The 72,089-nt window shown below is 42.1% G+C and overlaps 3 protein-coding genes across 3 annotated transcripts; 2 read left to right on the top strand and 1 right to left on the bottom strand.

The window, feature by feature from the left end:
- The first annotated feature begins 28,112 nt into the window (after nt 1-28,112).
- On the top strand, nt 28,113-34,942 carry LOC133914715 (uncharacterized). Its single transcript, XM_062357758.1, has 4 exons — nt 28,113-28,232; nt 29,630-32,024; nt 32,085-33,654; nt 34,015-34,942. The coding sequence occupies exons 1-4, from the start codon at nt 28,113-28,115 to the stop codon at nt 34,940-34,942; spliced, it is 5,013 nt and encodes a 1,670-aa protein (XP_062213742.1).
- A 6,985-nt stretch (nt 34,943-41,927) lies between these two features.
- LOC133914313 (probable mediator of RNA polymerase II transcription subunit 26c) lies at nt 41,928-44,873 on the top strand. The gene is made up of 9 exons (XM_062357433.1): nt 41,928-42,628; nt 42,738-42,806; nt 42,890-42,972; nt 43,107-43,159; nt 43,250-43,371; nt 43,492-43,519; nt 43,613-43,944; nt 44,028-44,145; nt 44,343-44,873. The coding sequence occupies exons 1-9, from the start codon at nt 42,221-42,223 to the stop codon at nt 44,483-44,485; spliced, it is 1,356 nt and encodes a 451-aa protein (XP_062213417.1). The 5' UTR covers nt 41,928-42,220; the 3' UTR covers nt 44,486-44,873.
- Nucleotides 44,874-62,574: 17,701 nt separating this feature from the next.
- On the bottom strand, nt 62,575-65,299 carry LOC133916055 (10 kDa chaperonin, mitochondrial-like). The gene is made up of 3 exons (XM_062359541.1): nt 65,094-65,299; nt 63,528-63,667; nt 62,575-62,808 (listed from the first exon to the last, which is right to left on the bottom strand). The coding sequence occupies exons 1-3, from the start codon at nt 65,196-65,198 to the stop codon at nt 62,760-62,762; spliced, it is 294 nt and encodes a 97-aa protein (XP_062215525.1). The 5' UTR covers nt 65,199-65,299; the 3' UTR covers nt 62,575-62,759.
- Between the last annotated feature and the right edge of the window lie 6,790 nt (nt 65,300-72,089).

The following is a 72,089-nucleotide window of genomic DNA, read 5'->3' as shown; positions in this document are numbered from 1 at the left end:
AAATTTGTCCATGCAGAGACACTCGTATGAATAGTCCCACGTTGTCTGTCGACTGTTGGGGTTGGCCTAAATTAGCGGTCCATTCCCATGCATGCAGATACGGTACTCCTCTAACGTTTTAGGTATATAGAGCACATGAACATGCAAGTTACTGTATTCATGTCGAGTTTGACATTGCGTAGTGGTGTATGTGCTCTTCTGGAGCAATCGCAATCGCAGCAAAAACTAAGGGCCTCACCCTTTGAATTCAGTCCCCAACTAACAGGCTAACTCTAGCTAGCTCCCACAAATTCAGATTCAGCGGTTACCTAGGCTTAACGTAAAGATATAACCATGCCCCTGTCCCCTTCGAGCTGAAACAAGCGACCAAAGCCATCGACTTTTGCCACCATATCATTGCTGGTGCTGTGCAGTGAAGTGCAGCCGGACGATATCTATGTATCTTGAGATGAAAGCCACAATGATGCATACACAATTAAGCAGCAATTGATTAGTCGACGTGGTTAACTGCTGCGCGCACCGATCGTACGGTAATTACTTAATTAAGGTCGTTTCCCCTTGGCATGGGTCGTCTTTTCAGGGTGGAGCCAGTGATGCAGTCGGCAGCCTACGCAAGCAAGGACGTCGACATCATCATAACTTAGAAAGAAACTCACCGATCGTACGAATCATTTTAGATGAGAAAAAAAAGAAGAAGATAGCAAGCTAACTGAAAACGCATGTAACAGTGCATGCAAAGTCGTTGTCTGGATTGGCATTGCAGATGCGGCACTGAACATGTATGCCACTGCATCCAGAACGGTGACAGCACGGTGCTACATGTATCTAATAGTTTCTTTTGAGAACAAGCAAAAGATTTGCGCGCGTTTGATTAATAAGAACTGTAGCTGACAGCAGTGAACCGCTGAAATTCAGCTAAATGATGTGCCCTTTCAGGCTCAGCCACATTCCCTGTTCCATCCTTAATTCAGCCCCACAACTCACGCTCTTCGTCACTTATAGTCTTATACTGTACTCCACCACCATCTGAACGTCGCGTCCCTTTCGGAAGACAACCGTTCGAAATTCAGTTAAGCTTTTGTTCAAAGAGAAAAGGAAATTCAGTGAAGCTAATTCATGTCTCTATATTTTAGATTTTAGGATGACTAATCTTATACTGCACTGCAACTGACAGGAATGTGCCTACGTTTGCTATTGTTTCTTGCTAAGGGAGAGACCAATAATTGAGCAAACAAGAGAGTAAATTTGATAGACAAAGCAACATATTTGACTAAATCTGTAATTCTGTGGGATGAATTTTTAAAATTACACAGTTCTTGATAGTTTTACCTAAATACATACAATGTGTGAAATTACTCCAATATATATGCGCTTACACTACTACAGAACATGACTGTGGGGAACCGATTAAATAGTATTCTAATTAATTATTAGGACGATCACGATCATAATGATGATTAATCTGAATACCATCCTAATAGTCCCGGCACGTGTTTTGTATTTAAGATTAGAACACATATCTTTCCAACCTATAACATCACAACAAAGCTTAAGAAAGAACGAGTAATTAAATTATATTACAAGTTCTTAAGTATTTAACCATTTATATAATTTACAACAAAAATAAGTTAGGAGGATAAAGAATAGTTCACCTCCTAACAAAAACTAGAAACTACGCAGCCGAAGATTAACATCTATAAACCAACAAAAACTAGGTGAAGCCATATGCTCTTAGACTCCATCCAAAAATCTCGCCCCACAAGTAGTTTGCATTACTCATTCCTACCACTTATATCGACCGGTGTGAAGTAACCAAACACGACATCCTCCTCACCGGTAGAACCTGAAATAGCAGCGTGAGTACGAAGGTACTCGCAAAACTTAATTCATAATAGATATATAACCTGACTCCAAGGAGAATGCATTGAGGTATTAGCAAGGAATCGACCACAAGGTTAAGTAATTTTTATAAGCGAAATGCAACTTGACATACACATGTGAGCATCCATGCATAACAAAAGGTACCATTCTATACTATAATCACCACAAGAACATATGTAACTGGAACCATAATGCATATATCTGTAAATAGAACCATCTCAATCATAACCCAACATGCCATACCACACCATCCCAGATTTGTGACTCTACGACCATGCGCATGGACGGAAACATGCTCATGACAGAGAGCACGGCAATTCGAATTGATTTTACACCTTGCAGGGGTACAACTTTACCTATACAACCTGGGTGTATCCTCTTAGCCCCCGAGACGACCTTTCTTATACCCAGAACTACCCACTTGCACATGTTCCAATGGCACCAAGGTTACTGCGAGCGTGTCCCTAACACCTCCAGCTCCCTACCACCTTGCTTCTCCTTTATTTTATTACACATCATAGGGCTGTAAGGCAAACGTTAACACGACGTATGATACTTAGCTCATTCGTTCATTATCCGAATATATGGTTGTACGAAAAGTGCTAAAGCCAACGACACCGACAGACGGTGCTTAAACGATGCAAGCGGTCTATAGCATCCGGGCTTCTCTCGTGACCTACCCCTAGCACCGCCCACATCTCGTCTCATCCTCACATCTCATACAAGCCTCATCATTATCATTGTATTTGTAAACAATAAGTAAACCCTAAGCTCACGAATAACGGTTGAATCATTGCTCTACTTCTACCGAGGACCTATGCATTGCTAAGTATTTTGAATAACTCTTAAGTTAGATATCAACAATATTATCAAGGCTACAAGGATATGAATCATCAACAACTCAAGTTAGAGGTAATGCAAATGGACATAGGTTCCACCATCTAAACCCGACAATAGACCTAATACTCATGCAAACATACATAAAGCATAACTTATCAAATTATATAATACGAGATCCAAAGTAGTAATTTGAATATGCTGCTCTAGCAGTTGCCTGATACTCCCAACACAACACTCATAGAACTCCGTAGATTGATGTCACCTTCACTCTCTTGGACCGTCGGCGTAACGCTATCTAAACGAATCAAGAATGCATTGCATAAACAACCAAATGACGAAAAAGTGTGCATATGATGCATGCTTGAATATTAGTAGAGCCCCTGGTTCGAAAACATCTGTAAAAGACCACCAAATAATTAGGGTTTTGAAGTTTGAAACTATGGACAAGGTAATCTAAGTACACATAGCCTTCCATGGCTGGCGGTCAAACCAACGTAGAGGTGGAGGTCTGACCATCGGTTTGTAGAAAGTTTTGGTGCCTGGTGGTCTGACCACGAGACCCTGCTGACACCACTTTGCGAGACCGCCAGTGAAGACTCCAGTGAAACCTTCGATCACGAAGGGTACCAAAATGCTCTATGTGACTAGTGGAGTGTTTCTAAAGTGATTTGGACAATATTCACCGAGCTAAACTCAAAATACCCCACTAATAAGCTCTAGGCTAGGGCTAAGCTTGGGTCTAAACAACATGGGGATCGACTTGAGCTTGGGAATGATGGAGAATCAGTAGGGGATGCCTCATCTTAGTGTAGGAAAGCTTTTTATTGAAGGGGTTCACTCCGGAGAAGCTCTGATTTGGAGACTGGGCTCCGGGGTGGTTTGGGGCTTGAGATGGAAGAAACATGCATAGGAACTCCCGTGACGAAGAGGATGAAGGGGATGAGCTCGAGGAAGCCTTCGGAGAGCTCAAGGAAGTTCCCTCTGTCGATATCCGGTCGTCGTGGACGTCGAGGTGGTCTCTCCCTCTCTCGGTGTGGGTGAAGGGTGAGTGAGAGTGAGAGTGTGAGAGAGAGTGAGTGTGAGAGAGTTGGCCTATTTCCTTAAGTGATGCCTCTGTGTTGTGGCGATCAGATTGCAGGATGGGTCAGTCAGACCACGAGAAGCCCACGTGGCAAGCCTACGTGGCTATCCCCTGGTGGTCAGACCATGGGGAATCCCGGTCAGACCACGAAAGCGGTCTTGTGCTGAAAATTTGATTCTATTGCTCTTTTCTATTCTTCTTCATCTCTAAGGCATCTAGGGTTTTCCTAAAGGGCTCTAAACTACCTTCAAATACTTTTGAAACATGTTTAAACTCAAGTTATCAAACGAATATATATAAACATAATACCATGATGATTATAAATGCTTAATCACATGATTAGTGTTTTGGGACGTGATAATGCAATCATTGGCGGTTCAAAATCGCTATCAATAGCGGGTATTGAACCACCACTGATTACTCGGCACTGATAGTTGGTGACTGGTTCATGGATCCAACCGGCAATGAAGCTATTTTCCTGAAACAAAAATAAAAAGAAAAAGAGAAGGAATCGATCCTGTTGTGCCGCCACCGGACCTCACTGTGCCGCCACTGATACATGAGATCAAAATTTCCCCATTTCACACAAGCAAAAACACATATACATGAGATCAACAATCGTATCATATTCTTCTCCCTTTATGCCACAAATCAAGTTATTCAAACCAGATTTACAAAGAATTTACAAAAAAATTTGAACTAACACTCCACAATTCAGCTACACAAATGGGAGAAAAAAATCCACGTGCTTTGTGTCTGTCAAGTTGTCCATCCAGTGCAATGGGGGGAAGCTTCCACAAATCGGCAACAAGGGAAAATAGATAAACATGGATCATGTCAGTCGCTGGTTTGCTACCTTCATCTAGCTCGATAACCAACATGTAGTCGAGAATCGATGTACCTGTTCGATGACATGTGAGCATGGGTTGATGCAGTTCGGCATGAACGCAGTGATGAAGACCACAACCGCGACCTTCCCCAGGAACGCCTCCATGGCGAGCGCGACGCTCATGCCGCCGATGCTGTGGCCGACCAGAACCGCCCTCTCCTCCACCGGGAGCGTATAGAGTAGGTCGAGCAACGGGCGAGTGTAGTCCTCGAAGGTGGGTGCGTCGCGGAGAGGGAGCGTGTCAGCACCTAAGGCCGTGAGGTTCGATGCATCCACGAGGTGACCTGTAGCGCGGAGCAGTGTGGCGATCCATTACCAGCACCACCGTTGTGGCCCGTGCCGTGCACCAGGATGATACGCTTCACCCCCGTGCCATCATTGCTCGCTTGCCATTCTTGGATCAAGACAGAGGAGAGATCGAGAGAGAAGAAGAGAGAGAGAGAGAGAGAGAGAGAGAGAGAGAGAGAGAGAGAGAGAGAGAGAGAGAGAGAGAGGAGAAATGAGAGGAGGAGAGAGGGTGAGAAGGATAAGGTTGCGCCTGGAAGAGATAAGGTTGGACTTGATTACTGTAGCAATAATCAGCGGCAGTTCGTAACTAGAACCAGCACTGGTACTGACTATTAGTGACGGTTCATGGCTAGAACCATCACTGATATTGACTATTAGTGGCGGTTCATGGTTAGAACCGATATTGATGTATCGGTGACGATTTGTAATACGAACCAGTACTGATAGTATCAGTGTCGATTCTTAATGGCTCAATCATTGTTTGGACATGGGAGGTTAATAACCGACATTGATATATTTTCAATGACGAATTTTGCCCAACCGGTACTAATGAGCCACCATCTATGATCGGTTCTATAGTAGTATTATCTGAACTGATATAATCGACTGGTAACACTCATTCATCTCAACCCATAATTATCCAAGCATATAAGTGAGGACAGGTCACGAATGACTCTTAATTTGTGTCAGCGATTACCAGCTAAGCCAATAAGTAAGTAGCAATATTTAATTGTTCATCCCTGCAAATCGCTGCATTAAAAATGATCATTATATCACACAGCTGGTTGCTGTTCTTTGTATTCAATCTAAGGAGCTTCATAGGCCGATCGATCGATCGATCATCCAGGCATTTATCAGGTACAGCTGAGCAATTGCAGGAATCATAAATTTGCTATGGATATACATGCATGTATGGCAGTATGGCCCAATGTCCCTGGTCCAAGATCATTTCTGAAGACATGTCACGGCGCACTGCATGCGTTATATATATAATTTGCAGTTTTGAGAAGTAGAAGCTGAGGATAACTTCAATGTTATAGAAAACTAAGGAAGAATCAGAACTCAGAAACGTGTCACTATCAAGTACTTGAGTTGATGAACTCGATAGATTTCTCTACGACGGACACAGAGCTCTCCTTTCCTATTATAATTTCCTATTATGGTTATATTAGATGCAGAGATTACCTGAGAAGTATCGAAGAAGTTTCTCCTATAGGGTACGTACCGGTACACCGTAGTGTCGCAGTTTCTATACTAATTCTAATAACTCCTCAATATGTATTTTAAACTCTTCTATGTCTTTTGGAGTGACTTCTATAAGACATATTTTGATTATATAATCTGGATTTATTATGTTAAATTTTCATGCAATAGAGTTTTTATCTCAATATTTTATTGGTATTTCTCTAATTATTTGGATATCATCCAATCCGTGTACAATCTTTCTTATATTCTTTTTAGATTTTATGTCTCTATATCAATTGGGTGCAAATGATTTTAAACCTATAAGAGAACACTTTTCTATGGACACAGAGCTCTCCTTTCCCTATTATGGTTATAACAGATACAGAGATTACCTGAGAACTAGTCTCTCAATTTTGGGTTATGGGCATATAAATATTTGCAGACCGGTACACCTAAGCTTCTCAGCTCTCAGTTGGATTCATATATTATAACTTTACTTGAATGTAGTATTAATACAAAAGTTACATGTTATTTTACGTACGTGACTATATATTAACAATATAATAAATCTTTAATTATCAAAACATATATCACCTTTTACCTCTACTTTCAAAAAGTGGTTAAATTTGGTTGCCTTGTGTGGCTCGCCATCCACTTGAATGTAGTATAGACAATGGATGTGGGTGCTGCGAGTTATGAGTGCTGCACTTATCGAGCCCAAACAACGTGTGATGGCGCGGGAAGTGATACGGCGTGGCTGGTTGATTGCCTAAGTTAATCTAAGCGCAAAGCATAACTGTCAGGGGTATTGAATCTTCGATCCACGTCTGCATGCCTTCTGCTGCAAATATTTCGACTACTCTCTTATTAATCGTATAGCATCTATATATATATATATATATACACACACATTCCTCGTAGTCTTATTTTTCAGTGGACTTAGATCTTTTTCTGTAAAGTTGCATATACCTAGTGACTAAGTATACCCCGCTCAATGTACATAGTGACCTAGTGACTAGTATATATATAGTGGCCAAATATTATAGTTTAGGCAATTTAAATTCAATTCCTGCGTTTGCAAATGTACATCTATTAATTAATCCATCATAAAAATATCATACATAAAAGCATATCTTAATTAGTAAAACACAACAAAAAAAAGAACATACACCCATGCACATATATACAATTGGTTTAGTGTTATGCTACACTCACCTGACCTGACCAAATCTTCAAGCCCAAATCGTATCTTCTTCCTAATTAATATGTAGATCACTACTGGTATTTTTAAATTAAAACAAATTTAAAAATAGAAGTCTATAATATTAATTTTGATAAATTTAATTGAATCTTTAAACTTGAGTGTACTTTTAGCAGCTCTCAGCTCTGTCTGTATACAGCGTACCCAGATGCTATACGATTTAGCAGCTCTCAGCTGTCTGTAATCTTGAGTGTACTTGAGTGTACTTTTAGCAGCTCTCAGCTCTGTCTGTATTCTTGCGACAATTAGGGCCACTCCTAGTAGCCTGCAGATTATTTGTTTCCTGTATGAAGTCAGTCACTATGCCTATAACCGATTTAAATGGTATTCCAATTTGCTTTACGTTCACCTTTAGAGGTTATCCAAATTTTATGGAGAGACCTTACTTAGGCCACATACTAAAATATCTATACCAGGAGTGGTCTACATATTAATTAATCCATCATAAAAATATCATACATAAAAGCATATCTTAATTAGTAAAACACAACCAAAAAAAAAAGAACATACGCCCATGCACATATATACAATTGGTTTAGTGTTATGCTACACTCACCTGAACTCTCCTATATATTGAACATTGCCTCCTGGTCAACCTTGGGCAGGTCTGCTCTTTCGTTTTTTATAAGCAGTTGGAACATTAAATAGTATAAAAACGCAGTTGGAACATTGAAAATACCGGGACTGATCGTATAGCATCTGGGTACGCTGTATACAGACAGAGCTGAGAGCTGCCAAAAGTACACTCAAGTTTAAAAGATTCAAATGCCAGCTGAGAGCTGAGAGTTGCCCTTTTCATATGAAGATATTCAGCGCGAATGAATTGTTCCCATGATCCAACTGTTTGAGAAAAAGAAAACACTCGGTTGTTGAAAAAGCTGCCTATGCATTCTACCCATCCTGCAACGAATTTTTGTGTAAAATTCTATAAAGGTTTGTTGCCCGGCGGACGTGTACACGAGGAATCTTCAAGCCTCTTTGCAGATTGCTTTTTTTTCACGAGCAATGGCTCACACCCCAGTTTCAGAGGCTGGATACGTCTCGGAGGTGAGCAATGCCTACTAAGAACAGGGACACGCTACGGAGAGGTAGGATGTGTACATGTTAAGATGATGTAATTGCCATAATACATCGTGTTATGCCTGGTGGGCGTGTACACTTTGAATCTTCAAGCCCAAATCGTATCTTCTTCCTAATTAATATGTAGACCACTTCTGGTATTTTAAATTAAAACAAATTTAAAAATAGAAGTCTACAATATTAATTTTGATAAATTTAATTGAATCTTTTAAACTTGAGTGTTCTTTTGGCAGCTCTCAGCTCTGTCTGTATACAGCGTACCCATCCTGCAAACAAATTTGCAGGAATCTTTTAAATTAAGTGTGTGTGTATATATATATATATATATATATATATATATATATATATATATATATATATATATATATATATATATATATATATATATATATATATATATATATATATATATATATATATATAGGAAAACTAGTATGTACTTCTGGGTGTATGTACTCCCACCTCTCATATACTACTTTTACACGTGTGTTATACTTCTTTATCACTTTAAATATACTTCATTAGTAATTATAAGATACTACAATACAAATCCCACAAAATTTTTTATGAAATTCCATGATATATATATATATATATATATATATATATATATATATATATATATATATATATATAATTTGCAGTTTTGAGAAGTAGAAGTTAGGGTATCTTCAATGGTTATAGATAACTAAGGAAGAATCAGAACTCAGAAACATGTCACTATCAAGTACTTGAGTTGATGAACTTGATAGACTTCTCTCTGCCCCGCCTGCGCTAGACTCCATATCTAGCTGGCGACAACGGCACGATTGTCGACAATCACGACGACTAGTATGTCACACCTGAGAAGAACCATGGCGGCATGGTGTGAGAAAACCTGTCAAGTGGGGTCACATATCTTCTTAGGGCATGTTTGGAAGCCAGGGGAAGGAAAACCATTGAAGAAAACCCCGAAGGGGATTTTGCTGTGCACATTGAATCCCCAGGAGAATAACCCCGCAGTGGAATCCTTCTCTGATTCATCCAACTGAAATGCTTAAAGTCTGCACCAAAATTACAAGATCATCCAGACATTCAAATTATGGATCCCTCCATCCATTAAAATTCAAGAAGACTTAGCTAAAGTCTGCACCAACATTCAAATTATGCTTCTCTACATCCATACATCAACATAGATAACTGAAATATAAAATCAGACTTGAGTTCATTTCATGAAAAAGTTGAACCACAGTATCATTGAGAACATAGAGCAAAATCACAGTAGTACATCGCTTTGAGCGGCGCAGTACCCAATGAGCTTGACGAGGTTTGGGTGCTCAACAACTCCTAGAAAATGAACTTCTGCCAACCATTGCTTGTGACCCTGGTCAAGGTGGGAGTAGGAGCCAAAAGGATTGAGTCAAATTACTGGAAGAGTCCTACCAAAGTAGCACATGAATCCATTTATGCAAATTACTTAAACTGAATTTATATGTGTCACAGATGAATATCAGCAGCATCAGAGAACTTTGAATTTCTGATATACTAGCATTAAGTTCATCCCAGTTTTGGAAGCAAAACAAAATATCATAGTTGTTCTACACTATTGCACAAAGAAATTAATGTAAATAGCAAGCAACAGACTGCCAAATGCTCAATATGGACATCTAAATTGTATTAACTAGGGAATTAGCTTGCTAGTTAACCCAGAATCCACAATAAGTTGACCAAAGGTGCGAGTGCACCATCTGAAATTGCAGTAAATTGCAGCAAAACAAAGATATATCATTTTAATTCTAGTATGCTTTGTTAATGTATATCAATGGTGACAGGGAAAACAAATATCACAGATGGATACATGACAATCGACTATGAACTAACAAGCAGAAATTTGAAAGGATCATACCTATGGAGTAATTTTCTTCTTCAGCCAAATTAATCGCACATTTGGATTCTTGGTTTTGATGAATATTTGTCTATTCACCTCACTTTCGAAGACCACCAATGCGTCTGCCTTCTCTTCATCGGTTAATTCTTCCATGGCTTCCAAGTTATCGATACACTTTTCAATGGAATAATCATCTTCACGCCTTTTCTTTTCATTCAGATTTTCCATAACTTTTTCTGTTTGTTCCTTTTTGTAGTCCAAGTAGTCTCCAAGAACAGCTGCAACTTAACTTTGCTTGCAATTTTTCCCACTATCACCTTCTTGCTGTCCTAAATTATGATCGGATGGTGCAGATTGAGCTTCATTGGGTTCAATATGTTGATTTGATGTCCCTTGACCATCCAAACTTGAAGCAAACGGATTTGTTTCATTTGGAGGGGGCACGTGTTGTATGCTTTGTTCGGAGGTACTTCTTTCATTTGGAGGTTCTACTCGCTCAGTTGATGTAAAATTTAAATCTCCCGTAGCAATGCTTCCTATTCCAAAGCAAAAATTAGCAGCACGAAAAACTGTAAAACTGATAAAATGAGGATCATAATTATGAGAATCAAGCAAATTCTTATAACCATAACTTCAAAAGTTCCTATTGCACATGTGGTAGGCCTTATCCTGATCCAGAAGCCAAAAAATAAGTTATAAGGAACAATTTTACCTTCATATAGAGATGCCAAGTAATTAAAGAGAGAAAAAGGCTTTTGGCGGAACTTCCTCGCTTTGGGGTGATCCTATGCAACATAACAATATAATTAGTACCAAAAAAATTACAAGATTACTATTTCTAGAGAGAGTAAATGTCTTATCTTAATAATTTTATCCTAGATTTTTGGTTCAGCAATTATCATGCCCATAGAATCATCCCAACCCGTACCACTCTGTTTCTTTGCATCCCTTATTGATTTATAGCTTGCTTTAAGTTTCTTCTCCTTTTCTTGTAGTTGTTGCTTTGTAAAATGTGAGGGAACCTCTCATTGAACTTGATGGTGATACTCCTCCAACCCTCTGATACCCAACCATTTTGCCCTTTGAACTTTGGGTTGTTGTTATGGTCATGTAATATATCAACAAGACCTTTCTCATATGTGGAGTTCCAAGCAGCCCTTGAGACTTCTTTTGACATATCAATTCTATGAAAATAACGTCCAGCATGTCCAGCATTAAAAAAAAAGACAGCATGTCCAGCATTAAAAAAAGACATATCAAAGTATAATGATGTCTCTTACATATCAAATCATAAGCAATCTAGTGAGTACTACTACTTTAAGCATCCATTACACATAGTAGAGGTACCATACTACTTTACAAGATATAATGTTGAATTAATTATTGTAGGCAGCCCACATCTGTAGTGCGATCTGATCTCTGAGAGTACTTCCATCACTTGACTCCAAGTCATTTGGGTAGTTGTCATCGCCCTCCAGAACATCAACATAGTCGACTGGTGAGATACTAGTTGGTTGGTCATCTAGCCACCCTTCTTGACCGTTTTGCCCTCTAATTATATTGTGAAATGCAATAGCTGCAGCTGGAATCTTAATCTGAGACTCTATGGGATAGAATGTTCCTACTTTTAGAATCGGAAACCGCTTCTTTAGAACACCAATGGCCCTCTCTATGTGGTTGCGAAGTATTGCATGACGATGGTTGAACAATTCTCTATAGTTAGCATAACCACTTTGAGATGAACGACGCCTCCTGAACTCACTGAGGTGGTATCGAACTCCTCTATATGGGGCAATAAAGGATGGTGTGTTTGCGTACCCACCATCTACAAGATAGAATTTCCCCTCCGGCACATGAAATCCTTTGCTAAGAGCAGATCTAAGGACCCCTGCATCTGATGCAGACCCTTCCCATCCACATAAAATGAATGTGAAGTTAAGATCAAAGTCCCAAGCTAACATAACATTTTGAGATAGAGTTCCTTTCCTATTCCTATAGGGAGGGGCCTTGTCTTCTGCAATGGTGATTGGTATATGTGTCCCATCGATGGCACCAATGCAATTCTGCACGCAAGGAAAGAAATTAAGGACTTGGCACTCAAGGAAAGAAAAGCTTGGGGAAAGGTATGTGTTTAGTATGTGGCTCACCTGAAAAAAGAGCATAAAACGAGGATCTGTTGCAATTTTCGTATGAGTTTGGATTGAACTTGGGAGCTTCACAAATTTTTGAGTCAAGGCAGGAATTATATTGAAAACTTATGTTATTTTCCTATGGATTGTTTCCCCGCTGTGTTGAAAAGCTTTTTGTAGCCTCTGATTGCTAGCATTGTGTGAGAGCATGAACATGAACATCCCAAGCTGCTCCTCAACAGCAACACCTCGTGTGTCACGCAACAAATTCTCCCTTCTAAGAAAATTTGACGTGGCTCTAAATATCTCCGGCTCCATGCGGAACTCAACTCTACACCAAATCTCGTGCCCTTCTAGGATTTCCTTAACCTTTTTAGCACCAGGAAGAGAGGAGGTGTGGACGGGCCTTTTCTCTTCTTGTAGGCATAAAAGTAAAGCAGGAACAAGTAAAAGGAATAGCTCATCGTCCTCTTCTTCCTCCTCTAAAAAAAATTGCCTAACTTGCTCCTCCCAAGAACCCATTATCTAGTAAAATGACAAGAAAACATGCAGATCTGAATTGAAGCTGTAACAAACATGCATATCTTAATTCATTAACCTAGCCACTAGTATTCAAGAAAACATGTATAAGAAGCAGAAGTATGCAGTTTAATTTCAGTACCTCTTTGCACCGCTTCTTGAGCTTCAAGTTCTCATCCACCAGCCGGCGAACTTCCTTTTCTAGATTTTCCACGTATGCCTGCACACGAACAAATCACTTAAAAATCAGTAAAAATTGAGCTATTAACTTGCATAATCCAAACATGTAGGCCTTTTTTCAGGTGTACTAACTGTGCACTCTTTGCGATTGTTGCGGTGTTTCTTTCTAAGGAGTCCAGGAGGCATGTGGGGGCTAAGGAGAGTGGACTACAAAGGATAGGGAGTAGAGCATGATTATAGCCTTAGAGGCTTAGAGAGCATGGTAAGGTGGCATTGTGGTATTGTTCATTTTTTCTTCATCATCTCACAAATCTGGGTCTATGGGTATAATGTTGCCAAGAGTTGGCCCAAATAATTGGTAACATGTTGCATAAAATCTTTATCACCACAAATCATTGTATCCTCATGCATCAAATATAAGATAGTATTTTTTTTCTCACCCTGCCATTAGCAATGCTATGAAAAAATTTGGTATTATTATCCCACTCAATGACCCAATTCGCATGAGATCTTTTAAACCAAGACAACCCCTCCTCATTAAACATTTTTTGCAACTCAGCCAAAATATTAGCTAACCAAAACCATAGGTAAATGTGCTAAGCACATTATACTCATTTACTAAGCACAATTGATGGAATGTTATGGTCAGATAGATCTCTAGAAATCTTTTGAACCAAAACCATAGGTAAATGCTTTCCCAATCATTGCTAACCAAAATCCTATCCTACCTCTCTAGTGTTGGATCTTCTCTATTATTACACCAAGTGAAGACCCCACCATTCACATGTAGCTCCCTGAGCTCATTAACATGAATAATGGAATTGAAAAGGTGGGAAAACTGGGAAAGAGTATTTAGCTGGTTCTTTTTCATGAGTCTATCTTATAATGTTGAAATCTCCACCTATCATGAGAGGCAAATGTGCCTGAGCACAGAAATGAGAAAATTCAATAATAAATTCATGTTTGTTTTCATCCTAGGCAGCTCCATATACATTGATCAAGGTCCACTTTGACCTCAACTCTTTTTCAAAGAGATCAATCTGAATAAGGTCATTGGTTCCTGATTTGGGCATAACAATACTACAAGCACACAAGTTACCATGACTTTTTGTATTGTGTGAATCCGCTTACACTCCAGAAATCATAAGTTAGGCATGGCCACAGCATTGCTATGAAAGAGCAAAATGCAGAAGTGAACCACACCACCAAGTTCAACAAAAGAAAGGCAACGACATTACCATCATGCGTTGAGAAAGACCCAGGACTGAGAATCGGCGAGGCAGTGAGGATTTTCGGGAGCACTGCTAGGGTTTGGCGCGGGGGAGTGCTATTGCAGAAGGATTTTCGGGAGCACTACCAACCGTAAGCTGATACTGGTGGAGACAGCCGCACCGACGGCAACGACGACCACCAGACCCTAGAGGCGAAATCCCACCAAAACGCTACGAACGACGTCCCCACAAACCCCACCCAAAAGAGAGGAGGGCAGGCTCGGTGCCAAGTCCACGGCCGCAAGAGGGAGGAGACGGAGATGGATTTGGAGGCGAACTCACCATTTGGGTTCGTCGGAGCGGAAGGGGCTGGGCTCCCAGGAAGCCAGAGACCGCGCTGCGGGGTTGGAGTTGGTCACTGGTGAGGCGGAGGGAGGGCCCTACGGATGGTTGCCTCGCTGTTGCTGCACGGAGGCGGAGGCGGAGACGGAGGCGGCGGGAGGCGGAGGCCTCTCGTGTGCGAGGGAGGTCGAGACAGGGAACGATTCCCGATCGGTAGAGGCGTGGCTCGGGCCCCCGCGGAAAGGACGTGGATCGGGCCGAGAAACCCTGTCTGATGGGCTTCCCAAATGGTGCGATTTTCTAGCTCGTGGGAGGTTGCCCAGTGGGCTTTCCAACCGGGGAAAAGGCTGGGATCCTGGAGTGGATCGGGCCTCCCAAACTAGCCCTTAGTTGTGAAAGAGAATGGGAGCTGTGACTTTTCCAAGGGCCCACATGTAAGGGTAATGTGTCGACTGTTGAGAGGTGATAGTGAGATATACTATTAGGCTGTAACGGATAACAGTATGGATAAATGGACTCTGCTTGCCCATCTTGTTCTTCACCCCTCTCTAATTCTCTAACTCTCATTCTCCCAGAGTTATCATCGCCGTTCGGGTCATCACTTATTATAAGACTATTAAGTTTTTTTTTTGCCAAAATGTCCGATATTTAGTTGCTATCATACATCAAACTATGATGTGCAAGAAAAATAACTGAATATGAGCTAAATTTTTTCAGAATACTACGAACTAAAACATCTGGTACGTTCATAAAACATCCTGGCAAAAAAGAGATTCATAAAATATTTTTTTCCTACAAAAGTGGTGGAACAGGGCAGGCAGTGGCATCCCGGGAAAGACTATAGGCTGCATATGTGACCTATCGACGCTCTCCGCACATGTAGCTGAGCATGACATCGCTGCTCTCCCCGTGCTCGACTCCTCTCTGCCTTGCTGCGGGGAATCCCCGACCTCCAAGCTCCTCCTCACACCCTCCATGGCCTTGCTCATCAGCGGATCCCAAGTTGCCTGTGCTACGAGGGTGGTGCTGCCGGCCTTCCAGTTCGACATCATGGCCACACCGCTTCCCCGACTCCACATTGGCTGCTGCACCACTCTCCCACCCCCACGCCTGAGAGGTGGAAGAAGCAGATATGGGCTTGTTTTGGTACATTCTTTTTTTTGTATGGAACAAATTTTCTCTTCTAGTGGAACATTTTTTTTCTCTATTGGAACATTCCAATATCATCTGTGGAACAATCTCTTCATTGGTGGGGGAGCTCAGCGAAGGAACTCGCTGGCTGTAAGGACCGATGATGCCCTAAGCCCTAAGAGGGGGAGGGTGTTGAACTAGGATATTTCTAAAAATTATTTGGCTCAATTTGGCTCAATTTCTATACTCTAGGTTTATGTAATGGACCACTCTAACATAACAAAGTTTTACACCTTAGATTCCAATCCTAGCAACTACACATGTAATTCTAGGAAAGGTAAACGCGAAGATAAAATGGTGCAATATAAAAGTGCATAATGTAAATGAGTTAGAGAGCATAAACTCATCACGATGACTTTTTCCGTGGAATCAGTGAGTTGCCTCTCACTTCTAGTCCACGTGGAGCCCTTCACAAGGGTCAATCTCCTTGCTCAGATAACTCCGTGGTTATTGCCGTTAGAGCTCCCCACACATTAGTGGATCTCCCACTAGGCTCACCCAGATGCTCACTGTTGTCTTCACTAAGGTAGTGCTTCGTCGCTCTGGCACGGGCTACTCCTCCCGCTCACAATATTTACTGTCACTCTACAAACTCAGTTGGAGGGTCTTGTAAGACTCATTGTCGTTAAGCTATCAAGGTGTAGGCAAACACCAAGAGTAATAAGTGTGTATCACTCACTTGATCTAACTCTAGCCTAATCACTTAACTAGATGCGTACTAGGACTAAACTAGCACTAACCAAGTTCGTAGTTTTATATCACTTGATAACTCTAGCCTAATCACCTAACTAGATGCATACTAGGACTAAACTAGCACTAATAAAGTTCTTAATTTTATACTAGTTGCCTTTGATGTTCAATTTCAACTCCAAGGTAGCTCAAACACTCTGCAATATGTGTATGTCTTATGGTGGGAGTGAGCAACTTTAAATGGTGGTGGACGGGTATTTATAGAGCCAACCTAAAAACTAGCCGTTAGAAAGGAATTTACGAAATTCCTAGTCACCGCATCATGCGGGTCACCCCTTTCCAACAGTCTGAATTTTGACCGTTCGGGCCTTGTTAGAACCCACGGCATTATGCGGTGCCTCATCACATTATGCAGTGACCTTCTTCTGTGAAGCCTCAAACCTTCAGGAAATGAATTACGCTGCATTGTCCTATTGTCACCATATCATGCGGTGATTTAACCTTGTATCTCCCCGAGTTACAAACTCTATGTAATAGATATACAATGCATCGTCCTATAGGTCATTGTATCATAAGGTGACTTCATCTCTAAAGCCTGAAAAACCATATGCATTAGCTGTCCACAATCATCGTATCATACGATGCGTCAATATATCATGCGGTGACTGGTTTCCAAAGGGCAATTCAATCTTTCTCAAGTCCTGATCTTCGTGACGTCTCTTTTTTATGTCCTGTGTCTTTATTCTGATCTATTAGAGCTAGCCAAGTCTAACATCCATCACCTACTAGGTAACTAACCTAAAGATATCCTTCTTCATAATACGTCAAAAGAAAACAAACCTATCTATACAAGTAATGTTCTCAACATCATAATCACTTGTCTAAACAATAGATACTTATATATTCATGAAGCTCTTTTTTACCTTGATGTTCATACATTTGAGGTGGTTGAAACCTCAAGTTCATCACACAATATATATGAGACTAAACCTTATATATTACCAAATAATACTAGTTTCATTGACTATGTTGACATTAATCATCAAATCAATGCTAAGATACTTAATCTTTCACCAACGTTGGAGACAATGCCTTAGGTAGTGTTTGGTTCATGGGACGGGATAGGACAGAGCGGACCCATCCCGTTTTTGAGGATGGGATGATTCTATTCATATATAGATGTTTGTTTAGTGGGTGAGATGGAATGAGTCTATTTTAGTACCTCGGGTTCACCGTCAGTGTAAGGACCGATGATGCCCTAAGCCCTAAGAGAGGGAGGGTGTTGAACTAGGATATTTCTAAAAATTATTTGGCTCAATTTCTATACTCTAGGTTTGTGTAATGGACCACTCTAACGTAACATCTAATTGAGCTTTTCAGACTAGTATTATAGCGTGGTCCACGTACTGCACTGACGGTTATTGGGGTGGTGGTGGCGACGATTGGGGTGGTGGCGCTGAAGTTAGGGAAGGAGCACTAGCTGACTTGGGCCAAGCTACGCAAAGTTGGGCCAGCGCGGGGGTTGAATTTGGGCCGAAGTAGGGAACAGACTGCAGGGTGTGCGAGCAACGAATCCAAGTCGCACTTGCAGCCTCCTTGCATCCTCAATGGAGAATTATATATATATATATATATATATATATATATATATATATATATATATATATATATATATATATATGAAAAATTACACGTTGTTTGGAAAAATTGAAAGAATAGGCTACTGTCGTCCGTTCAACAGGTGAGATCAACGGTGAGACCTTGTGGGGCCTCGCTGTCAGAGCATATTAAATGTGTTTCACATAGTGCAGGTGAGACCTTGCTCTCGCCCACTGAATGGGTAAGATCTTCGTTGATGCACCACCAGGTGAGCCCACCCAAAAGGTGTCACTCACTGTTCAGGCGAGACCTTGTGGTATAAAATGTGGCATGCCACCTCGGCCGATGTCAGCACAGTCATTTGCACTCAGCTGAGGCGAGAGAGAGGGAGGAGAGGAGGAGAGGAAAGGAGAGGGGAGGGGAGAGGAGAAATTTTGCATCGAAGCCCTGCCAGAAAAAAAGTATGTTTTTTCTCTGTTTTTTTACAAACCTAGTAGGATAGCCACTAGTGCTAGACTTTGACATAGGTTATAGGTTAGATCTAGGATTTTTTTTAAAACCTGGTAGAATAGCAACTAGACATAGGTTAGAATGTAGATTTAGGTTTACAATTAGGGTTAGACATAGTTTAACAACAAGATCCTATTTGTACATATATTTTAGCAATTATATGTAGCATTTAGACATATATTAGGTATTAGATGTAGGATTTAGATATAGTGTAGGCATAACTGGGGTAGTAGCTGTCGGATTTAGAGATGTTTGATGTAGCGACCCGGGGAATTTATGTTATAGTATAGATTACATGTTAGGCTATGTTTGTAATGAATTTTGCATTATTATAGATGTAGTTTTATGTAATTTTTTATGTTGTGTTGCAATAATGATATGATTTTTGTTGATGGTTACCAGGTATGTCGGATCAATTGCAATTTAGGATTTGTTATGCGCACAATGAAATATTATATGGTCCGACATAATATTTCACTTGTACGAATGGTTGATATGGGGTTTTAAAATAGACCCTAAGGTTAAAGAGATGACCATTAGCATTGTGAGTAACCTGGTGTGTACTGGGAGGTATACCCGCTCAGGGAAGATCAAGTCTGGAGGAGGTACCTGTAGGATGTTGTGCATAGAGGTAAGCCTCCTATGTTGCTTATGCAATGGAAGAATAAGGATGCAGTTGCGGAGATGAAGGGTGGGGGTACACAGAGGATGAGGGTGATGAGGATGTCGATCCGATTGGTCCACATTCATCGGATTATCAGACTGAACCGACCGGTGAGGCAGACGAGGGGGAACGAATCCTTTCTCTAATTGAACAGATGGAGCGGGATGATCTTGAGGCTGGCGGATCTCCTGAGTATGATATTTCGGATGATGAGGACAATGCTCCTATTCCAGTGGACTAGAAAAATCACAACTTTAACAACCTTATGGTGAATGAAGGGAATCAGGTGCCCTGGGAGTATACCTAGAATAAGATGACCGAGGGTGCTAGGTATCCTACTAATCAGGCTATGAAGGATGTTGTGACTCATGGGTGATATCGCTTTGATGACAGTTTTATGTTGTCAAGTCAAGTAAGAAGGAATATGATGTGAAGTGCATGAAGGAGAGTTGCCCGTGACGAGTGCACGGTTTCAAGGGGAAGTGGGTTGAGTATTGGGAGTTTCGATTGTGGTCGACGATACTTGCACAATAAACAACTTGAGCCCAGCCACATGAACATCACCTCAGCCTTTGTCGTCACTGTGATGCACACATAGATTGTGAATTACCTGAATTACGAATCAGATCCATAATCGGATAAATTGAGGAGGAGTACAAGTACACTATCAGCTACAATAAGGCATGAAGGGCGAAGAGAAAGGCAATTGAGATGAGGTTCGTGACCTACGAAGTGATATTTGAGAACCTTCCACACTTACTGCAGACCATTGCTCGAAAGAACTCAGGAAACCCCGCGAAAGTAGGTCTTTCTGATTCTGCTACAGATGGGAGACGTCCTCGTGGTCGTCGATCGTCGGCTTCATTGGCTCATTGAGTTCGATTAATGTTGTAATTCATGATGTGATGGATATTCATATGCACAACATTGTACTTTACTGTTTTAGTACTGAGACTGTCACTATGTTCGAGGTTGTAATGTGTTAAGTTGTGATTTATTGATATATTTGTGTACGATATGAACAATCTATTATGTCATGTTATAGGTTGGACGCTTACTTCTTACTCTATTTTTGTTTTTCTGATAAAACTGTAAATAACTTGTGAACATATAGGTATGGTGTAGCTGGAGCTACTTGACCCTTAGCTCGACGTTAGGCATCATTCGTACCGCATCAGGTGCAGGTTAAGGAGCTCCTGGTACTATGACCCCATTTGTTGGATGAGCCCATGAGGATTGACGAGCGCTGGATCTGGAGGTTTGTCCCATTTCAATTTAACATTTCATATGGATTTTTATCAGTATTCATCGCTAACTGTACTAAGTTTGCAGGTTGCGTGCTGCTAGGCTACTTCCGTTGTGTCAGCTGGTGGAGGTGGACGTGTTGGTGGGGGCCTTAGAAGTGGCCACACGGTTCAGTTATGACAGGGCCCTGCTCATGACCCTTATCGATAGGTGGAGTCCTGAGACGCACACGTTCTACCTCCCGTGAGGCGAGATGATGCCCACACACGAGGACGTCTCACTACTGATAGGCTTGCCTTGCGTGGGTGCCGCTGTTGGGGCTAGGGACGTGGGCATGGGTTGGCGCGACAAGATGCTAGGATGCTTCTCTGTCATTGAATAGAGGGACAACGTAGCCCCGTTCAGGGCTTTTCCAGGGACTGAGAAGCACAGCCCGACAAAGACCTCTCTCGTTTAGTTTGTGGTACGTATGGCTTGTACTATTTTGTCATCTCCTTTATATTAATAACAGATTAAGATATTTGTAATTGTTCTTTTTTTGATAGGCGGACAACATTCACCTATTGGCAGGCGACGAGGACATCTTTCGCCACCTAGAGTCATACCTCATGTGGTTGTTTGGGTGGGTCATGTTCACCGAGACGCACGACAACACAGTCTCAAGGAGCATGATCCCCTACGCCTGAGAAGTTGTGGATGCTGACCCAATGGCCTGTGCGACTTCTGTTTTGCTGGCTGTGGCGTACTCTGGCCTGTGTGATGCCTGCACGAAGATTGACAACAACACGATCCTCACTGGGTGTTCCCTACTGCTTTAGATGTGGTCGTACGAGTACATCGCCATCGGCAGGCCCATTATCGACCATGACGCGTACCAATTCCCTATGGATTGCATCGACAGCCCGACCATAGGGTTGTTGTGGTGCAGACGTAGGGTAAGTGGTATGATATTTGTGTACATGTATGTTCATTACTTCCTTTTGTTGTTTCTCTAACTTAGTTTTGTTGCAAAACTGAGTTGGTCCAGTGTGTAGACACACCATGCATACCCGTACTTCGTTCACCACTTCGATGAGCTGGCGGTGAATTATGTCCGCTAGAGGCCATACACAGAGGATGAGGTACTTCGACGTGCTCCGCTTGGACTTTTCGGTGCTCTGCTTACGGGATCGGGAGTACTGGCTCACGCGGTGCGCCCTCGTCTATGACATCTACGTCGAGGAGTACGCACTGCATCACATGATGCGGTAGTTCGGGAAGTTCCCGGTGTTCCTGCTACAGCTGACTAGGACGGTGCATATCAACATACATAGGTGTGTAACATTATAATTACATTTTCATATGACCCACATCTACCTATTTATACATACTCATATGTTTTTGTAGGTTGGTGTGCAAGGGGATCATTCGACGAGCGCTTTTGCGTCTCATGTGCAGACATGGGTTACCAAATGGGACCAAGCTGTTGAGCATGTCATGGACGAGGATCGACCACACTCTGAGGAGGCATACGCAGAGTACCTCTCATGGTTCGTGCCTTGGACGCGGATCTGAGTCACATACACACCGGCCAAGCTTCTGCATCACATAGCAGATGCGCGCGACACGTACCCAATGCATCGGGACCAAATGTGTTTGCTTAAGGTACGAATAACACTACATGACTCATCATTTACTACAATTGTTGATACAAATATCAAATGAAATTTTTCTTTGTAGAGGGACATATAGTACCAGGTTGAGGTCGAGGCACGAGCGTCTAAGGTACAACTCGACAGTGGCCTCGAGGTCCCCAGGGGTGAGGTGATCCTAGTGTTAGGACGGATTATCTGGCAGGTGAACAGGGTCTTCCGATCGCTCTATTGCAAATTGTCCTTAGATGTTGCAATAGGACTACGAGCATTGGATCATCTCTCAGCATTCCCGTCTGCCACGTTCACTAAGCCGTCGCACTCACCGGTACATCCAACCTTCGCTACCAGGGCATCGCGGACGTCTTCGACCCCAACTTCCTCTTCGACCCCAACTACGGCGAGGTGGTCCTTCACCGGGGCTATTGACCCGCACTACAGTGGCACATGGCATAGACTTTCATTCTCTGGTGCCGGTGACCCCCGCTACAACGACACAACATCTAGGCCAGCATTCACTGGTGTTGGTGACCACTTCTATGCCGTCAACGGGGCCACGCACCCCCTGGCATGCGTCACCCGCTCAGGTTCGACACTCGCTTCATGCATAACAAATTGTCCCCATCTCAGGTATGTCACGCTTTATCGGTGCTAACATGATTTCTTTGTTGTTTCATGTGTAGAGATCGATGATCTCTGGGATGTAGAGGCACATGGTAGCTACATAGAGTTGCTTAACAGGGATGGTTGTCAGGTCCCTGGATACTCCTACATCTTTGGACATAGCGACGAGCTCAGTGCATCGCAGCTACCTGACGCACCACTTATAGGGACACAACCCTCCCAGGACGAGTACGGTACTCAACAGCATGCTGGACGGGCTGAGCGGTCGATCATTCCACCGGACCACCTGACGTACTTAGCTAACCAGGTGAGAGCGAGGAGGCGTAGGGTCCCAAGGTTGGATGCGACCAAGGGGATCATCCATAAGAGGGGACGTAACCTGTAGGCTATTAGGTTATTGTTAGTTTCATGGTCTTATGTTATTGTTGGTGTTAGGGTACTATGTTAGTGCCAGCGTAATGCTACTTTCTTCATGCTACTATATTATTGTTACTATCATAATATCTTTTATGTATCGTGTTTTTGTTTTGTGATTCTATTCAGACCATAGACTCGTACCACGACTATTTTGTAATAATCATAATAAACATGTGGACCGAATGTACAGTGACATATATAATACCCCTAGTGGTGTACCAGAGTTTCTCCTAACATGTCTTAGGGAATGTAAAAGGGCGAAGATCGATGGGATGATACACAAATTACAACATCGTCCTAACAGTGATTCTAAATGTACTGATTTAAAGTGAACTGTGATGAGGCTCCTGAGTTCTAATAATCTCCAGCACCATATTGCGCTGACGGAGGAGGTGCAGCATGAGGTGGAGGAGGACCATCCCTATTGTGGCATGGGTAGGTGCACAAAGGATCAATGCATACATATGTGTCCTCTAGGTGTATTACAAGAGGACTTGGCATGTTGTCAACCTCCCTTTGCAAGTCAAAGATTTGGTCTCGTAGGTGGTGGATGTAATCTTGGATATGCTAAAGAATAGGAGGATTGACCCATCTCGTGTATTGGCAGTTGTCGGGGTCATCGTTAAAGGCCTACAGAAATGTGAATGTCACAATGTATAATGTTGTAAAAAAGGATAGGGACGGTCATGGTGATAAAGTTCTTACCCTACCAAGAGGACATTGGAAGAATCGATGCCCCCCATAAAAGCTCTCATCGTACATATCAACGACACAGTCATAGCCATGAGAGCACTTGGGTCAGGGCTCATTCGAGTGCTTGTAAATCCTTAGGTGACTTGGAGGACGAAAATCACTCCTATCCTGCAAAGGGAAGTTATACAGAGGCTCCTCGTACCCAGTTGGACCAAATGAACCATCCCATCTCACTGCCAGCCTTCCCGCCCCCCTTCTTCCTCGCCCCTCCTGCCCCTATCCTTCATTGATCGTTGTGCCTTAAGTTTCTAGATACATGAGCCTTTTATAGATGCATTGTACCAACATACGTCTTTTTACCATTGCGTAATATTACCATCAAATCTGTGTTACCTGCACACATGCAACCGTGTTAACAAAATATGTACTCCATTTGCAGACCTAGCCTTTTCAGACCTAACATTTTTAGACCATGAAAACAATTGTTTTTCCTTGCCACCTCGAAACAGGTCATCATGGATTCCTGGAGGAACCACCCTATCAGAGTGCCACAATGGCATGGGCGTCCATTGACAGGTGTGGTGATCGAGCTCGAATGTCGACGTCCTTCAAGGTCCAGACTTTTGGTGGGAGGTTGAAGGGATCGGTGACGTCCTAAGAGCGGGGGGGGGGGGGGTGTGAATTAGGACACTTAGAACTATTTCGGCTCCAACAACAACATAAGATAAACCTATATCAATTTCTATCTAAATATGCTATAGGTTTATCTAGTGTGTCTACTCTACCGATCAAAACACTTGCAACCTATCTAAGAAGGTAAATTGCAAGAATGCAAATGTGAAAACGTAAATAAGGTAGAGAGAGCAAACTCAGCACAAGAAATTTTTTTTCCATGGTATCGATGATATGAATTCCACCCCTAGTCTATATTGGAGCTCCACAAAGGATATACTCCCGGTCGGCACCCGGTCACGGTTCTTGAGCCACCAAGTCACAAAGACAAGGCCTTCACCAGGATGAGTCACCAAGCTACCAAGGCAAGGTCTCACCACTAGCCCCTCTTCCGGTTTCTTGCCGCCGTGATCACTTCGGAGCTTGAGCCACCAAGACAAGGGTCTCTGTGTCCCCGCATAATCGTATTGCCACCACTCCACATCAAGTCAGAGGGTGAACAAGCTTGCCAGTGAGTCACCAAGACTCCAAGGTGCCGGCGTACCACTTGGTACAAGGTTGGATTACTCTTTGATCTACTCTCTATGCAGCAATCACCTAGCAACACTCTCTCTAGGCCTATAAGCACTAACCACTCTCTAATGGTGTACTTAATCACCTTAAATGATCACTTTGAGCACTTCGGTGGCTTGGATGTCTTCTTAGGTGTACATGAACTTCTCTGGACTCCAGCACCTTCAAATGGTAGAGTGGGTGGGTATTTATAGCCTCAAACTCGCGCACTACCCGTTAACCCATCGGCTTTGAAAAGTTGTTAACACCGGATGATCCGGTGAGAACAGTAGTACTAACACCGGATCATCCGGTGAGTACACTCTTACAAATTAGCTTTGGAACTCTACTCAAGCATCTGTGAACACCAGACACATCGGTGTATACTTTATCTTCATCACCGAACTATCTAGTGAGTTATCCTAAGCCATCCGAGCCTTTTCTTCTTCTCTGTATAAATTGCTCTGGTGTATGCATCCGGTGCATATTACTTCATCACTGGACTATCCAGTGAGTTAACTTCAGCCAACCGAGCCAATGCAACCCTCTCTGGAAATAATGCTTCAGTATGCACAACCTTCATCACCGGACCATCCGTTGCATTGAACTTCATTTTGCCTCTTTGCACTGTTCATTGTCCGGTGTATTGTTCGTTGTTCATTCTATTCACACCGGACCATCCAATGGGTTGAACCTTCAATCTTCAGTAGCTGCATCCTTCTCTGGTAATAATGCTCTAGTGCGTTCATCCTTCTCAACTCTAGACCATTCGTTGGGTTGAGCCTTCTCTTCTTTTCTCTAGAAATGCTCCAGTGCAACTCCCACTAATCACTGAACTATGTAGTGAGGCTTAACATTCTTTCTTCAACACAACACCTTCTCTAAAAGAATTGCTCCGATGAGCACTCTGCTCAAACACCGGACCTTCTGGTGAGGTCTTTAGGCCTCTCTCCCATTTGACAAATATATTCCGGTGAGTTCAAACACCCGGAGCACCGGACCATCCGGTAAGACAAATCTTCCTGGACTTCTCCAATTCAGTCCAACTTTATCCCGGCTACGGTGACTTCTTCATGTATTTCATGCATGAGACCTAATAACATATATTCTTGACAAACATGTTAGTCACATTGAATATGTTGTCATCAATCACCAAAATCACAATCACGGCATAATGGGGCAATTTTCGCTACAATCTCCCCATTTTTGGTGATTGATGACAACACAACCAAAGCATGTAGCAAATAATAAATGATACCTAATGTAAAGATCATTAGCGAGCACAAAGTCTTACTATATTACTTGGATGCATGTTCTTACACTTATTCCTCCTTTATTGTGGCTCTCTTTTTCTCCATTGCCACTATCTCCCTTGAACGACATATGCAAGAGCTTCTCTTTTGTCAATCTAGGCGCCTATCATCTTTTCTTCTCTCTCTTTGTCAACTTAGGCATTCCTAGATGTCTTGCTTGTTACTACAATCTCCTTGCATTGTTCATCTTGCTTTCATCTTGCTTTGGTCGTCAAACTTCTCTCCCTATATCAACAATCTCCAAAAAGGGCTGTAAACACATGTTGAACTCAAGGAAAAAAAACATTAGAGCACATCAGAGAGAGCTTTATAAATCATGATCCAATAAAAGAATACCAATTATATGGATATCACTACAAATGAATGATACCAATAGTAGGCTATGAAAGCACATAGATCATAATTTATGAAACTCACATAATATAGTCTAAACTCCCCCTATATGTGTGCATACATATGATGAGAAAGAAATATACGCACAACTAGATAATATATCAAGATAGAAAGTTTAAGCTATATTCTGCATGGATATACCTTAAATAAATAAAAGATTTAACAATGATACCAATTGAAGTATTTGAGCATTGCATACCTCCGGGGACATGTTGATTGCTCCATAAGACTACAAAAGATGTCACTAGAAACACATATTAGTCTCAAAATCACAACCTATAGAATATGCTCCCCCTAAAAGTGTGCATACAAGTGTTGAATACTTGTGAGATATATATGCACATGTTATCAATAACAATAGGGATTTACCCTATAGATTGAATTATGGCACATAAAAGATACTAAATGTAAAAACTAGTGTCATAAAATGAACCTACAATTAATAAACTATGTAGGTTGCTCATGGGTTGGAGATAAACACAAGTAACTTATCATATGAAAACCTACACTAGGCACTGCAATAAATTGAAATAGACATATGCAATCCTAGACAAGGCAAATAAGGTAGAAGCTAAACAAAATGCATGAACACAAGTCTAGCTATACTTACCTCTTTTTCTTTTGGATGAGATTTAGGTATGTAATGATCATAATCTTCATCAATGCGTCTATCTTGTATACTTGGCTTCTTTGCTTGAATCTTCATTTCATTTTGTAAGCCAAGTCTCCAAATCTTCATAGCCGCTTCGTGCTTCAAATATTTTTTGGAACCCAAACTGATTGGGGCCCCTTCATATTGGTGATACTTCCTTAGCACCTAAATGGGTTGGTTCCACCTCCGGTTGATGAGGACATCCCAGCCATCCGTAACCCGAGTGCATCGGTTACGCCGGCTGTGTCACTTACACCATCGGTTACGCCACAAGTTACACCAAGTCCAACTAAGGTTACACTTCAAGAGACAAGTGCAACACCGGTTACACCAAGAAAAGCCATGGATACACGCGCTCAAGCCTATGAAGGACCCGTTACACGCAGCCGTGCAAAGTTACTCCAACAAGAGGTGCATACTTTCCTCTCTCGATTACACCTTGATATTGATGAGAATTATATACTGCCTAAATCGTGTACTCTTAAGTTACTTAGGTTTACACAAGAGGCGACAATGTCGGGTTACATCGAGGACGCTGAGGGTTACGCCAAGAACACCAAGACGGCTGCTCCTGAGGAGAATGGGTTACGCGCCAAGACCCAGTGTTACACAGCAACTGCTCCAACTTCCAAGGCAAAACTGTACCATCTAGGGAAGAGACGGGGGTCATAATATACATGGTTGGAAAGTGCTTCAAGTCTAGTTTCCAATGCAACTGACGGCACGTCATTTGGACTTCCGAGCTAGGAGTAATGGCCATTTTCGTGAAGACTGCGCAGAAGACCCCGAGACGCGCGGGGATTAAAGACCATCTCGGGAGTGCTTCACCTGTTGGCCTTCCACCTTCCCAACGTGGAGACTTCAGTTCATACTTATCTTAGAGACTTGTTACTAGTATAAATACCCCTATGTACTGCTGCAAAAGACAATTTTTTTTGATCATTTTGAATGAACACATAACCTGTATGGTTTTGCAGCCGAGCTGCTGAGTGCCTTGCACACCCTTGTTCTTCCTTGTTCTTCCTGGACTTGTGAAGAGATCCCTCTGGGGTCCTCTACTTCGTGCTCTACGGTTTCCAGTACGGCTGCACCGTTTTGTGTGGATTAGTCCCGGTTTGTGGTTCTGCGGTCGTTCGGAGATCGAGTCGAAGTCTTCGCGGTTTCGGTGCCTCTCTCCCCGTCGCTTGGTCGCATCCAACCTTGGCAGGTATAAAGCTAGTTATCCTCCGCTGTTCGCAGCAAGTTATCTTGTGATTTCCAACCTACTGTCGTGAAGATCGGGCCACCCCGAGGAGGTTTCCATCGGTATCTTGCTGTTGGTGATCTCCGACCCTTATCATGTGGTAATCAGAGCTATCGTTGTCACGGTAGGTTTTGTTATCACCTACTTATCTATCTATTCGTTTACCATCTACTACTGCTTTTATCCATCACATATATTTGTTTCGCCATATCCTACAGTCCACTAAAAAGCCACAAAAAAAAAAATCATATAGCCATTTCGTGGTACTGTTACTTTGTGTTCGTTTCGTTCATCTTGTTGCTAGTCACCATCTTTGTTCTTCCGCCGTACTCTTGTTTAACTTTTATCCGCACCCCTCATATGTCATCGTGTGTTTGTTGAAAAAAAAATCTGAAAAAAAAAGAGTGTGAAAAAAGTATCAAAAAAAAAGAAGAAGAAAAAAAAGAAAAAAAAAGCAAAGAGGGCTGTGTTGCGGATTGTGTAACTACAAATTTCATATCTGTACCTTCAAGTTTTGGTGCACTGACAGCAGTATTTACACATCATTTGAACGGTTACGCCACTTTGTTACAGTACCATAGCCTCCCTTGAACAGCCACCTATAGCTCCACAAAAAGCCGTAAACCGAACCTCTCGTTTCGTAATCCTTTCGACCGCTTAATCACAGCTGTGTTACACCACTTTGAGCACATTCACGGTCCTTGAGAACGAGCAAGAACTTGAGTAAGCAAGAGGTGAGATTGTGTGTTTCCACAAATTTACCTATTCCACTTTTTCTTGCAACTAGTCTAACATGGCAGGATCCAATTCGAGTGTTCATGGTGGGAACCACGGAGATGAAGAACCCCCTGTTGCACGGGCTGAGCTACGCCAAATGGCCAACTCGATCTTGGAGGCGATGGAGAGGATGTTCAACGAACGTCTTCCTGCAGCGGGTGGTCGAGGTCCACAACATCAACATGAAGACAATCACCGTGAAGAATTTGGTGATGAAAATTCTGGTTTTGGTGCTGGATTTCATGGCCGCGACGGCAATGGTCGTGGTGGTCATGGTGGAGGGCGTCGTGCTGATTTTGATCAGCGCGGTGGTGGACGGCGTGCTGAATTTGATTATCAGCGTGGAGGAGGACGTGGACGTGATCGTCGTGTACATTTTAATGATGAAGATGAAGTTCATGATGAGTATGAGGAGGGATTTGATGATAATGAAAATCCTTTTGGTCACCATGGGCATTTTGGACAGCCACATGAACATCGTCGTGGTGCTGGTCATGATGGGGAAAATCATCGTGGTCGTCGCAATAGAGATGATCCGGATAGCATTGCTCGTGTAAAGTTAAGTGTCCCAAAATTTTTAGGGAAAGAAAATGCTGATGCTTATATTGAATGGGAGGAGCAATGTGATCAGATTTTTAGAGTGCATAATCTTTCTGATCAGAGGCGTGTCAACCTTGCTTTTGTTGAGTTTTCAGGTTACGCTCTCACATGGTGGAACCAAGTTCAAGAAAATCAACGTGTGTTGGGACGTGATCATATCAACACATGGGCTGAGATGAAGAGAGTGATGAGAAGACGCTTTGTGCCATCAAGCTATCAGCGTGACCTCCGCAATAGGTTACAAACATTGAGACAAGGATCAAAATCTGTTGATGACTACTTCAAGGAGATGGAGTTACTCTTGGTGAGATCTGGAATTAGAGAAGATGAAGAGTCAAAAATGGCAAGATTTTTGAATGGTCTCAATGAAGAAATTTCAGGTTTTGTTGAGATGTTTCCATATCATAATTTGCAAGACCTTGTTGATCAAGCGATGCGCACCGAGAGGAAAATTCAGCAAGAGGGACGAAGAAGGTCTTATGGGAGCCAATCAATTTCAGCCCCATGGCGTTGGCAGCAGCCCGGTACCTCTGTTGGTGGGGGAAGATCACAAGGAGTTGCTGCTAGGCCTTCTCCATCCATTGGTGCTGCAAAGACAACGGTTTCTACTGCTTCTTCACCTGCAATTCAGCAAGAACAACGACGTCCTGCTGCAAGTACAGCAACCCCTTCTGTTGCATCAGCTGCTGCTTCTTCTTCCCATACCCGAGGCATTGTTTGTCACAAGTGCCAAGGTCGAGGACATGTTGCTGCTCAATGTCCTAGTCGAAGGACCATGATTATGAATGAGCAAGGTGAATGGGAATCTGAAAGCGAACCTGAGGAAGAAGCTCCAATATATGATGAAGAAATTATGCAAGATGAAGGTGATGAAATTCAACCTGATGATGGAGACAATAATTGCTTCATTTCTCGCCGAGTGCTTAGTGTTACTGCTGTCCAAGAAGAGAATAATCAGCGGCACAATCTTTTTCACAACCGGGGCATGATCAAGGACAAGTTGTGTCGAATCATTGTTGACAATGGCAGCTGCAATAATATTGCAAGTCAAGAATTAGTTGAAAGATTGGGACTGAAACAGCGGCGCCACCCTTCTCCATACAAGATGCAATGGTTAAATGATTGTGGTGTGCTGCGTGTAACAAACATTGTGACCGTTCCCTTCTCCATTGGGCGGTACAATGATCATGTGGAGTGTGATGTGGTTCCAATGGAAGCATGCCAATTGCTGTTAGGAAGACCTTGGTTGTATGACCGAGATGCTCAGATTTGCGGTCGCGCCAACAAGATTGTTCTCATGTACAAAGGAGAGCGCATCACTTTGCTTCCTTTGTCACCGGAGGAGATTGTAAGAGATGATCTGAAAAGAAAACAGCGAGCGAGCGAGAACCATTTGCGAGTGACCCACAAACATAGTGAAGGAGTGTTTCCAAAGCCAAATAAAACTCCACAGCTGCAAAGAACTGAGCCAAAGGGAAAAGAGGGTTTAGTGATGATGGCTAGGAAGGGGGATTTAAAAGAATTGAGTGAACCCAATGCTGTGTTCTATGTACTCCTGTACAAGGACAATTTTCTTGTCACTAACGACTTACCCTCTACTTTGCCTAGTGCTGTTTTTGATGTGTTACAGGAATATGAAGATGTGTTTCCTGAGGAAGTACCACCAGGGCTGCCACCAAAGAGAGGGATTGAACATCAAATCGATCTTGTTCCTGGTGCTCCACTTCCTAACCGTGCACCATATCGCACCAACCCGGAGGAAACAAAAGAAATTCAGCGCCAAGTGCAGGAGCTCATCAACAAAGGTTATGTAAAGGAAAGTCTATCACCTTATGCTGTTCCTGTCCTTTTAGTTCCAAAAAAAGATAGCTCTTGGAGAATGTGTGTTGATTGCCGAGCCATTAATAACATCACTATAAGGTATAGATATCCCATACCTCGACTTGATGATATGCTTGATGAGCTTAGCGGTGCTATCATTTTCACCAAAATTGATTTGAGAAGTGGCTACCACCAAATCCGAATGAGAGAAGGAGATGAATGGAAAACAGCCTTCAAAACCAAGTTTGGGCTGTATGAATGGTTGGTAATGCCATTTGGTTTGACCAATGCACCTAGCACCTTCATGAGATTGATGAATCATGTGCTTAGAACTTTCATTGGCAAGTTTGTTGTTGTTTACTTTGATGATATCTTAATTTACAGCAAGTCTCTTGATGAACATGTTGAACATATAAAATGTGTGCTTGCTGTTTTGAGGAAGGAATGCTTGTATGCTAACCTTGCCAAGTGCACCTTTTGCACCGACAAGGTTGTGTTTCTTGGTTTTGTTGTTTCAGCTCATGGCGTGGAGGTGGATGAGGAGAAGATCAAAGCTGTTCGTGAGTGGAAGCCTCCACAAAATGTGAGCCAAGTGCGAAGCTTCCTTGGACTTGCTGGCTTCTATCGTCGGTTTGTGAAAGATTTCAGTTCTATTGCTGCCCCAATCAACGAGTTGACAAAGAAGGACATTTCATTCCAATGGGGGGAAGCACAAGAGAAGGCATTTGAAGAGCTGAAAAAGAAGTTGACATCAGCCCCACTCCTTGCACTTCCAGATTTTGGTAAGACCTTTGAGATTGAATGTGATGCAAGTGGTGTAGGGATTGGAGGCGTGCTCATGCAAGAAGGAAGACCCATTGCATACTTCAGCGAAAAGCTAAGTGGTCCAACTCTGAATTATTCAGTTTATGATAAAGAACTTTATGCTCTTGTGAGGAGTTTGGAAACTTGGCAACACTATCTATTGCCCAAAGAATTTGTGATACATTCAGACCATGAATCTTTGAAACATTTAAAGGGCCAATTAAAACTGAACAAAAGACATGCTAAATGGAGTGAATTCATTGAGTCTTTTCCTTATATTGTCAAATATAAGAAAGGAAAGGAAAATGTTGTTGCAGATGCTTTATCTAGACGTCATGCTTTGCTGTCCCAACTTGATGTTAAAATTCTTGGTTTGGAGAACATAAAAGATTTGTATGCTACTGATTCATTCTTTGCTGAACCATTTGCAAAATGTTGTGATGGCAAGGGATGTGAAAAGTTCCATTTACATGATGGATTTTTGTTTCGAGCTAACAAACTTTGCATTCCAGATTGCTCTGTTCGCCTAATGCTTTTGCAGGAAGCTCATGCCGGAGGACTTATGGGCCACTTTGGTGCCAAGAAAACGGAGCAAGTGCTGGCTGATCATTTCTTTTGGCCAAAGATGCGGCGAGATGTGGAGAGACATGTTCTTCGCTGCATAACATGCCACAAAGCTAAGTCACGCTTGAACCCTCATGGTTTATACACCCCTTTGCCTATTCCTAGTGTTCCATGGGAAGATATTTCTATGGACTTTGTTCTTGGTTTACCTCGAACAAAGAGGGGGAGGGATTCAATCTTTGTTGTGGTTGATCGTTTCAGCAAAATGGCACACTTTATTCCCTGTCATAAGAGCGACGATGCTTCACACATTGCTGAATTGTTTTTCAGGAAAATTGTACGTCTACATGGAGTGCCACGTACCATTGTGTCTGATCGTGACACCAAGTTTTTGAGCTACTTCTGGAAGACCTTGTGGGGAAAACTTGGAACAAGGCTGCTGTTCTCTACAACGTGTCATCCTCAAACTGATGGGCAAACCGAAGTTGTGAACCGCACGCTATCAACTTTGTTGCGAGCTGTCCTAAAGAAGAATCTGAAATTGTGGGAAGAAAGCTTGCCTCATGTGGAATTTGCATACAACAGGGCGGTACACTCAACCACAAAATTTTGTCCATTCGAGATTGTCTATGGTTTCAAACCTACTGCTCCCATCGATCTTTTGCCCTTCCCTATGCAGGAACGTATGAACTTTGATGCAAGCAAGCGAGCTAAATTTGTAAAGAAACTTCATGATCGAGCAAGAGAAAACATAGAGAAGATGACCAAGCTGTATGAGCAGCGTGCAAACAAAGGGCGCAAGAAGATGTTGTTTGAACCAGGAGACTTGGTTTGGGTGCACCTACGCAAGGACCGCTTTCCTGAACAACGCAAGAGCAAGTTGCAGCCCCGAGCCGATGGTCCATTCAAAGTGCTTCGCAAGATCAATGACAATGCATATGAAATTGATCTTCCAAGTACTTATGGTGTGAGTACAAGTTTCAACGTCGCCGATCTGTCTCCTTTCTTTGGATTGGAAGAGTCGAGGACGACTCCTTTTCAAGAGGGGGAGGATGATGAGGACATCCCAGCCATCCGTAACCCGAGTGCATCGGTTACGCCGGCTGTGTCACTTACACCATCGGTTACGCCACAAGTTACACCAAGTCCAACTAAGGTTACACTTCAAGAGACAAGTGCAACACCGGTTACACCAAGCAAAGTCATGGATACACGCGCTCAAGCCTATGAAGGACCCGTTACACGCAGCCGTGCAAAGTTACTCCAACAAGAGGTGCATACTTTCCTCTCTCGATTACACCTTGATATTGATGAGAATTATATACTGCCTAAATCGTGTACTCTTAAGTTACTTAGGTTTACACAAGAGGCGACAATGTCGGGTTACATCGAGGACGCTGAGGGTTACGCCAAGAACACCAAGGCGGCTGCTCCCGAGGAGAATGGGTTACGCGCCAAGACCCAGTGTTACACAGCAACTGCTCCAACTTCCAAGGCAAAACTGTACCATCTCGGGAAGAGACGGGGGTCATAATATACATGGTTGGAAAGTGCTTCAAGTCTAGTTTCCAACGCAACTGACGGCACGTCATTTGGACTTCCGATCTAGGAGTAATGGCCATTTTTGTGAAGACTGCGCAGAAGACCCCGAGACGCGCGGGGATTAAAGACCATCTCGGGAGTGCTTCACCTGTTGGCCTTCCACCTTCCCAACGTGGAGACTTCAGTTCATACTTATCTTAGAGACTTGTTACTAAGTATAAATACCCCTATGTACTGCTGCAAAAGACAATTTTTTTTTATCATTTTGAATGAACACATAACCTGTATGGTTTTGCAGCCGAGCTGCTAAGTGCCTTGCACACCCTTGTTCTTCCTTGTTCTTCCTGTACTTGTGAAGAGATCCCTCTGGGGTCCTCTACTTCGTGCTCTATGGTTTCCAGTACGGCTGCACCGTTTTGTGTGGATTAGTCCCGGTTTGTGGTTCTGCGGTCGTTCGGAGATCGAGTCGAAGTCTTCGCGGTTTCGGTGCCTCTCTCCCCGTCGCTTGGTCGCATCCAACCTTGGCAGGTATAAAGCTAGTTATCCTTCGCTATTCGCAGCAAGTTATCTTGTGATTTCCAACCTACTGTCGTGAAGATCGGGCCACCCCGAGGAGGTTTCCATCGGTATCTTGCTGTTGGTGATCTCCGACCCTTATCACCGGTCCTTTCTCCCAACTATGTATGCAACCACATTGCCATTGTCCTTCTTCTTGAGCTTGCAGTGGTTGCTCTTGGTCTTGATCTTGTAGTTGGGCTTGGTGTAGAGGTTGGATGTCTTGTTGGAGAGGTTAGCCATCTTCTTCTTCTCCTTAGTCTCATTCTTTTCTTGTTTGCATTGGAAGGACTTGTGGCCTTATTTATGGCATTTGAAACATGTCATGATGGACCTCTCTGCAAGCTTGTTCACCATGATTGCACGGTTATCTTGAGGAGGTTGGACATATCCTTTGCGCTTTAATCTTGCCAAGTCCTTCTTGAGATTTTCCGCTTCTTGCTTAAGTTCTTCATTATATTGTGCAATGAGGTCATTAGATGGTTCTAAAAAATATTCTCAATGCAGTTCTTATTGCAAAGGGGTGAGCATGATATATCAATTAAATCATCACAAGAAGTAGAAGCGTCTACCTTATGATTGTAATTAAATAGAGAGGTAGATTGCTTCAAAGCGACCTTAGTTTAATATTCAATGCACTCAAATTTATCTTTAAGCTCTTCATGCTCCTTGTTTAGCAAATTGAATTTGCACAATAATTGATCATAATTAGAAACAAGGTAGCATGAATGTCATTAAATGCATTGAGTTTCTTAAGCTCTTTTGATTGTTTCTTAAGGGCCCTTTGTTGCTCATTGATCAAATGAAGGAGTTCATCATAGGAAAGCGAATCCTTATTGGACTCATCATCACTTATATCGCTATCCATACCTTTGGCCATAAGACACTTGTGAGATGACTTGCGCCATGACCACTTGTGTCATGATGATCTTGAGGAAGAGCTTTTCTTGGAGGGGAGGATGGTGGAGCTTTCATCATTTGATCTTGACTCTTCATCGTCGTTCACCCATCTCCCAATGCTAGCAAGTGTCTTGGCTCTTCCTCCTGTCTCTTTATTCTTGATCTTGGTCTTCTTCTCTTTCTTGATGTGATCAATTGTGTTGACCAAGTCTTCAATGGAGATAGAATGATCAATCTTGATATTGATTCTCTTCATGTTCTTCTCTAACTTTGAGAAGAGTTTGATCATCTTAGGATCAATTTCTTCATCACTTCATGTGCTTTGATCATCCTCTTCATAGCTCTCTTCATCTTGATCACTATCATCTTTACTTGAGCTTGACTCTTGCTCTTGTCTCCTCATCCTTACCTTCATGTGTTGGCATTGAGCTTGCTTGCTTGTGAGAGTAAGGTTCTTGGTGTCGGATGAGGAAGAAGCTTCCACCCCCATATTCGTTGTCATCTTATAGGCGGTGATCTTGCCGAGCACTTGACTTGGAGTCATCTTTTTGATAACATTGTTGTCGTAGATGATGGAGACTATCAACTTGCACTTTGTAAGAAGAGCTTGAAGTACTCTTCTCACCACTTGATCATCTTCAATTAGCGTCAAACATAATCCATTGATCTTATTAACAAGAATATTCAAACGTGAGTATATATCATTAGTACTTTTATGGGATAGTTGCTTGATACCATTGAGCTTAGTAACAAGCATATGATATTTTTCTCATTGCGCACATCCTTTGCGACTTCATATATTTCAACGAGATTAGTCCAAATATCATTTGCATTGGTGAGAGAATAAACACGATTAAATGCATCAATACATATAGATGATAAAAGGATACTCTTGGCCAATGCATCTAATTGCCTCTCCTTGTTGGTGATGCGAGGTCTCATCCCTTCCTCGGTGACTCTCCAAACATCTAATCCTCGGGCTTGCAAATAACAAGTCATTAGAATTTTCCACCGGGAGAAGTTTACGCCATCAACAAGTGGAGCACTATGGGAATCCATCCCAACCCCGAATGTCACTACTCACTAGGTGGTGAAGCCTAACTGATCACAATGGGACTAGGACTCAAATGCTAATTGAATTGGCGAAATCTTGTGAAAGGTATAAAGCTCTAATACAAATTGTAAAGCTAGATGTGAGCTCTAGCTTTGATACCAATTGAAGGGATCGGTAACGTCCTAAGAGGGGGTGAATTAGGACACTTAAAACTATTTCGGCTCCAACAATAACAGAAGATAAACCTATCTAAATGTGCTCTAGGTTTATCTAGTATGTCTACTCTACCGATCAAAATACTTGCAACCTATCTAAGAAGGTAAATTGTAAGAACGTAAATGCGGAAACATAAATAAGGTAGAGAGAGCAAACTCAACAGAAGGATTTTTCCCCGTGATATCAATAGCATGAATGCCACCCCTAGTCCACATTGGAGCTCCACAAAGGATATGCTCCCGGTTGGCACGCGGTCACGGCTCTTGAGCCACCAAGTCACAAAGACAAGGCCTCCACACGGATGAGCCACCAAGCCACCAATGCAAGATCTCACCAATAGCCTCTCTTCCAGTTCATTGCCGTTGTGATCACTTCAGAGCTTGAGCCACCAAGGCAAGGGTCTCCGTGTCCCCGCATAATCGCCTTACCACCGCTCCACACCAAGTCGGAGGGTCAATAAACTTTCCAGCGAGTCACCAGACTCTAAGGTGCCGGCGTACCACTTGGTACAAGGTTGGATCACTTCTTGGTCCACTCTTTAGGAAGCAATCACCTAGCAACACTCTCTCTAGTCCTATAAGCACTAATCACTCTTTAATGGTGTGCTTAATCACCTAGAATGATCACTTCGAGCACTTTGGTGGCTTGGATGTCTTCTCATGTGTATATGAACTTCTCTGAACTCCAGCACCTTCAAATTACCAGATGGGTGGGTATTTATAGCCTCAAACTCGCGCACTATCCGTTAAACCAATAGCTCTAAAAAATTGTTAATACTGGATGATCCGGTGAGAACAATAGTACTAACACCGGATCATTCGGTGAGTACACTCTTAAAAACTAGCCATTGGAACTTCACTCAAGCCTCTGTGAACACCGGACACACCGGTGTATATTTCATCTTCATCACCGGACTACCGGTGAGTTATCTTGAGCCATCCGAGTCTTTCCTTCTTCTCCGGTGTATGCATCCGATGCACATCACTCTATCAACAGACTATCCGGTGAGTTGACTTCAGCCAACCGAGCCAAGGCAACCCTCTCTGGAAATAATGCTTTGGTGTGCACAACCTTCATCACCAGACCATCCGTTGCGTTGAACTTCATTCCTCCTCTTTGTACTGTTAATTATCAGTGTATTGTTCGGTGTTCATTCCATTCACACTAGACCATCCGATGGGTTGAACCTTCGATCTTCGGTAACTGCATCCTTCTCTGGTGATAATTCTCCTATGGATTCATCCTTCTTAACACCGGACCATCCGGTGGGTTGAGCCTTCTCTTCTTTTCTCTAGAAATGCTCCGGTGCAACTCCCACTGATCACCGGACTATCCGGTGAGGCTTAACCTTCTTTCTTTAGCATATCACCTTCTCTAGAAGAATTACTCCGGTGAGCACTCTGCTTAAACACTGGACCTTCCGCTGGGGTCTTTAGGCATCTCTCCCATTCGATAAATATACTCCAGTGAGTTCAAACACTAGGAGCACCGAACCATCTGGTGGGGCAAATATTCTTAGGACTTCTCCAATTCAGTCCAACTTTGTCCCGACTGCGGTGGCTTCTTTATGTATTGCATCTATGAGACCTACTAACATATATTATTGACAAACATGTTAGTCACATTGACTATGTTGTCATCAATTACTAAAATCACATTCATGGCCTAATGGGGCTATTTTCGCTATAGAGGTTCTTTATCTGTCCGGAGCTTGACGATGATTTCATGGTGCGTCTCGCTCTTTTCCTTCATTTACACCTCCTAATTATACCTTGATTATATCACTTCTAACTTTGGATTTATTATGCTAAGCCTTGTCGTTTCAAGGAATGGATCGAATATGTCAGGCCACCATACTATGGGGGATACATTAGAGAGGCTAAAACAAAACATGAGTAGGACATTAGGATGGAGGAAGCATGACTGTGGCAGGTGGCAAGGCATGAGGGCCAACAGGTATGTCAACACCGAGAACAAGAACACATGCGGCAGGCCGAGGAATTTTAGAGGCACGAGGAGGAACATCGTCTCCGGCAAGATATTCTAAGGAGGCAGCAGACTAAGCTTCAAATGTGTGAGGAACACCTACAAAGGCATGAAGCACTCCTACGCTAGCAAGAAGAGGGTGAGCGCGAAGTGGCAAGTCAACAAAGGGGGAGCCATCCCCAGTCCACCCAATAGAAGTCTTTTCTTGTCCCCATTAATGTAATATTATCGTCAACTTTGTGTTACCTGTACACATCCAACCGTGAAAACAAAATTGACGTCTTCTACTACAACTTTTCACATTAGTAAACATGTACTCTATTTTTAGTCTACCCTTTTTGGACCTAATATTTTCATAATTAGCCTTCTCATCAGTAGTCTTTTTAGAGAAATATTTTTCAGATCTAGGCTTTTCAGAAGTTGCCTTTTCATACGTAGCCTTTTAAGCTGTAACCTTTTTAGATGTAGGTTTTCTGGAAGTAGCCTTTTAAGAAGTAACCTTTTTAGAAGCAGGCTTTTTAGAAGCAGCCTTTTTAGAAGTAGCATTTTTCAGTTGATATGACCATATCTTACTGTAGAATCAACTGCTTTTTATGGGCTATTTCTGTGGACTTAGTCCATGCACCAGCACGATTCCACTGTATAAATACATGATCTCTTGCCCACATCTAGAACCAAACCACTAGCCTTAACCTCCACAATTCCGACGAAAATGACGTTCGATCCATTTCCCAAGAAATACATGCCCGATACTCCGTCTGATAGGGTCAAAGTGTCCATGTGCTGGTGTGGAGATATTTGTAAGGTGATGAAGTCCTCTGAGTTTTTCTACACCTACGGAAGGAGGTTTTTCATATGCTGCAACTACGAGTACGATCCACTCCAGGGAAGCACCAATGTTAGCTCCCACCTTCCTGTAATAGCTTATTGCCAAACTACTACAAAAACAAATAAGATTTACTACTAAATATTTTGGTCTTCATTGCAGTCGTTGCCATCACTATATGACTTCTTACAGTGCCTAGATACTGAACAGTCGGAAATAGATATATTCCTCCTTCACACTAAGCACCACGCCGCTTGGAGACGCTTCCATACGATGGAAGCCGATAAGAGGAGGGAGGCTACACGCAAACACATGCAAGAGGAGCAGCAAAAAGATGAGAGAGGAGCGTAACCGCTTGATGGTGGAGGCCTGTGAGATGGAGAGAGAGAAAGTGCGAGAGGGCATGTCGGACACGTGATGCAGGACCTGAAGTGGCAAGGAAGGGAAAGTACCTACGTTGTACTCAATAGACCATATGTTTCAATCATGTTGTTTATATTCTCTAAGATATGTTAGGTTTAGACGTGATACTTGTTTAAATCATAATGATCATGTACCATACATGCCAACACCCATGTATGATGTCACTATTCCCATTGAAATCACCTAGTTCAAATTTTTGTTTCTGTCAATTCCGAATATCCAAAACATCGTATAAACATCTAATAGCACTGGCCGATTCGACAACGGAATCAAATTTGCACATTGACATCTATGCGGTCACAAATTTAATTCGCGAAAGTAAGGTGTCTTGTCTTGCCAGTTGAATAGGCGACACATTAGTGTTATGGATTTTTTTAATTGCTTGATTGCCAAAGCTCATAAGGTTTTACTCATTCATCGGGCAAGATCCTTCATGTTGCCCAATAAATGGACGAAGGTAGTCTATTCTTATAAATTTTTTAAAATGGCCGTATAATTTTCCAAATATGAAAAAAAATATAAAAAAATTCCCCCGATGGAGGTGCTCCGTATCCACACAGGCAGCCCACTGGCAATGGAGTGTGGACGCACCCGGCCACCGAAGGCGCAGTCGGCCGCAGATCAACAAAATCTGTAGTGAGCGGAAGAGTCAAAAGGGCCGAGGTGCTTTCTCGAGCAATTTTGTTGAGCCCGGCCAGAGGCACTGATCGAGCCAGGCTTCAGCCGAAACGGCCCAGTAACTGCAAACTGCAACGAGCTTAACGAACCGACGATGAGACGCCCTCAGGCATTTCCTAGTTTTGTTTTCTCGCTCGTATCGAATCGCATGATCGTGAAATCCATCGGAACCCGAATCGGACTTGAATGCGTCATCCATTCCATTCCCATTCGCACTGGCCATCGCCATCACGATCCTCCTCCCAGCACCAGCGCGCCCCGTGCCTCGCCCAACCCACCCCGTCCCTATAATTCTCCATCGCCTCTCTCCTCCTCCACCTTCACCTCTCCAAGCTTGGCGTAGACAGGCAGACAGATACAGCAACGCCATTGCCAAGAGGTCGCAAAGCCCAAGAAAAGAAGCCGCGAGCTTTTCTCTCTCTCCTCATCTCTCCTTTTCTTGTCCGATTGGATTACCTGTACTGCTAATTTCTCTTGCGGTTCCATTGGATTGCAACTTGGACCGCAACATCAAGAGAAAGTTTAGGATTAAATTCGCAAGATAAAAAAGAATCAACCTTGATTGACTGGAGTCTTGAAGAAAGGCGACAACTTTGATTTCGTTTGATCGGCGGCAGCCGATCTTGGCTCGGATGGGACCGCCGCCGCCGTCGCTAGACTACTGGCGGTGCTTCTTCCGCGGCGCTCACGCCAGCATCTTCGATGCCATCGACGCCGCCATCCGGGTCGCCGCCGCCGACCATCCCGACGGCCTCCGCGCGCGCCGCGACGTCATCGCCGAGCGCCTCTACACCGCGCTCATCTCCCTCCCGCCGGCAGAGGCGCCGGGGCTCCCCGCCCCGGGGCCACCGCTGACGCACCAGCTCCTCCCCGAGGGTGCCGGCAGCGTCCCCAGCCTGTGCAGCTCCGATCGCACCGAGGCCGTCACCGACGACAGCCGCGGTGGCGGCGCCGGCGCCGGCCCGCGGAACAACAGCGACGACCCCGTCGTCGCCGATGCATTCCGCGTCAAGGCCGCTCTCTCCAGCACCCAAGAAAAGGTCACCCCCATGCTTCCCTTCCTCCGCTTGTGTTCTAGTGTTCTTAACATCTTGGTGTTGGCATTAGCCGCTTCTGATTGCATTTGCTGCGTGTTCTCTCTTCTTGCAGTCGGAGGCCGAGTTGCTTGGGCTGCTGGGGAGGCTGCGGCAGCTGGAATTCACGGTGGACGCCATCATGGTGAGCCGTGATGAAACTGCCGCCTCATGTTCTTGATGAAATCTCCTTTTAAGTCTTTGTTCATATGCCTCAATTGGTTATAGGCTACTGAGACCGGAATGGCTGTGGAACCGCTGCGAAAGCACCGCTCGAAACAAATTCGGCAACTCGTCCGATCGCTGACTGAGTAAGTTTGTGCTCTTCCTTGCATAAATGTGTTTGTTTCTTCTTATTGCCTGGCTATCAGTTTAGGCACTTGTTTGTTCTTATGCAGCTTTCTAGTATTGACATGTTTGATGTTATGCTTCATCTAAATTGTAGAGGTTGGAAGACTACAGTTAATGAGTGCGTGAGCCATGGAGGTTCCATTGTAGGTACGGAATGCAAATTAGTTGTACTTTTCACTGTTTGGTTTTTCCTGTTCTGTTTTTGGTTAATTTGATCTTTGCCGAAACAATTCACAGATCATACACCGCAGTCATTGGACACTTCTTGCCTGGAGCAGGAAGAAGGAGGTCTTCCTGCCCCTCCAATGGACGAGGCTGCCCTATTTGCAACACCATGTACTTCAATCCGGCTATCTGAGGTACCAGACATAGAAAGTTCAGTTTTGTTTTACTTTATTTAGCATTGTTGGAATTCCATATGGTTGTTCTGACAAACTTCGATCCTTTCTCGCTGCTGGAAACCTGCTTTGGTTTCGAAGTTCTTCGATGAAATGGATGATGATGGGAGTGAGTAATTGCACTTCCTCGATCCCATGATGTGACAGACTCTTGGTTACATGTCGCATTAACCTCACTCCTGTCCTGTAATTTTTTGTGCAGACATTAGAAGCGATGCCAAGGAGCGCAGGCAGTGTTATCCGGCAAACCAAGAGTCAGTCAATAAGCAGTCTCCTATGGACCAATGCTATGACCCAGAACAGAACTGGAGGTTAGATCAGTCTGCTGTGAAGCAATCACAACCGAATGAGCCGTTCAACTGCGAAACAAGGCAGCAATCTAACACCGGGGAACAAGGGAAGCCATCAAGTGCAGCTTTTGGTCTAGGGAGACCTCAGATGTTGCATTTGGAGCTGAAAGGTTCCGAAATGAGAGCTAAGCAGCAGCGAGACATCTCAGTGGCCCAAAGAAAACCGAAACCAACTATGCCTAATGTAAGCATAATGCGCGTGAACAACTACATGCTTGTTTGATCCGTGCAATGCTATTGATCTAAAATATTTCACTTATGGTATAGCGACCATCGACTCTACATGATGAAAGTTCAGTTCGAGCGAAGCTAGAGCTTGCGAAGGATGCCAAGCTCGAGGCTGCAAAGCGTAAGCTTCAAGAGGGTTACCAAGAATTCAACAATGGTACGTCTTTTCTTAAATTTTAGTTACCTCTTCGCAGCAGCAGAAAATTCTTTTTGTGATGGTCTAATCCAGAACAATGTCTAGTTTTGCGGTGTAGTTCTGCTCATAACACTACATTTCTTGACTTGTTGATGCGATGAATTATGATCCCAGCCTTTGAAAAGATGAATAATATTCCAATTTGACACGAGACACAGCAAAGAAGCAGCGGACAATACGGATGGTGGATCCACAAGACCTGCCGAAGCAAGGGAACCAAAACCTACAGCTTAACGGCAAGCCAAGGAACAACAGCACCAGCAACACACGGAGTCGGCTGGGCATCTGCCGGCGCCACTGATGCCATGAAGCTCTTCGCTAATTTTGGACCCCCATCATCTTCCATCTCTTGCCAAAAGAAAAAAAAAAATCCTTACCCTTGTCACCCCGTTGCTGCTTATGCCCTGGATGTATTCCGGTTGAAATTTTTAGTCCAGTGCCGTACATAACAGCAGTAAGGCCTCCTTTGAAACTGTTTTTTTTTTTAACTGTACCTGTTAGTCCATCTGCAGCGAAGAGGCGCTGGCCGAAATGCCTCTTGCGCTGACCTAGGCTGTTACCAAGTGTAGCTTAGCTTCTCCCAGTAAGACTTGGACTACAAAACACAAAACAATTGCTTCTCTTGGTGAGTAGCTCCATTTCGAACCGATCAACTTTGTGGCACCTTCCGAAGCTGAGCCTGACCTACCTTCATGTGATGTGGACACAATGGACCGGGCATTGGTCACTCTCTGGATGGCATAAACTAGCGAGTGAATTGGTCCTCTGTCAACATGACCCTGGACTCGTGATTCATGGCCCCTGGGTGCGCTCGTTTGTTGGTTGGTAGCACGTCTGGGGCTGCTGCCTGTGTCGCCGACCCCAAAACGAACAAATCAATCCAAACAGCTTGTTGGGCTGACGATGATCTGCGTCCTTTTTTTAAAGGGTGCACCATCAATACCGGGTCTTTATTGGAGACCAAAGGGATGCGAAATCGGGGTTCGAACTCCGACCGGCTCGGTACCATCCGAGCAATGCTCTGCGTCCTTCAGCTCTGTACTTCCCTTCCAACACAGAGCATGCATCAAGTGAGATTTCGACCAGTGCTTAGCGGCTCACTGCTGACTCTACTCCTAGTCACTACGAGATGCATTTTCCGGGGCTGCTCAAGGTCAAACCTCGAAACATTTTGATCTAATATGAATAGGTTCCAAACGCAGATTCATAATATTATAATTCGCTATGTTTTATAAGGAAATAAAGTTAAATATTACTACATCTATTCCTTTTTTTTTTGTCCTTATTGACTTTCCATGGTATACGAGATGTAACTTTGATTACTATTTTTTATAATTTAATATGAATATTATTAATAAAATTACACTTTTATTAAAGCATTTGTAAAGACAAATTCAATAGTATAATTTTTATATAATCAATCTGGATAGTTTTAAATATATTAGATTCTAAAAGGAAAAATAAAAAACGGATGGAGTACTCCTATAATTCAAAATATAAGTTGTTTCCGACATCAACACGATCTCTAAGATAACACTTTGGTGAAGAGTAACTTTCATGATAATACGATGTTTCAAACAAGATGAAGTACATACTCTGAAAGTATATTTCACTAGCAACATTAACATAGAACTCTACATTGTCTATCTATGACATTATATATATGTTAATGGTACAAGTTAAAAAAAGTCAACGAATCTTAAAACAATTAGATCGTAACAGCAGCGAAAAAGAACTTCAGCTTAGGGTCATTTGGTAGCGCCTTGGGAGCTGATTTCATCTCAGAATCGGCAAAAGCGCTACCAAATGCCTTGCCGGTGAATCGATTTCGCGTCAGAATCAGAGAGAATTAATTCCACGTTCTGTACTATGAGGTGGGAGCTAAAAAAACTAGCTTCCATCGATTTCCGGTTGATTCTCCTCAATTTCAACACAATCTTCTCTCAGGAATCACTTCCACCACTAACATACCAAATGATTTCACAAACAGAATCATTTTCACCACAGAATCTGCTTCTATCACAGAATCACCTCCACCACAGATTCAGGAGGTTGAAGAGTTCTACCAAACAGACCTAAACACATGTAGCTGAGAGTCCCAGCCCGACCGACTTTTGGAGATGCTGATGACACTATATATTATAGTATGCATCGACCACCATTTCTCTGCAGTCTTCTCTCCCTTTCTATGACAGGTGATAAAAGTCACAGAAGTTGTGACTCATGAGAGCACCATGTCCATGACCATGAGAAAAGAACACCGGTAGGAAGCTAAGCAACAAGGGCGACCACTGCACCGAGTAGGAGTAGGCTTCGTCACAAAGCACTCGGACTCCTCTTCCAGTTCGTGCCGAGGGAGTGACCCACTTTGACTTGATGTCAGCCAGCCCCCAGCCCCCAACGGTTGGTGTGGTGTGGTGTGTTGTGGCGCCTTTTGCCACCGACCTGAATGATTCTGCGCAATCTGCATGTGATGTGGATGGTCTCGGGGCGATAATGAACCAAAGTGTAATTCGGTTGTTGATCTCTTTTCTCCGTTCATAAATAACGTGACAAAGCCAAGATCAAGTGATTTGATCTACTAGTACAACTGATTGATTGGACCTGCTGCAACTTGCTATAAGCCAGTGGTCACTGGTCACAGCTACTCACTACAGCTAGAGAGAGCAATGCAAGAAACTGTGACACACACAAGGAGAGAGCTGTTCTCTGCAGTGGACCGGACCATTCAGGAGAAAATTTTCCGCAGTCATGTGCCGGTAACTGCTTACAAGATAGAGTATTTTTCCTGAAAGGATCGATAGTAGTAGCGAGCCATACATACGAATCACGACAACTTGCTGAAAACTGGGAAGAGACCTTTCAGCTCTGGTCTCTCTCTGAAGCATGCATGGCAGCAGCAATGGATCGGATTGGTGACATGGCTAATTAGTCCAGTCGGATTCAGGTACCAAAACATGAACATATCGGGCATCACGCTCCAAGGAATAGGAATAGCAGTTGGGGACAAAAAAACATCATGTCCATGCGCCATAGCTTAGCAGCTAAGAATCCAGTACTGAGGTGCTCAAAAGGCGCCTTTTAGGGTTTGTCTTGTCCCTCAACATCGACATCCCCTAAAGCAAACAACTTGTCCTTCTATACCAACAATGGTCAAGGCTTGGGGCTCCCCCTAATGGCTGCCACACCCTTTAGCCCCCAAGCCCCCCTCCATTTTTTACAAGAGAGATTTTTTTAAAAGAGGAAGCTTTATTAACTATCAATGTTATATCGAGATGATATAACATAAGAGTTTCCTCCCGATTTCTGTATAGCTAAAATACACACAACTAAAACAAAAGAATAAAATGACAAAGCCATAAAAGAAACCGACAAGTCAGAATAAAAACACTTAGGCATGATTATTGAGATTGGCTTCCTAGATTGCCATCCAAACTGGCTGAAGAACACTCGAGACACTCGCTCCAAACATATCGTTGCAGTAGTAAACAGCAAGCGATGCTTCTGTCGGTGTAACATAGATCATAAGCGGTGTCAGTGCGTATATATAAAAATAACCTATAAAGAGGTGATAATTTTTTTAAAGACAATATTATTTCTGTATAACCATATGGACCAACAGAATGTGGATGTTGCTACCAATACATGGGCTTTCAAATTTTTGCTAATACCTCGAATCTAATTCTCAAACATATTTGATATACTTCGTGGTGAGTAAAGATTTAAAATCACTTGAACTATGAACTATACAGAACGGTGAAGCGACAATCATAAAAGAGAAGAAGAGAGATAATGTGAAAAAAAGAAGAGGAGAAAGAAGACGCAGACCCCTACAAGCGTTTGCTAGGTCCATAAGTGGGAGCCGAACACAAGTACATAGATCGAGGAGTCCGTGCATGCTTGCGGATACGGATATATACAAGGCAGCAACAGGTCCAGAATGATTTCAATCATCAGCCGAGGATATACAACCAAGTGCACTGGTGACCAGTTGTTCTTTGAAAGATCGAAAACGTCGTAGCGATCAACCAATAACAGCAGTTGTTTTCAACAATTAGACAGGTGTTCCCTCTCTGTCCTACACCGATCGAGTGTCGCCGACTCGCCGTGCACGTTGCGATGCCGCCCAGGCCAGGAAGCAGGCGACAAGGAGTAGAGACAAGCATGCATGGTTAACTTGGCCGCTCATGAGCCGACAGTACGTACAAGGCTGTATAGCCAACCACGAACTCGGCCATCCAGACCGGAAGTGCACAGGCAAGCAATTAGGTAGCTCGGCCCGGACAAAAGTAAAGGGTAAAATAATTCTAAAAAATAAAAAAACGACTACGTTACTTTCTTTTTTTTTTTTTTGAGAAGAACGAATACGTTAGGCATGCCAGCTGATTTGGGCCTTGCTTGTAGCTGGGCCTTTGTAGATGCATTGGGCTGACCAGGCAATTAGAGACGAAAAGAACTATGCTGCCTTCACGATACAAGAACGAACTACAACATCTAAAAAATCTATTCTAATATCTACTATATAAATCATGAGTAGATTCCTACTTCGATTAAAAACTCTGCTGTCTCCTCCTCCCTCCCTCCTTGGATTAAAAAACCATGCCAGGCCGCTGCAAATTTATGTCTAATAAAAAACTAAAAAACCCAAAAGAAACCAACGTCGTCCAAAAACTTCACAACCACGCCACATGAAAACTTCATTCGCGCGGGTCACATCCTGGCAGGATTCTTACAGGGTTGCGCCCCTCCGTCGGGGCGGGATTCTCGCGGGATCCACCCTCTCCCAATCACACGGCCTCGTTGTTAGCGGATCCCTCATGCCGTTTCCTTTTCTCTTAGGTCATGGGGATTTCACGGATCTCATCAGGCGTTCGTTTGTTTTTTTTCTCTTTGTGAACGTGTGCAGCCACCATGCTGACCGGGTTCCACTTCACAATCACCATGCTCCTCGGGTGGATCTCCAATGCCACTGGCTATTCCATCTCTAAGCACGTCGCAGGGCCAGAGAAATCGGAGGAGGTGTCTCCTGTCGTGGCTCTCCTCGGTGAGGGCTGTCATCATATCACATGAACGCTCATTGCCAAACGCATCTCCAAGCCTCCCTCCATCAAATCACACTGACTCCCCATCTAAAGCATCTAGACGAAACTGATGTCTTGCCTGGTTTATTCTCCTTTCTTTGGTAAGAAAGCCATATCTTGCTTGGATGGATTGTTGTATGTGTTAATCTTATTATGGTGGGATAGATTTTCATGCACATCCAATTTGTTACGGTGCTTGGTGTGGTGGGTTATTTTCCATTTCTTTTTAGGGGTTGTTTCAGGGGATGAGGGCGCTTCAACTGAGCTGCTATGCCCTACATTGAGTTCGATCCTGACTTTGGCCAATGCTATTGTGCGGGCTTGGTTGCTCATCAATCCTCCGGCTCGCCACCCCTCAAGCCGTTTCCTCTAGGCTTGCCATGCCTTGAGCTACCCCCTCGGGCTACCCCTCCATGCTGCTGGCCGTCCGCGTCGAAGGGCTCCCTCTAGCTCACCTCCACACTCGATGCCATCCACTGGTCGCACCTCCCACGGGACCCTCTGGCTTGCCGCGCCTAGGGCATCCCCTCGGGCCACCCCTCCGCGCCATTGGCCGCCCTCGATGAAGGGCTCCCTCTAGCCCACCTTCATGCCAGAGACCATTCACTGACTGCACCTAAGGCCGAACCCTCTGGCTCACCACGCCTCGAGCCGTTCCCTCTAGGCTTGCCACATCCTCAAGCACAATACGAAGGGAGCAGCTACGCTGGTGGGAGGATGAAGGGGCTCCATAGTTCATGAAGGCAAAGAAGATGAAGAAGCAGGACGACGTCGACAGACGATGGAGCTGGATGGTGAGTGCTATGCTCGCCACCTTTGTGATGACCGAGGCACCCCTCGCCATCATTCTCATCCAGCACAATGGTGGAGCACCGGCGGTATGGATTGGTACCACCATGCCTGGCTTATGCCAAGTAGCCTGCAGGGACGGTGCGGCTTGGGCACCACAGCCTACTACCACACCTTGGAGCAGCTCCCGTCCAGCAAGAGCATCATGTTACCAGAGTGCAGCATCGACTCCAAGGTCATCTTGATGAGTCCTACATGAGTGAGTAGTGAAGGTGATATACCCTAGAGGCAATCATAAAGATGATTGTATCACACGTCTACGTTCATGTACTACTGAATAATGTGTTATTCCAAGAATGATTATCATTTATATTGATTGACAAGTATGTGACTTGTTCATGAAACTCTTTATTTATATTATGATGTTATTCTTAGTCGACCCTTTGTCGCATATCATTGTGATGATACATAAGACCAGCATATATATTAATTAATGATCACGTTTCATGGATCATAGTTATAGAGATACTAGGTCAATAATGTAGGCATTTATGTTAGAGAACATGATATTAGATAAACCCACCTTGAGATACTGCTGGGATTGTTATTTATGATGTATCATCAGTTGTTATCTCAAATGGTGTACCTGTAGGATCCTTAGATCTGAGATCGTCATTGATTCTCAGAATGTGTAGTGGCATACTTTGAGGCTGCTAAGCGCTATTCCGTAACTGGGTAGTTATAAAGGTAGTTTTCGGGTTTATCATGAAACATGTCGTGGGGTATGAGCGATCAAGATGGAATTTGCCCCTCCTTGATAACGGGAGAGATATCTTTGGGCCCCTCGAGGTAGTTGGATTGAGAAAGTGCATGGCCATACCATTATGATTAAAGAGTTAATCATGATGAATCCACTACTTGATCGAGTGAATGATCGAGCTATCACAATGGTGGCACGTATCTCGCCTTGAGCTCGACTGGTATCGTGAGGCGAAGGGATCGGTGTATGTGTATATCAAGATTCAGCCGATATTATCTTTTATGTATACTCGGGAGTCAACATGTCCTGCTAGAGACTGATATTGATTTCGGTTTGGAAAGGGTTTCCGAGTCGTAGCCGTTTGTACATGAACCTAACGGGTCATACACTTAATGGGTTGGAACAAAACATGCGAATTGGATTCATATACAAGTTTTGATTGGATTGTGATCCATGAGAAGTTAGAGTCCTAAAGGGCTTCCAACGTGGGAGCCAATTGGCGAGCTCTATATAAGGAGAGGCGTGGGTAGGACGTGCCCAGGTTGAGCCATTCTGAAACCCTAACCGTAACCTTCCACACGATCTCTCAGAACCCTAGCCGTGCGTGCAGTGCTAGCACATTGGCTCTCAGCGTTTCTGTCCACTACGTGTGGATACCGTAGAGGCGCTGCTGCTATTGCGACGCTGATCTTCTTGGCGAGTCGAACGGGAGTTGGTCGAGGAGCACAACCACCTACTCGGGGTTGGTCGAGGAGCACGACCACCTGCTCGGGGTTGGTCGAGGAGAGTGACCACCTGCGCGGGGCTGGTTGCGGATCTGATCGAGAAGCTGCTAGAGGAGTTTGACGCGCACAATGTTGGATCTATCTACTCCAACTCTTCTTCCGCTGCACTGAGCATCAAGCGGTAACGATCTATGATCTCCTACTAGCATGATTTCCTGAGTGAATGCAGTAGAATTTTTTTTGTTTTAGTCTAGCATAGCATGCCCGTTCCCTTACAAGTAGAGATGGGAGGTCACCACAGGTTTAGTACGGAGCTCACCTCCGCTTCAGAGATGGGAGCACCCCCTCAAGTATCAGTTTCATGAGGCCACCTCAGGAGGGGGGGGGGGCTCCGACAACATCGCTTCAAGCTCAATCACCTAGTATTAAGCAAGGTCTACATGGTGAAGTAAGCATGTGAGGATCTGTTGGTTGGCACATATGTAATATTGGTTCAGATGGAGGTGCTCCACAAGACCCCAAGCTACATCAGGAGGAGTCGCACCCTCTTAGACAGCACGAGGTGGATATGGTCTTGGGTGGCCTAGCTCAAGGGGCATGACTCCTGGGCTGCAGGCACAAGCTATATCCTCGTCACCATTGTCTCTACAAATCAACATCACTGTATTGCCACAAGATTCAACAGCCTTGGAGTTGTCTAGAAATAGCCTGCCAGTAGCTCAGGATCAAGCACTGACATCTTCTATGTTCTTACACAGCTTGAGTTAGGTGTAACTGCACTGTAGGATCGATTACACTCTAATAAGGCAATCAGAGGGGGAGGGGTGAATGATTGTGGAAACCAAATTCAAATATTAATTCACCCAAATCAGAAATCGATTTAAACTCGGTATTCCACTCGAAACATATTGTACATGCTCTAGTAAAAATGATATAGAGAAAGATCTGCTGGTCCGATTGCTCTCAAATTTGAATAGCTGAACCTATATTCAAATACGCAACTAATCCAACGAAAACCTAGTCGAGTTGGCCAAAACGTTACTCAAGATCAAACCAAAATCACTCAAAATTTTCTCAAATCGAGCGCTAGATATTCTAGAAAGGTTTTGGATAGATTAAACCAAGATAAAACTTAATAGAAATACAAAATTAATCGAAAACCAAAACCAAATACGCTGAATATAGAACAAAGAGAAAATTCTGAATCAGCAACTCATCAACTTATGAAACTTGATTTTTATTGCATAGATGAGTCTACAAGATGCTTCTCCAAAGCATCCAATAAGGATTTCCATAAAATCCCAAACCCTAGAAAGATCTATTCTCTAGATCAAAAGTCTAAATCTGATCTCGTTCTTGGTGCTGACACACCTCGCCCTAACCAAGACCCTCTCAATATATAGCCTCCCAAACCGACATTGGTTTGGAAACAACCAGGTCGTATGCTACCTGGACACTAACCATACCGAAACACGTCCACCCATAACCGAATCCAATTCATGCTCGAGTCTAACACAGACTATCACTCGATTCCTTATGAGACTGGACTCTTCGACCAATTAGATCGCAGCCTAACCTTGCCATGTATTCGAACGACTCCATCATCCGAACATACAATCTGGTTGCCCATGACCTCACATACGTCTGCCCTTCTCCGTAATGCACCTATTTGCACATATGCAACCTTGTCTTGATGTACACTATTCTCTAGACCGAATGCCCCACATGACATTCTCGATCACTACGACCTCTGTTACTCTTGAACCTAGTTGCCGAACCTCAGTTCCTCCCTGAATGTAGTTCGCCGATTCATCATCGACCACGTTTGCCTTCGAGCAACACCTACACATGAATCAACAAACAAGTACGAGCACAAGCCCTTCCCAACTTAGCTCAAGATCAGTTCACGCAACACCACGTAAACTTCAAGGAAAACCAACATGCTAACATAAGCAATCCCAACTACTGATAGCGCATCAAACTATCTATGCTATCGAAGCATATCTAAGCAGTATCATAGCAACTCATGAATATTATCCTAATGTCATTATGCTAAATCACTTTTCTCTACAAATTTCATCATTCAAACTAATTTTTCATCACATGATCTCACAATCTCCCCCTTATTTTTTTGATGAAATCATTGTCAAAGAGGGAGAGAGTTGTTCATTAGAAATCACAATCTCCCCCTTATCAAAAAATTCTCAAGAAAAAAATTCTCAAGAAAAAAATTCTCTAGAAATGAGCAACTCCCTCCCCTTTTGGCAATAATTTCGTAAAAAATTTGAAAGAGAGAATCAAATATTTTTGTTGTTTTTATCATAATGAGTAACATAGATCAGCCATATATATAACATATACTCAACCAAGCCACACTATCAAGAATATCTACATCAACCCATCTACATATGTAAAAATATAACGTGAGCACAACTTATCAAGTATAATTAATGATTTATTTGCAAAATAAGATCTCACATTCTCAACTTCTTAAGTGTTGGGGGTAAGCTTGAAGCGTTGGGGATCATGTGGTTTGTTTATTTAGGATAAGATCTTTCTTCTCTGTTTCATTCTTTTGCTAATAGTTTATTTTGTTTCCTGATTTGTTGCTTATTTCCCCATAATAATGTTACAAATGTAACAATAGTACAACGTGTTCATGTTGATTCTCATTGGTATTCATGTAACCTAACCAATTGTGCAGGTTGTGATGGTTTCAACCTCTAAAACTAGGAAGAATGATAATGTTAGATGCTTTATTGGTATTAACATAATAGTTATTTACTCGCAAGAAGATTAAGATATTTGGCCATCTTTTCAGCAGGGATGCTCGAGACTACAAGAAAGCACTAGAATGCCTCCGTTTTGATGAACTGGTGGCTCTTGAATATGCCACACAGAAGTGTTAATTTCAGTTGTCATGAATATATGCATTAGCTTGATCACTGTGGCCCACTTTTCCTTTTAATTGGATTCACATTCTTTGTTCCATAATGCATCAGGTTATCAGTGTATGAATGTAACTCGATTCTTATCCTTGTGCAATGTACAAATGAAACATATTCATTAACTTGTTCACTGTGCAATGTCTTGTTTAAGTTTGTGATGCCCTACTTCACGATTTTCAGTTGTTTGCATGGGATATATTATCAATATATATGTGTCTTATACTCTTATGTTTCATAGTACACATAAAGTTGTTGATCTTATCTTTTAATTTGGTGACGTAAAGTTTCTGTGCTCTCTTACTACTAATATAAAAAGCATGAGTTGGGTGATGGGATGATAATGAATATCTGTAGAAGCTATCATTAAAATTTTGAACCGTCCAATTTTTTTCTCAACTGTTTGCAATCCATTTCAATGATTAACATATGTTTAACATATTGAATTATAACAGTAATTTCTTTTTAATTATGGACATGTTGTAACATCATGTGTTTTAGCATTCGGAGGATAGCCAAAATTCAATATACTTTTATTTTTTATAAATTGATGTCAAATTAAAAACCAATATTGTGTATATAATTAATTACTAAAAATAAAAAATCCAGTCTAAATTGCAAATATGACATGTTTGTACTGTTCTAGCTATATTTGGTTGAAGAGAAAAATGCTCTCCACGTTAATGATTTGACAATTCTTTTACCACTTAAGTAATTAATTGTTGCACTAACTTTCTTGCCACATTTCCACTCTTTTATCTCCTTATCCAGCTTATTCTTTTTGAAGGAATTATCCAGCTTATTCTTTTTGCACAATGCCCAGGTTGTTTAATAATAAAAAGAAAAGTGCAATAATATATTGATGGCAAAATGATCCTATTACTTTTCATACATGAAATATTTCTATTTTTTGGATCATCTCCCAACCTTTTCTATTGTTTTTGTTACGACCTCGATTTTTTTTTTTTTTGTCTTACATGCTCAGTTCTCATAATCAAATCACCTTGACTGATCGTAGTGATGCTATATCACCTTTTGAGGTGCAATTTGTTACTTTCGGATCAAACTATAGTCAGTTGGGACACAATTTAAGTTACTATTCATTATAAGGTTTCGTGCTTACTAGAACATAACCATCACCAAATCTCCTGAATATTATCTTCCTGTCCAATTGTTTTTGTTCAAGCTTTCCTATCTAACACACTACTACATAATACCTCATCAGTGTCGGTTCAAAATCGCCATCAGTGATGGGTTTTGAACCGACACTGATTACTTGGCACTGAAAATCACTATCAATGTCGATTCCATCCACGAACTGACACTAATACTGATTATCAGTGTCGGTTCTAAAATAGAACTGGCACTGATAGATATTCGGCAGCAAAAAAAATTACACAATCCAAAATGCATCACATGCACATGCATCCATTCATCTAATGTTTAAGTCACGATAAACACTTAATACATTAATTCAAAATACAAGCATTTCTAAAATTACATCAGATACCATTACATGCATAGTTGATATCTAAAATTTCAACTCCAAATATTACATCAAAATGATTCAGTGCATAAATGAGCTCACTAGCTGTTGCTTCAAATGGAAATTCCATTGGACTTCCGTAAATAACGAAACTGTTACTATCACACTGAAACTTAAGGTGTGACTGATACTTTCCTTCTCGGACCTTACTGCATTGAGGATAAGTAATATGTACCCCCACTGCTGGGTAAGAAGATGTAAGATTGAAGTCAAGCTACAATCCATCCGCATCCAAGTGTTCTAGTAAAAATTCTATAGACAAAGAGCAACAATATAGAGAAAAAAATTAATATTATTGAAATAATAATAGCTACAAACTACAGGTTCATGTCACCAACCGTTTCAGCTGCATGTAACCGTGAGAACCTAGGAGTCATTACAAGCACATCCTTATTTTGTTCAAGCGCTTTCAATTTGAAATAGTTGTAGTCCAGAAACATGTATTCAAGTTATAGGTTAACCGATTGTAGAAGCGCATGAACAACAGATCTTTCAGCCATAAGTTTTTGGCCTATTTTGGAGTTTGATGCTGTTAAAGTGATATATCCTTCTTTAGGAAAAGTAATGCTAAAAGAGATAGTGATCTTCATTTTATTGTTATCAACTAACGTGGTCGTCATCACAGATGGTGTGCCACCAAGGTCCGCAATAATATCATGTATCTATTGTAGATAAGGAAGCATTTACATCAATCGTCATGTTAGTTTCTGAATTTGTTAACTGCAAACTGCAATATTAACTGACCTTTTTATAATTTATAGCAAAGAGATTTTCATCACTGAGTATGCAGATGTACTTAAGACAAGTCATAGGTACGTCTACATGACCAGAGAAAACAACGCCAATGCCATATCAATCGGCACATATGGGTAATCTCGTAATTATATCAAGTAATCAATTGCAGAACAAGGAAGTACCAAACTAGTTACTCACTGGGAAGTGATGGTAACATCTAAAACACCGATATAACGATACACATCTAATAATAAGCCAACATATTTTGAGCTAAAATACATATCTAACTTTAGGACCTAAATTGGCTAACTAAAATTGCTAATTACAATTTGCTAACTATAATTTGCTAACTTAAATTTGAGAACTAACCTAGGTGTTTCGTGGCCCTTCCGGGTAGGAAGAGGATACGCCGTTGAGGATCTAGAGACCAGGAGTACGAGGGTGGTCATCTAGACCCAGACGGCCGGATAGGATGGAGCGGGCGTCTCCACACTGTCTAGATCTACGCCTTCCACCTCCATTGCCGCTGTTGCTCACCATAGGGACGTCGAGGAGGTAACGAGGAGGCGGCGGTGGGCTGGCACGCGACGAGGACGAGGAGGCGGCGGCGGGCCAACGCACGATGAGGATGAGGAGGTGGCGGTTGATGCGTGACGAGGAGGAGGAGGCGGTGGGCTGACGCACGACGAGAACGAAGACGAGGAGGCGACGGGCTGACGCGTGACGAGGAGACTGCGGACGGGGAGGAGGAGCAGCATCAGGCTGAATGGAGCAAACGAGGAGAGCGTCTAAGTGCTGAATATACATATAACAGATGCATCAGTATCGGTTCTACTTCCTACCGGCATTGATAGTGATTATTAGTATCAGTTCTTAAACTCCCATGCACGAGTAATAATTGAGGCGCCAAGAATCGGCACTGATAGTGTCTATCAGTGTTGGTTCTTAGCGCCTCAATCATGGTTCGTGCGTAGAAATTTAAGAACCGGCACTGATATGTTAACAATATTAGTTACGTTTGAACCGACACTAATAAGATGTTATTTATAACCTGTTCTGTAATTGTGACAAATAATATTCCATCATATATAATTAGCCCTACTTGATATACTTGAGAAAATCCTCCATGAGGAACCAATAGTTACATGATCCAGCAACCTACCATGCCTACCTTTTATTGCGCACAACATTAATATTTGGGATTCACAGAAGTTAATCCGTACCTGCACGTAGGACACATCAATATTTCTCACCTGTTGTTTATACGTAACATGCTCAACATCGGTGATAACGTGATTCACATCACATATACAAACTAGACAAGCTTTGATCATGTGAACTGAAACAATTAATCTCTTCCAATGCAGGGAGTACTGCTTATGGTGCGTTTGGTTCGGAGAAACGGGTCCGATTTTCCTCATAATCAGATCGAGACAATCCAAACAGGCCGCATCGTCCGTTCCTGATGAGAAACACTCTGGAAATGACCCCCAATTCGTGAAACGGGCATCAGGTCAGAGGCGGATCCAGGGCCCGTGCTGGAGGGCTGCAGCACGGGCTCAGCCCACGAAGCCTAGGAGGAATAAAGGAGAAAATTCAAAAAAAATCTAAAAAATCTCTCTCACATAGCATGAATCCAGCCCAAAAAGCTTAAGAGCAAAAGGCCCAGCACCCCACCCTAACATGGGCTGGATCCACCACTGCATCAGGTGGTTTTGTGGGAGAAACAGTTCTTGTTCTGGAAGTATCCATAGCCGCCCGCACCGCGGCTGCCGCCGCTTGCAGTTGCCGGAACCGGTGCCCCCATTGCCCGCACTGCCGCTCGAGCTAGCTTGCCATGAACCCATTTTGGTGGTTGCCGACGCCCCCCTCCGCTCTACTCGCTGCCTGTGAGCTCCAATAGGAGCTACCATGGCTGCTTTGTTATGCCTACCGTGAATAGAGGGAGAGAGATAAGGAGCACAATGTATATCTTTTCTACCTTCGGTGCTCTCTCATTATTTGTGTTAATGTTAAAGAAAAAGTTAAATAAGCATGTGTTGATGTTATTATTGCAAAAAAACAGCACATCAACAAAGGACAAAGTGGTTAATTGGACAATCATTATCTCTTTCAAGAAATTAAATTATGCTAGCTATCCAAACGATTTCTAAAAATGATTCTGATTCATTAGATAAATGTTTTTAGAGAGAATTCGAAACCAAAACCTTTCTCAAAAAATCTAGATTCCTACCAAACGGACTCTTATTATACAAAAAGTTAGTATGAACCTATCAATCAATTACATCACTACTACAGAAACCCTTGACACTACCGCCTCCAAAACCCTCTTCACTGCCAGTTTTGGAGACGATAGTGGGCAACAGATAGTGATAGTCCCCGACTATCACTGTCGGCTGAAGACTTCGCCGACAGTGATTGCCGGTCCCCGATTCAAAGTGTTGTGGCTGAAAAAAGTAAAAAATATTTTTTTTCGACCAGAGGCACCCTATTGACTACTGCTCACCCGTCCTTGATCAGAAACTCGAGTACCGATCACTGCTCACTCGCTATTTTTTTCACACGAGTTCTAGGACTTGAACTCACGACCTCGATTAGAAGCTCTGTACGTGTGACCTCTCTAACCATCTCACCTCTCATTCGTTCTTAAGTACATTAGCAAAATCAATCTTTTGATCTCTTCTGATCGAACGTTTGAATGGATATTTACACATCTAAATAATCCTAAATGAAAAGTTTATCAACTACAAAGTTGTACATCTCATTGAGTTCTATAATGTTAATATAAAGTTTGTTTCCATCCAACTCTGCATGAAAAAAATTATATCTAATCCGTACAATGTTCAGTAAAACAGCCATAACTTTTGCACACGGAGTCTAATTTTGATGTTCAACCTCTATTTCGAAGCTTACGAGGAGGGTATCTGAAAAAAAATGCATGTCTTTAGACCTTTACCTTTTTTGACCCTAAAAAGTCTAAGAAGACATTCGATAGGACCTCTAAAGTTTTTGGTCAAAAATTTACCTTTTCTGATTTGTGAAATTTTATGAGACATAGTGCTATGTCTAAAAGTTAGTGCTGCACAGACGTTTCATCAAACAGATTTACCACACTCACGATAAAAATCTTTAAATTTACAGTTTTCAACTTTGTGATAATGTGTATATCTTTTTTAATGATTCCTGCTATTGTTTTACACTAGATACATACCAAAAGTTTAGGTATGTGGCTTCCTCTGTACTAGTTTTAGATATTTATTTATGCATGTATATGGCTTCAAATAAAAATGATCAACTACAAAGCTGTAGATCTTATCGAGAGGTATAATTTTTATATAAAATTTGTCTTCATCCGACTTTGTATGAAAATATTATGATTTTTTAAGATGAGCTATTATCGACCACGGTTGAAACTTTGTTAAGATTATTTGGGCATTTAAATAACCTAAAATTAAAAAGATTTCAACTACAAAGCTGTAGATCTTGTTGAGAGCTATATTTTTATGTAAAAAATTTTTCCATCCAACTTCATATAAAAAAGTTATAAATTATTTAAGATAAACTGTTATCCATTATCACTGTCGGCTCGTCACACAAACCTAGTGATATTTGATGAACTATCACTATCGGGTCATGACTAGAACCAGTAGTGATAGTTCAGATATCCCTGTCGGCTAGTGCCCTCATCCGATAGTGAAGTATCTCTATCGGCTCAAACCATCAGCCGACAATAATACCATTTATTACTATTGATTTATAAGCCACATTTGCATTCATTGATTCTTTTTGCATGATTTTTGAACTAGTACTGATGCTTCATCACTATTGACCTATTAGCAAAGGACTATGATAGACCATTATATAAGCCTGGCATTTATAGTAATGCATCTTGAAAAAAAAACGTCATCAATCAACAACTAATTTTCCATTCTTTTAAGCAAGGATTTAAATGCTGAAAAACATTGTAAAATTTAAGTTTCTGTTGCAATACATGGCCATTTGGCTCGCACGTGATAAAACTTGCTATTTCTCTCAAAATCTCTTTGTCATCTATGCTTTTCAAAAATCAACAGGTCGATCGGCGGAGATGGTCCGTGGGCTTGAGGCAGGCTGAAACCTGGGCGATAAAACGAAAAAGTTGCTGCGTGGCGAAATGTTCGATGGGCCTCAGCCCAGGGAAGGAGACGTGACATGGTCAGGCCGCCATCTTGGGCAGCCGGCGCGCACGTGCAGTGCTCGTACCGGCCCATCTGCCTCTACGGTCATGTAAAGCTATAACTTTTGTTAAACCATCTCCAGCCATATTTCTTTCATTTTCTCTTTTTCGATTCTGTTCTCTGTTTATATTCTTTTTATTTTTTTATCTTTAATAGTTTTTCTTCGAAGGAATTTGTAAAGGAAAAAAAAAGAGATAATCCCGTCCTGAAAGAAATGATCTTGAGAATTCTTTCGTGATGAGAACCGTGAATAGAAATTATTACAGCGTTAAAGAAAATAAAAATTCCTTCGTAAAGGAATTATAAACCATGACAAAAAAAAAATTCGAGATGGTCTTAAAAAGGAATCAGAAATTCTATTAATCAAGGTGCGCAGCCAAATACTGAATACAGTCCGGTCAGCAGATCGGCACGGCACCAACAGTTGTAGTATTTCATTTTTTAAAAAAAAAAGTAGTTGTACGATTGCGTTATATGCTACGGCATAGCACCGTCCACTGCCACCAATCGAAGTGAATGTGCTCGTGCACGCAGAAACATTGTGAATGCAATCTATCTGTATGTAATCAGGTCCCAGTTACCGTCGTCGTAGGCGACTGTTCCACATACGGCCGGAAATATATGGGTGTGCTTAGATTTGTCACGTTTAAAATTAGCTAAATATGATTTCCTATAAAAAAAATATGACTAATAATTTTTAACTATAATTGTTATAAAATTAATTAAAAATTTAAGTGTATGATATATAAGTAAGAAGTCTAATAAAATATGATTTATTATTGTTATAGCAATTAATTAAATAATTATTTAAAAACCTATAGCACAACTAATATTAGACGTAACAAACTTAAACACAAACCAATCATATTCTGCAAACAAAGCCTGTGGCATCATTTTCGAGCACAGCGTTGCCCTCAATTCTCTTCTCAAATCAGTCTATAATTATTAAAGGTGTGATTGATTATTCGTATACGCACACTAAGGAGAAATAGTTTGAATGGATACGAGAGTATTAAAAAAAATATTTAATTAGTAATATCTGTTTGAACAAGTTTATTGAATTTCTGTTTAATTAACTAAATCTAAGATTATATGAACAAATACAAATAGTTACTCACGTAAAACTAACACTGATAAATAATCTCATCTACATACAAATAATTAAACACACTTCTCTCTAAAATTAAACCGGAATCCAATCCCTAAATACTGGCAAGCAGTCACCCCCTACGGTGAATTCACCGTCAGCTTCGGCGACCCCAACGGTCATAGGTTGGGTTAGTTTCAGAGTTCATGCTGGAGGAGATCCCTCGCGATCCAACGGTCACCATAATCACCGTAACTCTCTCGAACACGGTAGTACAAGTTGAACCAAAATGTGCAACGCACACCTTGAACTTGCCTGACCCATCTTTCTTTACCTATTGCTATGCTAATTGCAGAAGAACACACCCATAACTCAATTTACGACCGTATAACAAGAGATTCCGTTACTCAATAAAACATGCAGCCAACTTACCCATGTCGCGGAAAAGGTGGCATGATAGTATCTCAGTGGCATATACTAGTTCAATCGCATGTGCAAACAGAGATTAGGACTAACAAATCCATTCAGAAAATGCAGCGCTAAAGAAGCCATTGCATCAGTTTAAATGAAGTTCAGGATGAGGCAATGTCATCGAAGGGTTTTGTCCCCCACAAAAAAGAAGTCGTAGCTACACTCCAGCATCTCTAGTTCGAAACCAACTACGAGCCTTGACATCCTGACAGTCCAGAGTTACTCCTCAAGCTTTCCCAGTATGTCGTTCTCTCTGAAAATAAGGTACCTGGAAAATAAAGGCAGCCAGGTTAGACCGCCAGCACATATTGAACAGAGATCATCAAACCAGGTATAATAACCGCATATAAAATAATGCTGTTCTACAAGTTTAAATACATGTAGCAAAAGATGATGACAAAATTAAAGCTATGTCCTGAAAATATGAATAGACTAGCAAAACCAAGTACTCTTTCTGGTTACTTAGAAGCATACAGCTTCCTCGGGAAAAAAAGTAGTTCATAAAAAACTTAAAGCATGACACAGAGTAATAACAAGGCTTAAATTGGCATTGTACCATGCGGCGAAAGATAATAACAAGGCTTACAACTATGTCCAGAAAATATGAATTGACTAGCAAAATCAAATCCTCTTTATGGTTACTTAGAAGCATGCACAGAGTAATAATTTAAGTTCGATGAATGAAACCTAAATATTTAAACGAGGTGTCTTATGAAAGTAAGCAACCATTGCACTCAAACGGCTAGCCAGCTTAAACAAATAGCTGAATCACAAAACATCTTTGCGGAAGTGACCCAGCTAGCATGTCATTTTTGTTTCACCAGGCACTTGTTCAGATTACTAAATTACCTTCCAGAATACAAGTTTACACATCAAATTGTTTTAGTCTAAGGTATCATGTTTGATTTCTCTGATTTAGGATGACATTTGAAGCAACAAGAAAACAAACATAATGCCAAGCTAATATGATATACAAATGTTGCGTACTCTTTCTCAGCAAGCTTCACTTCTGTTCCACCATACTCAGGAAGTAGAACAGTTTCACCTTCCTTCAGAGATACAGGGATCAGCTTGCCATCCCTATCACGCTCACCGGGACCAACAGCTATGACTTTAGCAGAGTTCAGCTGGATTCAAATAGAGGGATATATTAGGCTAACAAGGAGGCACCTTAACTCAATATATTTGAACTTGAACTCAGGTTACCTAAGGAGCATCCAGAGCCATATGAGAACTTAAAAATCTTACGGCTGACTCGATGATCGATACAGAAAATAGTAGGGAAACATAACCTTAGTACTAGTACTTGCATCACAAACATATTTTCATAACCAGTAGTTTTACGAGCTGCATTATCTATAAGGAAGGTGGTCATGCATTCAGCTCTGTTCAGATATCAGCGTCTTTTGTAGGTTAGATTACAAAATCACTAGACTCAACATTCGAAGACAAAACCAAGGTAGACACCATAATGGACTAACATGTTAACATAATCATGAATAAAAAATATAACATAGCAGATAATGCAACTTGATACTTCCAAAACTCACATGTACAAGATGCATCCATCAAGCTGTGCTTCGAAAGAATGGAAGAGGAAGCTATGCACTCAACAACAAATGTTGTCTCAAACTTTTCACAAAAGGTTATCATAACAATTATTTAGTCTATTCTGCTGAAAAATATTTTGGAAGCCCGTTTATTGCTCTCTAACCCTGCCGTACCAGGCAAGGCCATGTTATGGAAACAGAATTTCTGTCCTAAAATCTTCAATACACAGTTCAAACGATCTGATTTTGGTACCAATTCATGAATTCCAGCTACCATTGGTTTCAAGGGATCATCCCAGAATAGTGAGGGCAAAAATTCGCGTTTCTAGGAAGGCCACACATTTGGGCATCACACAGGAGACAGGACTAGTAAAGATTAGTTCCAAGACCCGAAACCACATGGCCATAATAAGCTAATAATAGCTCATCAGGGGCACGGCCTAACAGGTTGACATGATCATTGAATCATGGACCAACAATAGAACAGCACCCACATGCATCTTTTACTTTCTTCCCCATGTGGGTGCTGCAGAAAATGATTTTTCTAAATGTTTACGCAAAAGGTTATCAAAGCAATTATTTAGTGACAACTATGCAGCTTGAGCTCCCAAATTTCTAATTTAATTCAGCTGGTAAATATTTTAAAGCCTCATAACGGATCTCCAACCTTGCCTTGCCATGGTAAGCCCGTGTTAAGGAAACAATAATTTTAATCTAAAAATTCACGACAGAGCATAACATTCACGAAAAAAAAATGTTGAAGATTGGATCTAGTAATCGATTTCAAGCTACCAACGGATTAAGGGGATCATCCTGGATCAATACAAGGGCACAAATTTGGGCATCGTAGAAGACTAACAACGATTAGTTCCAAGACCCAAATCCGCACGGCTATAACAACCTAATAACCCGCCCGCGTACAGGTACAAGACGAGCCGCGACCGGACGGAACAAACGCTTCCCGCGACCGAAAAAGGGGGAAAAGAGCGAGATCTATCTGTACCTGCTTGGTGGTCTCCGGGAGGAGGATGCCGGCGGGGCTCTTCTTGGCCTGCACCAGCTTCTCCACCAGCACCCGGTTCAGCGACGGGATCAGACGCTTCGCCATCGACGCGCTGCGATGAGGTCCTTCCGCTCTTTTCTTCTTCTTGGGGAGCAAGTTGATGCGGGCCGCGCTTCTGCTTCCGGTGGCTTTGCAGTAGCCGCGGGGTTTAGGGTTTATTTGAAGAGCGGCTACGGCGAGGGGTGGTGTTTGACGGATTTGCCCCCCTGACAGCGTGCGGGGTGTGGTGCTGCGGCTGAGGGTAGGATGGGGAAACTGGGAGCTTCCGGGAGTTCTAGAAGGTTCCGGCAGAGAGGAGGAGGCTGCGGGATCTTGGGTCTGTACGCTTTTGTTAGCCCAACGTCCGAGTTAGTGGGCTGGCCCATGCTGCAGATGTTCTTATTGTGTGGGCTGCAGGTGGAACTTTTTCCTTTTGAGTAAATTTTAGAAAACTTCAATAATATAAAAAACTATCGTAAAACTACACTTTTAAAGATTAGTTTTAAAAAGCTACATATTTATTGGCATGATATCATAAAACTATACTTTTTATTGTCAATACACTTTTCAGGGCTTAAAAGTGTAGTTTTGCTATTCAAAATGATAGTAAATATGTAGTTTTGTGATATGATATGATAATAGATGTGTAGTTTAGTGATATAGACTGCCTATAACAGTGCTTTATCAATAAAAACTGATTGTTAAAGGTGTAGTTTTGTGATATTTTTTTCTAATATTAATGTAGTTTTGTGAAATTGTTTTCCCTTACCAGATTCTCTGGTGAAAAGCTTATACGCAACATCGCATGGGGTACATGATTGAATAACAAGCGTAAAACTCAATAATTCTAAATATTTATAAACAAATAACAAATGAATTTGGCGACATTACTAGCAAGCAAGGAATGAAGAGCATTTGAATATTTCGAGCAGCAAATTTCTGATACAGATCAGAACATAACGCTGGTGCAACTCAAACATTGTAGTATTCGACAGTTCGGCATCTCTCAAAGAAAATCCAGAAAATAAAAACAAATGAAAGGAACAATTCGATCGAACAATCTATTCATGATTTGCTACCTATCTAAGAAAGAATGGGCCAAAAAAAAACCACAGGTAAGGTTGAGGAGAAGAAATAAACAAAATTCTGAAGAACCCAGTGAAGCAGCTCGATCGCTAGCCCTCCTATCTGTTATGAAGTGGATTAGGCCCTGTGATGACCTCCCTCTTCTCCTCGCTAAACGCATCCACGTCTTCCTTCGCATGCTCCATTAACTCCTTTCCAAGCACCTCATGATGACCCATCAGCAATCTTCTCCCAAGCAGCCTCGAAGCTCCTACATGCTCATGATCACAGCAGGAAGAAGAACACCCTGCACTCTCCAGCTGCAACAGCAACAGCGATACCAGAAAGACTGCAGAAACGAGCTCCTTCCTGAACAGCATCGTTGTCTCATCTCTGTCTGGATCTCTTTAACTTGGAGCTCCTTCCTGAACTGCAGAAACGAGCTCCTTCCTGAAAAGCATCGTTGTCTTGTCTCGTCTCCTTCCTGAACATTTAATCGGTTGGGTTAGACTTTTGGTGTGGTGGATTAAGTGCGCTGAATCCCTGGAGGGGAGACAAAGGTGAGCTGTAGTCGTTCTCTTGCCATGGGTTCTGGGACACATTGGGGACTGCAAAAAATTGCGTGTTTGGTCAAGGCTTTTACTACTGGTCAAAGTAATTAATTGTCATTGATGAATGGTGAAGAAACTAAAACAATGAAGGTCTAGTGATGTGTAGCAATGTCTGTCACAGCTCACAAGTTCAGTGCTAGAAGCTTCCTTAAATTAAGCTCGATCTAGCAGTAGTAGTAGTTTCAGAGGTGGTGTCTTTTCTTGACTTGCACAGAAAGCATACAGACTAGCCGTGGTTGTAGGAAATGGGAAGATGAATTGATGCAACATTAATTGTATTGATCATTGAGTTGTATATATAGTTGTACAAGAGTCTCGAGGCCTGTAGCTAACCAACGTACTCCCTCAGATTCAAAACATATGTCGTTTAAGGATTCCCACCAGCTAAACTTTTTTAATTTTGATCATCAAATATAAAAAATTACTTAGATTGACAATAGAAGATAGATATTACTAGATTCATCATGAAAAGTATATTCATAATATTTACTTATATTTATTTGCAGTGTAAAGTACCAACTTGTAGACATAGTACATTTTGGGTAAAAATGCAAAAATAGACAATATACGTCAACATATTTGCCAAAATAGATAACAGACCGGCACATTTGTAAATCTATCACATGTATTCGACATCTCAAAATCCAAAACCCCGATTTTAGTACTGAAATACCAAAAAAGACTAGCCTCACTGTTTTTGGCACCTGAGTACCGTATTCGGCACCTTAGGCGCCAAATACGGCCTGTGCCGTGCGCTGCACGAGAAATTGAAGTTTAAAAAGGCATAAAAGTGCAAGTTTTTTGTTTAACTCATGATTTGTTTTTGCATAAAAAATAGTTCAAAAATTCTAAACGTTTTCATGAGCAAACTAGAGATCATTAGCAACCCATTTTAATTAGTTTGATCTAAAAAGCCTAAGCCAATATTTAATTAAAATTCTCCAAATAAGCAAATTTTTATAAATTCTAGCAATATTTAATGCCTCAAATAAATTCTCAAAAAACTAGAAAAAATCACTAATATTCTTCTCATGTGATGTACTAATTTATAAAAATATTTTCAACCCTATGTTATTTGGTGAAAAAGTGAATTCCTTTGTAATGCTCCATTTATATGCATTTTTATCATTTCATGTGATATTCTCTTTTTAATTCAATTTGAATAAAAATAATTTAACATGCACAAAACATTGGTTTTCATATTAATATTAAGCCTTTGTAATGCTCCATTTATATGTTGTTTAATTATTTTATATTAATATTAAAATTTATTAGAAAGAATTCTGTAAGGTAATTTTGTAGTGAATTAACGTTGGGAGGATACAAATTCTAATTTATCGAATATTAATAGTTGTGAAGAACAATTATCATATAACCCGACATAGAGATTATACACGTTGAAAAATCTTACATTTGATATGAGATTTTTTGTCGATGCGTGAATGGATATTAACCATAAAGAGATGACGACAACAAATATTGGCATGCACAGTACGCCTAATGACTAACTTAATAGCGTGACGCTGCTAAACCTAACATGCCTTAGGGAATGAAAATAAGACGGGTTACAAAAGATGGTCTCTGCTGAGTGCACCTGAGATATTTGCCCTTCCTCAGAGCATCGAGGCCCGAAGCTTTAGCACGACGGGCCCTCTCCCGTTTCCTTTCCCTCTCATCTCACGAGTTTCAACCGCGGCGCGCTCCTCCGCTACGTTCCTCATGTGCTCCTCCTCGTGACCCTTAAGCTGTAGTTCTTCCTACTGTTGCTCGTACTCCCAGTGTTCGTACACTTTTCTCTTCCACCGCATGCTCATTTTGCTTCTGGTCGTCACTTTGCTCCATATCCAGCCATTCCATAAAGTCACATAGAGGTGGAAGAGACTAGACAAATAAAAGAATTTGAGATATTAGTAAGATAGTGCATGAAATCATATGGAAGGTGACACATGAGTGATGTATGTCGCCATAACGGTGGGTACTCGTACGGTCCATATCGAAGTTTATTGTACTGGTAGTTGGCACATATGAAGAAGCGTAGACCATAGGTGTCGGAGATGTCCTGGGACTCACGAATCCTATAAGGGTTGTCACAAAAGCACATCAATAGTTCGATCCCCTAGAGGATGAAAATCTCCCAATATTTCTTGGGTGGGCTTGGTAGAGCTAAGGAAGACATTGTAGTTGAGAGAGCAGATGAAGAACTGGTCTATCCATAGATAAGGGCGGGGTTATTTATGGTAGCTGGGGGCTGGTGCATGGATTGAATGCATGGGCATGGCTGGGGGCTGAAGCATAAGATTCCCTATGAAAGCTAGAACAGTTTTCGCACTGATGCTTTGCAGAGATTCCCTGCAAAAGCTGTTGCTTGGTGTGGTCATTTCATTCTGCAGCATGAGGAGAATCACTTACATTCGGCTTTACCTCATGTTTCACATGGACGATCAAAGTTGGATCACTCTTCTTGATGATGCCTTGTCTTATTTTTTGATAGCACGGAAGCATCATCTTCTCCACCTCTCTCTTTTGAGCTTCAATGGCTTGACGATCCTCCTCGGGGAGCTCTTCAAGCGTTGGTGCAATGATGTTGTCCATGCTAATTTCAGCTCCCTCACTGGGTAAATGCCAAAACCCTAGGTGTTGGAGTCGATGAAGATGTTGGTGGAGAATCGTCGTTCCCCAGCAGAGTCGTCAATTTATGTCGACACCAGAATTTGGTAATCCCGTGCGACACAAGAATTCGTCCTTGATAATTATCACTTTTCACAGCGACATGTGACTTGTTTACGAGAAAATAAGCAAAGGATTTTGATCGGCAACCGTGAGAACCGCTACCCAGACAATTTATAAGCAAAACGACAAAGAACCACTACCCAAATCACAAGGATTCAAAGTAGCAGTGAAGAACTACTCTAAACTACCCTAATGTGCAGAAAAGTAAAGGAGAATGAAAATAGATGCAATTATTGCGATTGACTGAATTGTTGCAATTGCCCTCCACCCTGTCAACTGTATATATGGCGGCTTGGACTTTGCCATTATTGAAAGTGCATCTAGCCCCTATGTGTGGTTTTGGTAATTAATGATAATACCTATGGACTAACAATGGTGTTGAGTTTGTTAGTAGGTTGTTCCATAGGTGATGCATGGATGAGAGATGTGCATGAGCTCTAGGTAAATGAGGAGATTGAAAATACATCAAGATGAATGAGCTCTAAGTGATGCTCGACATGGATTCTTTGAGAAATGCCATGACTTCAAAGAATTGCATCAAAAGTCATTCAGATTTTAGTGATGCTCATAAGAAGAAGAAGAAGCTCAATAAAACTGGTAATAAGCTTGAAGGCGAAGTTACTTGTGGAGATTAAGTAACTTAAGGTATAAAAGTTGTCATTTATGTTTTATGGACTAACCCACGTGCTTTGTGCTTGAGAGTGAGTTGGGGTTAGGATCCATAAGAAGGCATAAGTTGAATTGAAATCATATATGCCAAGAGTGAAGAACAAGAGTGGACTCCATATTTGATAAAATGAATTCCTTGAAAATGTTGAATGCAAAGTGGTTTTCTATGGCAAGACGGTGAAGGGCAAGCAAGACTCGGCTGCGATGGACCATCTGTGATGAAGGGCAAGCAAATGGCTTGGCGCTAAAGGACCAATGCGGTGGTGAAGAGCGAGTTAAAGCTTTGCGCCGATAGACCGTGCGAGACCATGAGAAGCTATGGATGATTCACATCAATCATATAAAGAATCAATAAGAGATGGAGTGAAGAATATATAAAAGTTGGCAACCCTCAAGGTTTGAAACAAGGAAGCGGTACTTGAAAGTTTTACAAGGCTCAAATTGGTTCAAATGTGTTTTATCTTTGAAATTGAGTCTAGGTATGCCACACTATTAAGAGGGATGCAATATGAGCTAATTGTCGCGTCTCAGTGCTCAAGAGTTCCCAACCAAACACAAAGTGAGAGTTTGTTGTTAAGAGTCCGGAGTAGAAAGTGTGGAAGTGTCCAAAATGGGTTTTGGAGTGTTCTTAGTTTGATCCTATGTGTTTTAGGTCATAAATTCAGTTGCGATATTTAGCCCTCTGAATAAGCTTTCCATAGAGTCCAAAATCGTCGAAATCGGACTCCGGGATCAAAAGTTATCGCCGTTTTTCAGAAGTCAACTGTGCTGTACTCGGAGACTCCGGTGAAGACCGGATTCTCCAGTACCTGGAGTGGCCAGAGACTCCAGTGAAGTCCAGATACTCCGGTACCTGAAGTGGCCGAAGACTCCGGGAAGTCTCCGGGGTTGTTTTCTGTGTTAAGTGCAGACCGGAGACTCCGGTGTAGGCCGGATACTCCGGTAAAGTCCAGAAAAGAGCATAACGGCTAGTTCTGACACGTTCTATGACTGTTCTAACGCCGTTTTTAGAATTGAGACCGGATACTCCGGGGTAGGTGTGTTAGAACAGTAACGGCTAGTTCTTTGGAGTGGGCTATTTATACCCCACTCAACCCATCCGTTGGGGCTGCTGCAAATGGCATGAAAGAACACATTTCTAGAGCCAAAAGAACCTCTCCTACTCCATTCTAGTGTGTGATTTGAGAAGAAAAATGAGTTGGGTTGAGAGATTAGAAGATTGAGTGTAAGTGAGCTAAAATCCAATCTTGAGCACTTGAGTTCTCGGCAAGAAGTTCGTCGTCGTGTTTGTTTCTCTTGGAGGTGAAGCCTCCTAGGAGGCTAGGCGTTGCCGATGAGCACCCAAGGTTGTGGGTTACCACAGAAGTTTGTGAATGGCTCGATTTCGCCTCCACAAGGGAAGAAATCAAGAGTGGACCGAGAAAAGTGGTTGAAAGAGACCCGGCTCGTTGGAGCTTCCTCAACGGAGACGTAGGATTCATGGTGGTGAATCCGAACTTCGGGAAACAAATCTTGTGTCTCCTCTCTTGTTTCTTTACTTTTAAGTTCTTGTTCAAATCTTTGTGCATATTACTCGATCTACTTGTTTGTGTATATTTGAGTGTAGGCTCTCTGTGAATCTACGTGGAATCATCTCCGGAAACACACGATATCACTTGGTTTAAGCTAGAACTCTCTACTCATTAATTTTATTCAGTTTCGGGCTCTGTTCTGTACAGAAACTGGAGAATCCGGACTTCACTGGAGTTTCCGGACTTGTACAACCCGGAGACTCCGGTCTTCACCGGAGTATCCGGAGAACAGTAATTTCAGGCATATAAACAGTATTTTCAACCTTTTTCAATTTAAGTTTTATTGCATATCTCTCGCTAGATTAGAGTAA

This window comes from Phragmites australis, chromosome 4, assembly GCF_958298935.1.
Source record: "Phragmites australis chromosome 4, lpPhrAust1.1, whole genome shotgun sequence".
Lineage (NCBI taxonomy): Eukaryota > Viridiplantae > Streptophyta > Magnoliopsida > Poales > Poaceae > Phragmites > Phragmites australis.
The sequence above is the reverse complement of the archived record's forward strand: the minus strand, read 5'-3'. Positions and strand labels throughout refer to the sequence as shown.

Coding starts and splice junctions, on each gene's coding strand:
- LOC133914313 (XM_062357433.1), top strand. CDS start 42,221: ATGGGACCGCCGCCGCCGTCGCTAGACTACTGGCGGTGCTTCTTCCGC. Junction 43,372..43,491: donor CTTCAATCCGGCTATCTGAG/GTACCAGACATA, acceptor TTGGTTTCGAAG/TTCTTCGATGAAATGGATGA. Junction 43,520..43,612: donor TGAAATGGATGATGATGGGA/GTGAGTAATTGC, acceptor TTTTTTGTGCAG/ACATTAGAAGCGATGCCAAG.
- LOC133914715 (XM_062357758.1), top strand. CDS start 28,113: ATGTCGGGTTACATCGAGGACGCTGAGGGTTACGCCAAGAACACCAAG. Junction 28,233..29,629: donor CAACTGCTCCAACTTCCAAG/GCAAAACTGTAC, acceptor TCTTGCAACTAG/TCTAACATGGCAGGATCCAA. Junction 32,025..32,084: donor GCAGGAGCTCATCAACAAAG/GTTATGTAAAGG, acceptor TTCCAAAAAAAG/ATAGCTCTTGGAGAATGTGT.
- LOC133916055 (XM_062359541.1), bottom strand. CDS start 65,198: ATGGCGAAGCGTCTGATCCCGTCGCTGAACCGGGTGCTGGTGGAGAAG. Junction 63,668..65,093: donor TCCCGGAGACCACCAAGCAG/GTACAGATAGAT, acceptor ATTTGAATCCAG/CTGAACTCTGCTAAAGTCAT. Junction 62,809..63,527: donor GTGAAGCTTGCTGAGAAAGA/GTACGCAACATT, acceptor TTTATTTTCCAG/GTACCTTATTTTCAGAGAGA.